Source organism: Lithobates pipiens, unplaced genomic scaffold (assembly GCF_037356315.1).
Source record: "Lithobates pipiens isolate NorthernLeopardFrog02 unplaced genomic scaffold, aLitPip1_a1.2 Scaffold_8, whole genome shotgun sequence".
NCBI lineage: Eukaryota > Metazoa > Chordata > Amphibia > Anura > Ranidae > Lithobates > Lithobates pipiens.
In genome coordinates this window covers 205,961,931-206,034,019 of record NW_027507903.1, presented here as the reverse complement: position 1 = coordinate 206,034,019, position 72,089 = coordinate 205,961,931, and positions in this window count along the sequence as shown.

The window sequence follows — 72,089 nt, the reverse complement described above, 5'->3', positions numbered from 1 at the left end:
CGCCCACCCCCTTGGGGACAGTCTTCAAACATGTGTTGGTCCCAGGCCTGGAGATTGATGACACGCTCAGGTTGTGTCCCCCCCCCCCAGGATTCAATGGGCATAGGCTAGAAGAGTCCCCTCCCCCCTTTTTTTTTTCCTCTCTGCATAAAACTAAAGGCGATTTGTGACAGGATGAGTGGCTGGACTAAGCTCCTTGTCATGAAGTGGCTCCTTACTAGGGATGAGCTTCGTGTTCAAGTCGAACATACGTTCGACTCGAACATCGGCTGTTCACCCGTTCGGCGAATTCCGAACGTTATGGGCCGTTCGTGCCAAATTCGCATGGCGCTCACGGCCCACAATGCACTGCGATGGTGCAGTGCATTGCTGGCTCATGATTGGCCAAGCATGCAATGTGACCCCACATGCTTGGCCAATCACAGCGCCGGCAGCAAGGAGAGCCATGATTGGCCACAGACAGGATGCCTGTGGCCAATCATAGCTCAGGCTGTGTAGTACACGCCCCACACTATATAAGGCCGCCAGCGCGGTGGCCTTGTGTAGTGTGTTGGCATCTGTAGCAGTTAGTGGGTGTTCTATGTACCTTCAACACAGTATACACTGATCGTTATCGGACGATTTTTCGTTCTTGCTCTTCTGTAGTGGTTGTTGTCTGCGTGCCCTGACCGCAGTATACACCGCTATATTCACCTATATATCTAGCGATATATCTATCTTTTATAATAGAGCTTTCAGTCAGTGTTAGGAGATTATGTGTGCTGTCTGCGTGCTCTGAACGCAGTATACACCGCTATATCCACCTATATAGCTAACTATCTTGCTCGTTTTAAATAGAGCTTTCAGTCAGTGTTAGGAGATTGTGCGTGCTGTCTGCGTGCTCTGAACGCAGTATACCCTGCTATATCCACCTATATAGCTAACTATGTTGCTCGTTTTAAATAGAGCTTTCAGTCAGTGTTAGGAGATTATGCGTGCTGTCTGCGTGCTGTGAAGGCAGTATACACCGCTATATCCACCTATATAGCTAACTATCTTGCTCGTTTTAAATAGAGCTTTCAGTCAGTGTTAGGAGATTATGCGTGCTGTTTGCGTGCTCTGAACGCAGTGTACACTGCTATATCCACTTATATAGCTAACTATCTTGCTTGTTTTAAATAGAGCTTTCAGTCAGTGTTAGGAGCTTGGGCGTGCTGTCTGCGTGCTCTGAACGCAGTATACCCTGCTATATCCACCTATATAGCTAACTATCTTGCTCTATTTAAATAGAGCTTTCAGTCAGTGTTAGGAGATTGTGCGTGCTGTCTGCGTGCTCTGAACGCAGTATACACTGCTATATCCACCTATATAGCTAACTATCTTGCTCGTTTTAAATAGAGCTTTCAGTCAGTGTTAGGAGATTGTGCGTGCTGTCTGCGTGCTCTGAACGCAGTATACCCTGCTATATCCACCTATATAGCTAACTATCTTGCTCGTTTTAAATAGAGCTTTCAGTCAGTGTTAGGAGATTGTGCGTGCTGTCTGCGTGCTCTGAACACAGTATACACCACTATATCCACCTATATAGCTAACTATCTTGCTCGTTTTAAATAGAGCTTTCAGTCAGTGTTAGGAGATTATGCGTGCTGTCTGCGTGCTCTGAACGCAGTATACACCGCTATATCCACCTATATAGCTAACTATCTTGCTCGTTTTAAATAGAGCTTTCAGTCAGTGTTAGGAGATTGTGCGTGCTGTCTGCGTGCTCTGAACGCAGTATACCCTGCTATATCCACCTATATAGCTAACTATGTTGCTCGTTTTAAATAGAGCTTTCAGTCAGTGTTAGGAGATTATACGTGCTGTCTGCGTGCTGTGAAGGCAGTATACACCGCTATATCCACCTATATAGCTAACTATCTTGCTCGTTTTAAATAGAGCTTTCAGTCAGTGTTAGGAGATTGTGCGTGCTGTCTGTGTGCTCTGAACGCAGTATACCCTGCTATATCCACCTATATAGCTAACTATCTTGCTCGTTTTAAATAGAGCTTTCAGTCAGTGTTAGGAGATTATGCGTGCTGTCTGCGTGCTCTAAACGCAGTATACACCGCTATATCCACCTATATAGCTAACTATCTTGCTCGTTTTAAATAGAGCTTTCAGTCAGTGTTAGGAGATTATGCGTGCTGTCTGTGTGCTCTGAACGCAGTATCCACCTATATAGCTAACCATCTTGCTCGTTTTAAATAGAGCTTTCAGTCAGTGTTAGGAGATTATGCGTGCTGTCTGTGTGCTCTGAACGCAGTATCCACCTATATAGCTAACTATCTTGCTCGTTTTAAATAGAGCTTGCAGTCAGTTGTAGGAGATTGAGCTACACTTTAAAAATGTACCAGTTGAAAATTACAAACAGATTCAACTTAACACAACAAATCTAAACAGTCCCTGTCTTGTTTGCACCACCTGTATACTGCTGTTCTGAGAATATAGGGCCTGGGGGCCACACGCATTTCCTTTTTTTAATATGGGTACGGGGTTCCCCTTAATATGCGTACAAGACCCAAAGGGGCTGGTAATGGGCAGGGAGGGCTACCCATGCCATTTTTCTCAATGATTTTCCACCATATTGCAGGAACCAGATATAACATTAAAACCGCAAGCAGTTTTAAATGACGTTATTTCCGTTAAATGTCATTTTGTGCAGGGACTGTTCTAAACACGGGAAACACATGGCACTTCACAGGCATACCACAGACACCCCCCAGGCACGATATTTAAAGGAATATTTCACTTTTTTTTTCACTTTAATCGTCATTAAAATCAGTGCTCCTGCCAAAACGGCCATTTTTAAAACTTTTTTTTGCATTGACCCATGTCCCCTGGGGCAGGAGCCAGGTCCCCAAACCCTTTTTAGGACAGTATCTTGCATATTAGCCGTTAAAATTAGCACTTTTAATTTCGAACGTTCGAGTCCCATAGACTTCAATGGGGTTCTAACGTTCGTACGAATTTGGGGTCCGTTCGAAAGTTCTGGTGCGAACCGAACCGGGGGGTGTTCGGCTCATCCCTACTCCTTACTAGGCAATTTTGTTTGAAAGCTTTAGAACACACTGGCACCAATGCCCCACCTGCAAAGGTTTGTGACATCACACTATCACGCACATGCAACACCCCATATGAAACAGCATGATAGGCTATGGGTGCCACCTCTATTAGCACAATTGGCAAACACTTGCATTCATAAGTTTAAAGGAAGTACCTCACTTGACATACAACTTTGTACCTTGCTCTACCCGTGAAATGAGGCATGTACATGGCCGTCTCAGTTTGTAGTTTTGTTACACACATGTTCAGTTTTCCTTACTGTTAGAAGTTTACAGGGAGACGTGTCAAGTTGACAGACCCCACTGTCTGACCTCTTGGAGAAAGTTTTAGTTAGGATTGCTCCTGACTGTTCCCACATGACTACTAAGCTTCAACCCTCAACCGAATACCTCCTATTTGCTCCTAGTAACTGACACTCCAAATAGCTAATCTCCGTCGATACCTCACAAGATCCGATTCAATCCTCAATCCTTGACAGACAGACCTCCTTTCCATTCTGCATGCACTCAGCTGACCAGTATGCTGTCTCTCCTTGTTCGGCGGATAATGAGAAGAATAGACCCGTTTCCATTTCGGCCGACGTAGGTCCTCTCCCCACACAGTGGTATATTGGGAAACATACTTTCTTCTTCTTTCCCATCTGCCACTGACAATACCCGGTCCTGGTTTACTAACAGAAACCAACTCAACCACATTGGAATTGCAAGCGAGTTCTTGCTTTTTTCCGGTTGCTGACGTCAGATTCTGACGTTGTTCCTCACCACTAGTCTCGGCCAACACTAAACAGATGTAGTAAAGACTTTATTCCATTCTCCCTGGTCTGGGTCTACTCTCACCACTTATTTCCTCGCCCCCTCACTTTGCCCCACCACACATCTCCATCGTATTCCCAATCTCTGACTCCAATATCCTCCTCCTCTTGTCCGTGAAGGAAAGCGTGAATTCATCACCACATACCCCTTTTTTCTTTTTTTTTATTGCACAAGGCCCCCTAATCTCCTCACAGCACATAATGCCACCCAAATCCTGCGCGTGCCTATATGGGTCCATTAAAATAATATCTTTAAACACGCGGGGGCTTAATGTCCCCGAAAAACGTTCTCAGGTGCTGCTCGCAATGCATAAGAGCAAGGCCCATATAGTCTTTTTCCAGGACACACATTTCAAAACAGGCTACGTTCCCAAACTTACAAACCACAGATTCCCAACTGCCTTACACGCCACCAATCAAGACGCCAAGTCCAAGGGTGTCTCAATCCTCCTTGCAAAGCACTGCCATTTTCAAATAGGTGACTCCCTCATAGACAAAGACGCACAATTCCTTTTTGTCAAAGGCACACTTCAAGGTAAACAGGTCACACTTGCCAACATATATGCACCCAATACAGGACAGGTTGCTTTCTTCAACTCCACCTTGAGCAAACTCTCTGCCTTTCAAGAAGGTATCCTAATCCTTGGAGGGGACTTCAATGTCCCCCTCAATACCTTACTTGACTCTTCAACTGGCTCCTCCTCTTTGCCATACAAAGCGATACGCGCTATCAAATCTCGGCTTAGGGAGCTCTCACTACCCTGAAATATCCCCAATGCTATTGTGGGAAGCTCACAAGAGCACGATTAGAGGAGAACTTATAGCAGCTGCCGCCAAATGGAAAAGAGATAGGAATGCTCAATTCCTTATGCCGCGTACACGACACGATCAAACAATCCGGTGGTAAAGTCTGGCGGACTCAAGTCCGCCAGACAATCCACCCGTGTGTAGGCTCTGGCGGACTTTTTTTACCCAAAAGTCCGGCGGACTAAGATTGGAGTTTTGCACATCAATCTATCTGCTGGACTCGCATTTCGGCGGACAGTACGGCCGTGTGTGTGCCAGTCCGCTGTAATGAACGGAGTTTTCCCGCCTGGAGAAAAGTCCGCTCATTTTGAGCGCAGCTCCAGGTAGCCAGGACCAGCGAAGGAATCGTCGCTGGCCCCATCACCTGGTATGGTTTTAAAGGGCAAGTACTACACCGAAAAAACAGCGTGGGGGTCCCCCCTAGGTCCATATCAGACCCTTATCCAAGCACGCTACCCGGCCGGCAAGGAAAGGGGGTGGGGACGAGCGAGCGCCCCCCTCCTGAGCCGCCGTACCAGGCCGCGTGCCCTCAACATGGGGGTGCCTTGGGGAAGGGGGGCGCGCAAAAATCTGGGTGCCCCTTCCCGCAATGGATCTACGCCTTTCAAAATACCTTGTGCCAAGACAGATCCACAGACCCATGTGATCTCTAACATATACTCCCTCCTTTTCTCGGAACACAACACTAAATCTAACATAGCGTCACGTAGTTGGGAAAGGGAACTGACACTAGACCTGACTGAAGCAGATTGGGAAAATATCTATACTTGTATCCACAAGGGATCCATTAACGTGTCAGGTGCTTCTCGCAATGCATAAGAGCAAGGCCCATATACTCTTTTTCCAGGAGACACATTTCAAAACAGGCTCCGTTCCCAAACTTACAAACCACAGATTCCCCACTGCCTTACACGCCACCAATCAAGACGCCAAGTCCAAGGGTGTCTCAATCCTCCTTGCAAAGCACTGCCATTTTCAAATAGGAGACGCACGATTCCTTTTTGTCAAAGGCACACTTCAAGAGATGGTGAAAAGGTCTTCTTTAGCATCTCTATTGAAACTCTGTATCTATAATGTCAAAGGCCTGAATAATGAGTCAAAAAGAGGACAGATCCTATATAGTTTGCATAAAGTGAAGGCAGATATTATACTCCTCCAGGAGACTAATTTTTGCACTGAGGGCATTCCTGTATGTTCTGGTAAACATTATTCCTGATGGTTTTATAGCACTATGTCTGGTTCGAAGGGCAGGGGGGTCTCCATCGCTTTCCATAAAAATTTACCGGCCCAGCACTTGGAACATATAGCTGATATACAAGGCGTAATCACAGATATTCCATCAGGTAAGAGCCCTGGCCCTAATGGATTTACTCCAAAATTTATAAAACATATTTTATTATTTGGTAACTCACAATTTCCACCTGCAGTAGACCAGTTACATTACCTGGAATAAGGGGTCCCACCGAAGAGTAAATCAAATTCTTTGTCAGGGTAAACTACCACCCATAATGAACTTAATATCTGTCTTCATTTATACAATGAATGGAATATCAGCAACTATTTTCTTTTTTGTCCTCTATTCCTTTAAACAAATCCTTTAACAGAGATTAAAATTAAGTCCATCTTGGTGCAAAGTACTAGACCAAAACACGTTTTATCAGCAGTATATAAGATTTTTATTGGAAAAAATCATCCCGAGCTCCCAGAATTTACAAATAAATGGGAATTGGATCTTAAAAATTTGAGCAGAAGAGGGGGAGAAGTCTTTTATCCTCACACATTGTTTGTCACTGGCAACTAAAGCCCAAGAGACAAGCTATAAGCTTGTTTTTCGTTGGTATCGATGCCCAGCTTTACAGCATATTTTTCCAGACACAACAGATAACTGTTGGCGATGCCATTCTGCTGTGGGCTCGTTGTTACATATATGGTGGGAATGCCCTCAAATTTGGGACAGTATCTTGCAGTTGTATACTATAGTTACAAGGTAGGTAATTTCCAATGCACCACAAATTACGTTGTTGTCCATTTTACCAGGCTCATATAAAAATATCAAAAAGAGTTTGCTCAGACAATGGGTGAGAGCTGCAAGATTTGTTAATTCATGCCATTGGCGATCAACACAATCCCCTTCAGTGAATGAATGGGTAGTGGAAATGGATCATGCTGAGAAGATGGAGACCCTCCTGGCATATGAATTGGACATACTTGAAAAATGTCATTATATATGGGCTCCCTGGAGGGCCTTCATGGAATCAATAGGAAACTAAAGGTTTAAGTGGTAACTAGAATAGAACCTAAATATGATCTAATAGGGCTTCAATACAGGATGTATATATGTCAAAGAAAGGGAAAGGGAAAATAATTATTTTTTTTGTTTGGGTTTGTTTATATTAGTTTATATAATGTATTTGTAAGATATTTTGGTGGTATGACAATACCATTAATGTATGTATATATGTTATTTGTCTAATCATTTTTCAATAAAACTAAGATTGAATATAAAATCCCATTCATCAAAAACACAAAAAAAACATATCTAAAATGTATACACATGAAAATGTATATACTAAGATATACAATTTACTCAAATCATGGTTATGTATAAAATATATAAAACAAAAAAATATATAACTAATACAAGAGCTACCATTTTCAGAAAAAAACAATAGAAATATGATTAGTTCACTGACTATTGGCTATATATAATATCAGTATACAATGTAGGTTGATAAAAAATCAATGCAAAATATAAATATAAATGCCAGAGTTCATGGGACACCCATGTTCCACACATGGGAGGTCATTGAGAATTATGCTTCCTTTGCAAGCTGATAAAAAGATCATTGATATCAATAGCTGCTGGAGAAAAGAGAAGCTCCACTGGTGCCATGCCACTGGTTCTGTCAAGCGATGTTGATGTCTAAACTATGAAGGCACCATTAGGTGCAAAGTCAATCTGCCACTTTTCATTGCACAAGGAACCCTTATCAACCTTTAAGCTGGCCATAGATGGATAGTTTTTTTATGCTAAAAAAAATTAACAGACTCCTCCATCCACACAAATGAGGTAGATGGATGAATTCCATCACCGCAAATTTCCTCTGTCAGAATACACCGATCAGTGGCTGCAGCTGATTGATCAACAAAAGTTTTCCAGCTTGTCCATTTTAGAGAAGTCAATATAGCCATCAACTTCTGTTGAACATGGATAGTCACACAGATTGAAAATTTGTCTGGTCTCTGCTGAACCAGCCAAATTTTCACCAGTCTATGGACAGATTTGGAGGAACCCTTAGGAGCCAACCGATCCCTGGCTGAAGGTTACCGTACACTGTGACAGAGCTAATCTACCCCCTCATCATTTTTCACTAAGCCCCATAACCACTGTTTTATGGCTGATTCAATAGGTTGTACTGTATAACCCCATTCACACACTGAAGAAATGGCACAAACTGTCATTCCTGCCAGTTCATACATGACTCAATTTCTGTTGTTCTTCGTAAAAACAATTAATTGTGGCATTGGCTCTAAATGCTAGAATTACAACTTTATATTTCTTCATAATTCCTCTTGTCATAGGTTAGGTGGTTAGGTGTATGTGGAAATCCTTCTGAAATTTTACAAATATTTGCATTAATTGCTCCAAACTAAGGCAACACAATCTGTTTTATCTAGAAAGGCTTAAAAAGTAATTGCTTGGAAGTGTGGTAGAAAAGATGCTGCTCAATAGGAGTTTGATGGATTTAGTACTCAAGCTGTTTCACAGCATATTACGAGACTGAGTAGTTATCCAGCTCTGTCAAAACAGAATGTAATAATAGAATAGTCTAAACAAAATATAGGGAAATGGCAAACTCCTTTCCAGCAAGTCTAACAGCTTTGCAGTTAACTGTAACAATCTTAGAAGATTCAATCATCTCCTACAAGTTCTATATTTGTAACTGCTTGGGATGAATAGTGGGCTAAGAATATTTTAATGATATTCCTGATTCCTGGCACACTGGATGATTAGACTAATTCATCTCCTCCGTTTTCCGAGATATCTTCTCATTACCACCTCTGATGGCTTAGTCATCAGAATTATTTGGCATCCTCAGATGGATAAGATAAGAGACATGAAAAAGATGCAAACAGAATAGACAGCATGACATCTGGAGACAGCTCTTTAGATGGCAAAGTGACAGCAGTTTACAGCAGAGGTGAACATAGGCAGGGGATTTTTAACATAGAAAATAATTACCATAAAGGAAGGTCATCTTGTATAATTCATTTCATTATCGCAGCGATATGCAAATTAAGTGAAAACCAAAATATGTTACAAAAGAAAATTATTTCCGTTTACTCATAGGATTCAATTTTTTGATGTAACAAAAATATATTCAGCTACATTTTAGCTCTCTTACAATAGTCTTTTTTTTTATCATACTATATATATTTACAGTGCATGCTACAGCTTAAACGAAATAAACCTTTGAGAAAATGTGTTTCTTTACAGAATAGACTTTCAAGGGATAACTCTTTTTTTCTAAGATGTATAATTGCTTTTATAGATTCCTTAGTGGCATTTCATGTAAGTCTTCACACACTTTCTTGTGTGCATAGAGCAGGCCTGTCATACTCAAATAAAACAGTGAACTGAATTAAGATGGCCTTTACTTTAACTACTTGCTTACTGGGCACTTAAACCCCCCATCTGCCCAGACCAATTTTCAGCTTTCAGTGCTCTCACACTTTGAATGACAATTACTCAGTCATGCAACACTGTACCCAAATAATTTTTTGGTCCTTTTTTTCATACAAATAGAGATTTAATTTGGTGATTTTTGATCATCTTGTTTTTTTTTTTTTGCGCTATAAATGAAAAAAGGCCAAAAATGTTTTTTGTTTCTGTGATAAAATGTAGCAAATTAGCAGTTTTTCTTCATAAATGTTGGCCACAATTTATGCTGCTATATATCTTTAATGAAAATAACCCAAATTAGTGGATATTATGTGGTTGTGTGAAAAATGATCACATCTGACAGCCTATCTCATTTATTGAGACCCTAACAAGCCAGGAAAGCACAAATGCCCCCCTTTTTTATAAAGTAGACATTCCAAGGTATTTAGTAAGAGGCATGGTAAGTTATTTGAATTTGTCATTTTTTCCCATAATTGTTTGAAAATTAAGATTTTATTCTTATTTTTTTTTTTTTACAAAATTGTCATTGTACTAGCTTATTTCTCTCACATGGAATTGAAGTAGCACATTCAGGCGTTCTAGTAGCATAAATTACACATCTCATTTCTCAACCATCTATTACACTTTTGAAGGTCCTGAAGCACCAGGACAATGGAAACGCCCACAAAAACCCCATTTTGGAAAGCATATGCCCCAACATATAATCTATGAGGCATAATGAGTCTTTTGAACGGTTCCTTTTTTTCCAGACGTTTTTGGAAAATGTGTAAAAAAAAATGAAAACGCATTATTTTTACACAAAGTTGTCAGTTTATATTTCCAACACATAGCATTTACATAGCAAAAAATGACACCCCAAAATACATTTTACTACTCCTCCTGAGTATAACGATACCACATGTGTGAGACTTTTAGACAGCCTGGCCACATACAAAGTCCCAACATTGAAGTAGCACCTTCAGGCGTTCTAGGAGTATAAATTACACATCTCATTTCTCAACCACCTATTACACTTTTGAAGGCCCAGGAGCACCAGGCCAATGGAAACACCAGGCCAATGGAAACACCAGGTCAATGGAAACAAAATGACCCAATTTTGGAACGCTAACACCCCAAAATATAGTCTATGAGGCATAATGAGTCTTTTGAATGGTTCTTTTTTTTACAGAAGTTTTTGAAAACATGAAAAAAAAAAATGAAAACACATTTTTTTACACAAAGTTGTCTGTTTCTAAGATATTTCCAACACATAGCCTTTACATGAAAATAACACCCCAAAATACATTCTGCTACTCCTCCTGAGTATAATGATACCACATGTGTCAGACTTTTACACAGTCTGGCCATATACAGAGATCCAACATGCAAGGAACACCGTCAGGTTGGCCCTGTGCAGATCAAATGCACTCTCCCCAAAAAAAACTCTCTACCAATACACACCAAACTGAGCATGTGCAGTGTGTCCCAAGGCTCTCTTCTATCAGGAAATGGATTGGGGACTGTGGAAATAGGGGAGGATCAGATAAGACAGGACCAAACAGCCTTTTTACACAATGTGTGGGATTAACCCCTTAGGTTCCACAGTGAGCATAACAAACATGCTTTACTGCATATACAGACTCATTTTACTATTGTGGGTTTAGTAACAGTCAATTACATCATGACTTTCCACCATAATGTAGTTAAACTGGTACATGCATTAATTTCTTTTTTTTTTGATCCAAAACATATTCTTTGTCTTTTGCAATACTTTTGTACTGTCAGGTTTTTTACTAAATAAATGTGGGTTCGTTTAGGGCAGAGAAATGTCAATTTATATGCTCGATAACAAATGTCAATAGGCAGATCATTCCTCCAAGAAAATTGGCAACCAAAATGTGAAAAGTCATTAGAAGGCACATGGGGAATTGAGCTGTTCACTTCTTAATTAGTTGTTTGCATTGTTTTTAAAGATCAGAACATGGATCAAATAGTGCTAAAGAGCAAACTCAAAAGGTGGAAACAAGGTCAAACATCTACCCACTTCAATCCAGAATCTAATATATTGAAGCACAAATACTGCAGTAAATGTTATATGAAATATAACAGCACAGTAACAATAAAGCCACAAAATGCTAACTTCTAGGAGGCTAAACCTTTATTTCTATTTTAACTGAACAGAACAAAAAATAAAGGAATACAGATGGGGAAAGCAGCATTTAATTAACAAGATCTTTGTTGTAATATTAATACATGCCTCAATTTTCTTGCGTTGTTTCTTATTTACCATCTGCGAATAAATACAACACTTTGGCTTTGCATTTGTATTACAGAGTCTTTAAATTGTATTTAATCCCCCCATCCAAACAAAATAAATTACTATATGGCAGCTTATTATTCATTAGTTGTAGTTAAAGTATTGTTTTTTTTTTCGATGCAGGCTTTCTTTACTATTATTTGTACCCAGTGATTCTGCCATTGAAAGACTCCCTAGCACCTTCCTGACCTAGAATGGTAAAGGTTACTGTGTGTTTGTTTATGTAGGTACAGTGTTATCATCCTGTAGAAGAAGCATGGATTTCAAAGCACTGAAATGTAATTTTAATATTATTATTATTTTCTTTTTTAGAATTAACTCAGTTAAGACACAAATCTGTTTACATCCGCAGTTCCATAGAGGAAAATAGACGGTCTGATATGGTCCACCTGAAAAACGGACAGGAGGACCTGATCGGTAGTGTTGGGCGAACGATTCGAACATTGGCTATTCACCCGTTTGGCGAACACCCGAATTGTCGGGCGTTCGACCGTTTGTTCAGCCCACCAAACACACCACAGTGCACTGCGTGCCGCACAGTGCATTAGAATCCCTGATTGGCTGAAGCAATGAAGACTGCCCAATCGGAGCACAGAACACTGTCAGAGCCATGATTGAAGAAAGTAATGATGACTGCACCTAGTCATGACTCCTTACTCATAGACCCACTGTAAAAGGTTCCTTCCCAGAGCAGTCATTTGCAGTGTGATATTGAAGTGGAGATAGATAGAACAGGGCTATGTTAATTGCTACAAGCGGGTTAGTGTGTTATAGTGTGCTATTGTGATTCTATTGTGAGTATAGTGTTAGCGTATTGTGAATATAGTGATAGTGCAGCGTGAGTGTAGTGCAACCTTCCTTTTTTACTTTGGTGTCAGTTTAGTATGTCAGGGGCAGGGAAGGTTTACTGCAGTGTATTGAAGTGTATCAGTGTAGTGTTGCAGGGCAGGTTTACTGCAGTGTATTGAAGTGTATCAGTGTAGTGTTGCAGGGCAGGTTTACTGCAGTGTATTGAAGTGTATCAGTGTAGTGTTGCAGGGCAGGTTTACTGCCGTAGTTTTGAGGTGTGTCAGTGTAGAGTGTCAGGGCACTTTTACTGCAGTATATTGAATTGAGTTAGTGCACTTTTACTGCAGTATATTGAAGTGCATCAGGGCACGTGTACTGCAATATATTGAAGTGTGTTAGTGCACTTTTACTGCAGTATATTGGAGTGCATCAGGGCACTTTTAGAGCAATATATTGAAGTGTGTCAAGGCACTTTTACTGCAATATATTGGAGAGTTAGTACACTTTTACTACAATGTATTGAATTGCGTTAGCGCACTTATACTGCATTTTATTGAAGTACCTTAGTGCACTTTTACTGCAGAATATTGACGTTTATCAGTGCAGTTTTACTGCAGTATATTTTATTGCGTCAGTGGAGCGTGTCTGTGTAGTGAGTATTTAAGTTAAAGTGCACCAAACACCGCTTTTTATTGTTTAAAGTGCATCCAAGTACACATTTTCCCAACTCTATTACATTTCCCCCCCAACATGTCTGCAAACCAACAAGGAGAGGCAGATGTTTCCATTGTACTGTGAAGGGGCTAGAAGCATCTGTGTCCACAGGCAAAGGTGGACGTGGCCCCTCCTCAGGCAAGGCATCATTTCCTCTGTTTAGTGATGTTGCCTGCTTACTAAACCATACTCATCCTCCTCATCTTCTATCACCCAAGCAGAGACTAGTGCGCAGCCCACAATAGCTACCAGAGTGGCATATTCTGCCTCCTTGTCCACAGCTATTCCATAGCCCCAGCATCATGTATGGAGGAGTCAGCTGAGTTATTTGAACACAGTGTCATCCACTTGCTCCTTGAAAATGCACAGGCATTACTTGATTCTGATGTTGGTTCTGAGGTTGAGGAAGGTAGAAATATGAGCCTACAGAGAGGGGAGAACACTGGTAAACAACAAATTGGCAGTCATGTTCCCCCAGCCATAGCATATTGCAAAGTTGGCTCGAGTGATGATGAGGATGGAGGGGATGATGATGGTAAGATCACTAATGCAACTTAGGTGTCGGATAAAGCAGAGGGGGAAGGCACAACCCTAATGAGGCAGCCAACGTGGAAGAGTAGAAAGCAGCCACCCTATTCCATCACATTGTGGAGCTGTGATCTCCCTGTCCACTTCCCACAGCTCAGCTGTCTGGGTCTTTTTTAGCAGCCAATCGCACTGTTGCAATTTGTAAACTTTGCCTCAAGTAGATCAAGCTTGGCAAAAACACAAACCATTTGGGTACCACATGCTTAACAAGGCATTTAACCTTCCACCACTCTGCCCATTGGTAAGAGCACCTACAAACCACACAAGGGATCCAATTATGCTCCTTCTCACTCCTCCTAACCTTTCAAGTCTAGCCCTGATATATCTCATGACGTCTCAACAACCTCCACTGACAGGGTGCCACAGGTCCTTGCAGCATGTCTGCCAGCAGCACACCACCAGCTGTAGAGTATAGCAGGCAAAATTGTCTGCCCCAGCTACTGCAGCGGAAAAGAAAATACAGTCACTGCCACCCACATGCCCTCGGTCTAATTTCCAGCTTGTCAAAGCTGCTGGCTTTACAACTCCTGCCTTTCAGAAATGTAAAGGCCATTCCAGCTCTGTACCGTCACACGGAAGGCAATGTCATGGCATCATTGGGCAAGGCAATCAGTCGCAAGGTCCATTTTACTGCTGACACGTGGTCCAGCGAGCGTGGTCAGGGATGATATATTTCGTTTACCGCACACTGGTTAACTCTGCTTGTAACTTGGAAGGATGCAGGACCGGGCTCTGTGCTGCAGCTTGTTTTGTCGCCACATCTCCATACAGCTGGTGATGATGATGCAAGATTTGTCAGCTCCACCCCTCCTCCTCCTCCATCCCCTCCTCTGCTGAATTGTCCTATGAACCACCAGTAGCCCCTAAGCATTTAAGGGGCTATTCAATGAGTTGCACACTGCATCAAATTGGTCTGCATGGTTGTCCTCCCAGAAGGAAGCCTCTTAAAAAGATGCACAGGAAAGCCAGCAAACAGTTTGCTGTAGACAAGCAGACTGAGGACATTGATTATTTGAACCATGTCCTGTGGTCTGATGAGACCAATATAAACTTATTTGGTTCAGATGGTATCATGCATGTGTGGTGGCAACCAGGTGAGGAGTACAAAGACAAGTGTGTCTTGCCTACAGTCAAGCATGGTGGTGGAAGTGTCATGGTCTGGGGCTGCATGAATGCTGCTGACACTGGGGAGCTACATTTCATTGAGGGAACCATGAATGCCAATATGTACTGTGACATACTGAGCAGAGCATTATCTCCTCCCTTCGGAAACTGGGCAGTATTCCAACATGATAACGACCCCAAACACACCTCCAAGACCACCACTGCCTTGCTAAAGAAGCTGAGGGTAAAGGTGATGGACTGGCCAAGCATGTCTCCAGACCTAAACCCTATTGAGCATCTGTGGGGCATTCTCTAATGGAGGGTGGAGGAATGCAAGGTCTCTTACATCGACCAGCTCTTGTGATGTTGTCATGGAGGAGTGGAAGAGAACTCCAGTGGCAACCTGTGAAGCTCTGGTGAACTCCATGCCCAAAAGAGTTAAGGCAGTGCTGGAAAATAATAGTGGATACACAAACTATTGACACTTTGGGCCCAATTTGGATGTTTTCACTTAGGGGTGTACTCACTTTTGTTGCCAGCGGGTTAAGACATTAATGGCTGTGTGTTGAGTTATTTTGAGGGGACAGCAAATTGACACTGTTGTACACTCATTACTTTACATTGTAGCAAAGTTTAATTTCATTCAGTGTTGTCACATGAAAAGATAGAATAAAATATTTACAGAAATGTGAGGGGTGTACTCACTTTTGAGAGATACTGTACATATATATATATATATATATATATATATATATATATATATATATATATATATATATGTAGCGGTGTAGTTGCCACTAGTAACAGACAATCCACCAATTCAGCCCTCTGGCAGACTCCATACATCACTTGCATAGATAATGAACAGCGTGACCGTGACCGTGTAGAAATGATGTTCCCAGAAACTTCTTTCCTCCTGCACAAAGCTTCTCCTATAGTTCCCCTCCTGCATAAACTTATCCTGAACTGAAGTAATGTCACATCTTCTTCTATTGAGCAAGAAGGACCCACTCTGAACAAGCCCCCATGCAGGCTCTGGTTACTTCTCTGCTGTTAAGCTTGAGACCTGCAGCACCTCTCCCCGGAGGCCTAGTAGTTTAGAAGCATTTCTTTGAATGGTGGACTACTGTTCCCTGTAACGAAAATGTAAGCGTAGGATAGTTTTGACTTAGCGAGATGTGCTGTGATCTGTAGAAGTAGTGTAATTGTAGATGTAGTTTAATTCTGTGTTATTAAAAATATAATATTCAATGTCAGTCATGCATTTGAAAAGGACAGAGCCAGATTCTAGGATTGAAGTGACACCTAGATGCCAATAAAAGTTCCCATTAAAGTAAACATAGATTGCCACCTTCCTGAGGCTTCAAAGAAAACTGCTAGTAATTTTGGCTACATTGATCTGCAGGGGCATTCGCAAGGCCCTGGCGAGTCTGCAAACTTTGATTAATATCAACAGATCTATGGAACCTATTTTATCTCTCATAAAAGCTAAAATATTAGCGGCAGAGAGATGAAAATAATCCCTTTTGATTGTACAAGTGATGGGTTTCGTCTACATGTAACTCTGTATTTTTAGCATGTTTGGAATCCTAGACAACCACACAAAATTGTGGCAGGTAGGCAGTGATTGGTACTGTTGTGATTGGACTGATGCACTGGTATCGGAAATCCTATCCATGACCCAGCTATCAGCACCATTCTGGGCCAATTAGACTCTGGTAATTTCAGAGCACAAAACATCCTGAGGGCTGAGAAAGGAACACCTCCAGGGTTGATTCGCCAAGGGCTAAAGTCCAGCCCACATCCATACTTTAATAAATTGGGTAGCGCCTGATATGGCGATCGTTCTTCCATGAAGCTAGTTCCAAACTGGGGCGTCCCCACATGTTCCAGTATGTTTCTAACGGATAGACTTTGGTAAAGTTTATTTCTGTTTCTATCCCTTTTTATTTTCATAGAAAAATGCCAATTGTGTGTATTTCTGTATTTTTTGTATCTTTTTTGATATCTCCTTTTTCTTTGTATATCTTTTATGCACTGCCCAATTTTGGGATATTAAATGATAAAATTAATAAGTGACTTCTGTGTACTAAGCTGGGACTCATATCTCTGGAGAGGTTGTTGTATTTTAGTGCCTAAGTACTCGGTCTAAGCTACGTGCCAATCGGTATGCAATTGCACTGCGTGTTGGCAGATTGCATGCAGATTGTAAGCTAACAGATCTGCCAGACGGAGATCTGTGTGTGTGTGGTGGCTCAGCAGACCAGTCTGTGGACAAACTGTTGGGTGGTGGCAGGCTATCGTTTATTGTGTGTCTGGTGTGTGGGGACAGTGAGAAGAGCGATTAACACTGGGGTTCAAGCTTGCAGGATAGCTGGAGGAACCCTAGAAACATGTACTGATTGCTAGACTGCTCCCCAACCCTTACAGTGCACCATATTGTATGTAAGATTTGTATCTGCCTGTGTATGGTTAGCTATGTATATTAATACATTGAGTGCACTGTATATATGCTTTACATTGCCTGCACTGTATATATGCTTTACATTGACTACACTGTATATGTTAGAAGGCCAGTATGGTGGGCTGAATTTATGGGAGGAGCCCGGAAGAGTAATTGATCAGCCCGTTCAGCTGTGTTCCTTATCAGCCAGTATGGTGGCCGGAATTTATGGGAGGAGCCCGGAGGGGTATTTAATCAGCCCATTCTGCTGTGTTCCTTGTCGGTTCCTGTGTGCAATAGTTGCTACGTCACAGACTAGTCGAGACCGTTCGATAGAGTGAGTGCAGTGTTCGTGAGTTCCGTCTTCATTGAAGTCCTGTCTTCGTCCTCGTGTTACAGTCTGTTTTTGCCGTCGTGAGCGTTCGTGTATTTGTCTGAGTCGCAATACTCGAAAACTTGCCGGTGTCGTGCAACGCATCTGGTCCGGCTGTCGCGGGTAGGGCTTCGGCTCCCATTTCTCATTTCATGTTATTTCATGTCACTAAACTGTGATGCGTTGAACTCACGTACCACTCACTGAAATGTCACCTTCGTATTTTTCCGATATTGTTTCACGCATCTGTTACCTCTAAACATTTGTGCTCCTTGCTTCTCGAAAGAAGTCGTGGTCACCCGTTCGTGACACCACATCGAGCATTTCATTTCACAAACCCGCTATACCGACCAAATCACTGGTCTCTACTAAAACGTCCGAATCGTTCGGATCATTTCGAAAATTCCCAATCAGATGTTCTAAGTTCTAATTAACCGGCTCATTTCAATCGTTTCAATCATTTCAATCATTTTATTTCATTTCATTTCATTCTTCTCGAAAGAAGTCGTGGTCACTCGTTCATGACACCACATCGAGCATTTCATTTTCAAACCTTCCGCATACCGACCAAATCACGGGTCTCTACGTCCGAATCGTTCGGATCATTTCGAAAATTCCCAAACAGACGTTCTAAGTTCTAACTAACCGGAGAATTTCAATCATTTCGATAATTTCAATCATTTTCGATCATTTCAATCATTTCATTTCATTTCGGTCACGAGTCGCGCTCCGATTCGAATCCAGTCGCATCTCCGATGCACCGATTCGCTCCGGTGTGCCCCAGTTGTCGGCCTCATTTCAATACATGCTCCAGAGACAGAATCATTCGCAGGTTCAGCCACGGTTTTCGATTCTTGTCTTTGTCATGGCATATCATTTCTGGTCACCTATCACGCCCCGTTACGAATCCAGTCGCATTATACCGATGCACCGATTCGCCTCGGTACACCCAGTTGTTTGGCATCATTTCTATACATGCTCCAGAGATGGATTCTTTACTGAATCGGTGGGCCAGTCGTTTATTCCGGTCTCTGTCATGGTGTGTCACTTATTACGCTCCGATTCGAATCCTGACGCAGTTATATGCACCGATTCGTTCCGGTGTGCCCAGCTGCTTCGCCTCATTTCAGTACATGCTCCAGAGACAGGGTTCACCGTTGATTCTTGAGCGCAGCCGTTGATCCCTGTCTTTGTCATGGGTATCATTTTGTTTCACCTGTCACGCTCCGACACGAATAGTCACGCCTGTGCACTAATTCGTCTCGGCGTGCCCCAGGACAGGCCTCATTTCAGTACATGCTCCAGAGAACAGGGTCACTGTCGATTCTTGAGCGCAGCCGTTGATCCCTGTCTTTGTCATGGGTATCATTTCGTTTCACCTATCACGCTCCGACACGAATAGTCACGCCTATGTTCTAATTCGTCTCGGCATGCCCCAGGACTGGCCTCATTTCAGTACATGCTCCAGAGTCTGTTTCGTGCTCAGTCGCAAAGTTACGGCATGGCGATTCGGGCCTCTATCATGGCGGATTCACTCATTTCACTGTCACCTCCTGCACCTCGGTTCAAACCCAGTTGTTTTACAAATTCGGGATCTAGCCAAGGGGCCGTGCTCATTTGGCCTCATTTCACTAATTGCCTCATTTCAGTACATGCTCCAGAGTCCGGCTCGCTGTCAGTTGCGCCGGCGACACGACCGAGCTGCGCCTCTGCCATGGCAGGTTCTCATCAAAGGCAACATTTCGTTTATGTTTGTTCGTCTCATTTCATTTCATTTAAAAAAAAAAAAAGGGAAAAAAAAATAATAATAATAGAAAAGAGAAAAAAAAAAAAAAAGGGGGAAAAAGAAAAGAAAGGAAAAAAATATATAGGAAAAAAAAATATATAGAAAAAAAAAAAAACTTCATTGTGTTTGTTTGTCTCATTTCATTTCGTTTCATTTCAAAGCTCACCACTCCCATTGGAGTCACCATTTGGCCAGTTGTCTGTGACAGGTATGGAGTTCTCAACTGATTTTGCCTTTGTGTTTACAGGTCAGTCGAGTCCAGTAGCACCCTCCATGCACTGATTCGTCTAGGCATGCCCCAGTTGTCTTGACCTCATTTCGTTCTGTGCTCCGCAGTTCAAACTCATCGTTAATCATAACATACCAATTCTTGTCTATATCACGGCAAACATTTAATTTATTTCATTTCACAAATTCATCGCTTACCAAGTCGAATCCACTCAAACCAGCAACGCATTAATCCGCACCCGTCATTTCAGCCTTACGGGTATAACTCAACAATTCATATCGGATTCATTTCATGTACTCCACGATCGTTTGTGTCAGATTTATCACATAACCAATTCATAGGATTCATTTCACACCTACATCCGATTCATATCGGATTCATTTCGCACGCATCCAAGTACAACTTTGTGCAAGCTTGTTGCTAGCATGCATCCAATCACAAACGTCCTGCAGTCACCGCAAGCACATCTAGGCATAACTCCCTGCAATCGTGGCAGACTCACATCCAAGCATAAACTTCTTGCAATCGTTGCAAGCACGCATCCAAGCATAGACTTCTTGCAATGGTTGCTAGCACACATCCTAGCATAAACTTTGCAGCTGTCGCTAGCAAGCCCCAGGCACAAACGTAGTACTATCCTTGCTGGCAGGCAGTTCTGGCTGGCTCAGTGCATTGCTGGGTAAGGCCTGGATACTTTCCTAACGTACGTAGTATAACGGGGTGCTATATTGTAGGTAGGTTGATCCAGGGAGAAATCTGATTGCCGCTAGAGGGGTCAGGAAGGAATTTTTTCCCCTGCTGTAGCTAATTAGAGCATGCTCTGCGGGGGTTTGTGCCTTCCTCTGGATCAGCTGTGGGGATAGCATTGGGTGTGTCGGGTTGTGCAATGTTGTTTGTCTAAATTGTTGATTTTGTCGTGGGCTGGGTGGACTTTTGTCTTTTCAACCTAGCTAACTACGCATCCTAGCATAACTTCTTGCAATCGTAGCAAGCACGCATCTTGGCATAACTTATTCGGTCTTTGCAGGTCATACTGCTCACAGCCCTGTGTCCGGACGTTTGCGACACCACCGAGTCCAGCCACCACAAACACATCTCCAGTGACGCTAACTCCCTTGCTATCATTGTGAGCACACATTTAAGCGCAACACTTGCTATCACGGCTAGGCACGCAACTTAGCATAACTTGTGATCGTTGCAAGCACTTTGTTGGCACTCAGCCACACATCATTTTCAGCGGTACTCATTTGGCCACTTGGCCCCAGTGACATTTTTCATACGCCACTCGCCATTCCTGGCGCTCATTCCTCCCATTGGGCAGTTGAGTTCAGCTTCCGTTCTACACCAGAGGTCGAGTTGCCACACGCAGCTGGCTTCTTCTCATAACACTGTCAGGCTATATCTAGCCAGCATCCGACATTTCTATCCTTACAGGACCCCAGTGAGCCGTCTGTTGATGGCCCATACAGTAAGATCCCCTCTAACTGGTACCCAGAAACATCTGCCCGTAGCTAACGCTAGACGCTTGCCCATCACAACTGCCATCTTTAGGGACATGTAGAACATCCTCGCACACCAGTTTCCCCCTTGACAAGCTGACCCTATCAGGTCAGTTTTTCAAACACTTCACCCACACACAGGGGTATACCTAGAAGCAGCTTCAGTCTGTTTCGAGTATGTTCAGTTCTGCAATATGGTCATTCCCCAGGGTTGATCTTTATGTCATGCATCCTCGTCTTCCCCTCCCAGATTCAGGGCCCCTGTCAGACCCTTAATCTGGATGCCACGGATCTTTCAATGTCAGAGGTTCCGTACTACGTAGATCGGTATATCATGTTCATACCGTCTATCTCGCCCCCATCACCCCAGCTAGTGACAGATGTAGCGACCATCACAGGCTTTGCTGCAATTTTTGGCCACCATCAGGCAACCAGCAGAGATTATTGCAAAGATAGGTCTAAATCCCTAGCAGTCATGTCCTTCCTGTGTAGGCTGGTACAGCTGTCATTATAAATTCAGTTTAAAGTTGACTATACATTGTTCCTGGCCTAGAGCAATCTCGTAAAGATGCGCTGTCGTATTTGACTGGAGCCGATCCAGTGTCAGCCATTGTCCTTGGTCGGTCTCACCTAAACCCCGGTTTAGTACAATATCTACAAACAGCGACCAAGCTCGTAAACGTCTCACTTTCTCGCAACATGCTCAATCTACCAGACGGCCTGGAGGGCCTTCAGAAATTCCGGACACACCACTCCTGTGAAACTTCCAACATCAGGCAGTTACTGGCCTCTCCCTCATACTGTCATACCCAGCTGCCTATCCCATAACACTGTCCGGCTATACCTAGCCGGCAGGCAACATTTCTTGTCCTTGCCGGACCCCGCAAACCTTCTTTATTCATGTCCCATGCTGGTTGAACCGTGCTTCGTGAAGTCCAGGAAATCCAACCGATGGTCGGTGACAAATGCTTACCCGAATGGGTGACATCCTTAAGGGTATACCGACCATCCTGACTATCCCTTCGTTTGGTCTCTCCCCTAGCATGGTCCTACAAGCAGCCAGGTGTTGGCCTACTACAGGTTCCTGTGACCTGGATAGTTCACCTGCGGTAATCCAGCAGGCCGAGAGCTATGTAGACGCTACTTAGCCTGATACAAAGATCACTTCGTACTTCACCTAGCGGTTTCAAAGAGCAGCAAGTAAGCTCCAGCGTAGACATCCACTTTACAGAATCGGTAACAGCGGGTCCCCAGACAATGTCATTGAATAGCTAGGCAGGTAGGAGTCTGCCTGCTTCACCCAGTACAGCCACAATCCTCAGGTGGAAATGGCTCAGGCATCTATTAAACTCACTCAGTGATCAAACTCAATCAATAAATAGCGATTCCCTACCAGAATGTTTTTGCCCCCTTATTTTGGTATACCGTACATTAGACCAAGGCACACTTTCAGGTCTATTTCAAGTGGTAAGTACATAGGGCTCTGAACCATAAGTTAGAAGGCCAGTATGGTGGACTGAAATTATGGGAGGAGCCCGGAGGAGTAATTGATCAGCCCGTTCAGCTGTGTTCCTTATCAGCCAGTATGGTGGCCGGAATTTATGGGAGGAGCCCGGAGGGGTATTTAATCAGCCCATTCTGCTGTGTTCCTTGTCGGTTCCTGTGTGCAATACCCACCCTCCCATCCCCTTTTTAGGGCATTTCTCAAGGCATCATACTCCTCACAGAGTACTCATTTCACTTCATTTCATGTTCATTTCATTTAATCCTCATTTCTTATCTAGGGTATGCCCCCTTATTTTGGTATACCGTACATTAGACCAAGGCACACTTTCAGGTCTATTTCAAGTGGTAAGTTTATGTTAACCCTGTTTGTCATCCTTATCCATACCGGACATAGGGCTCTGAACCATAAATATATATATATATATATATATATATATATATATATATATATATATATATATATATATATTAAACTGCCTGCACGCCACTAATTAACCTGCCTAATCAAGTTCTCTCAATCTCTCCACGTTATCACACTGCATATGGCCACCGTGTAAGCAGCCTCATAAAGTGTGGAGCGTGGACCCCTGAGCCATGATTGGCCAAAGGCCTTTGGCCAATCATCGCTCTCCCAGCAGATCGCGCTGTTATTGGCCAAAGCATGCAGGCCAGGTGCCAATTAGCAGCTGTCAATGCACTGCGATCTCACAGTACATTATGGGGTGCAGCACTCACACTTGCCGCGAATTCCCCATTTTTCCGGTTTGTTTGCGGACAAATGAACACCCGAGGTTCGAGTAGAACTTACATTTGAATTGAACATTGGGACCTTCCCTACTCAGTGTAGGGTTGCTTCTCTGTCCCAGGGGTCACCTCACTCTCTCTGTGTAGCTTTGATCAATCACACTTCCATATTCAAACTTCCTGCTGAAAATCTCTCACCCCACTGGAGCCTATTGGCCCAAATTACCAAATGTGCCTACGATTAGCGGTGGAGAATTGTGGTGGTGGGGGAAGATGTTGGAGAGGGCTGGGAAAGACAGAGCAGTTGGGAAAGTTGCAGTAGCTGGAAGAGAGAGCAGACAGGGATGCTTCTGTACTTGCAGCTATTAATTTGGTGACTCAGCCTGCATCGCATACTATCACATTAATGTCTGATTGGGCGTGCCACGGACTTGCAGCGAGGAGCTCTGAAGGGACATCCCTTCAGAGTGCATGAGCCAGTGAGGTCACCGGCTGCATCCAGTGTGAATATCTCCTAAACGGTGCATGTGTAAGCCCTTGTACACACGGTCGGAGAATCCATCGGAATGTGTCCTATCGGACCGTGTCGTCGGATAATCCGACTGTGTGTGGTATGCATCGGACTGATTCCATCGGAATATCCGTCGGACCCAATTTTACAACATGTTGGAAATATTTCCCGACCAACTGGGCCGATCGGACATACTCCGATCATGTGTAGAGAATTTTGATCTGACCAAGTGCCACGCATGCTCAGATCAAATTCCTACATCAAAGCTATTGGCTACTAGCCTGAATGTAGTCCCATCATAACGAAATTACGTCATCACGTTCTGAAAGATTGGATTTTTCGCCAACTTTGTCCGACCGTGTGTATGCAACAGTTTCGGACAAGATCCGACGGACAAAATCCGACGGATTTGGTTGTGGAAATCTCCGACCGTGTGTACAGGGGCTAAGAGCTATTCATTGTACCTACAGGTAAGCCTTATTATAGGCTTACCTGTAGGTACAAGTTCAAAAAAAGGGTTTACTTCCACTTTAATGAAAATCATATTAAACCAAAAATTTTCCAGAAACACCTTAAAAGCACTATGGCCTTCTTGTATGGTGATGATAAAGCATGTTAAATAACCAAGGGGGCGTGTTTGTACAGCGATCATCATCACTGACGTGGGACGTGGGACATCGTACTAGGAAGTGGAGACTCGAGACTGTGATCTGATACCAAGGAGGGGGTGAGAGTGATATACACTCTTGCATACCTCAGGTCCACCGTGACTGCAGCTCACCACTGTGCTAGTTGGTTGAAGACTTGCTGTGATTTGCATTTGTGCTGGCTTTTAATGTTTGAAATGTGAGTGTAAAGGTTGAAGATTTAAAGTGTTTTTATTAAATTGGTTTATACGTTATCACACTATTGCAGCACCTTTATTATTTACATGTGGAGAGATCCCTTACATGCATGGTTGGATATCGGATACCCGTTTAAACCCATTCTGTGTGATTTGAAAGCGTCTTAAGGCCCATACACACGATCAGACTTTTTGACAACAAACATGCAAATTAGCTGTTTTGGAGCAACATCCGACCGTGTGTACGCTCCATCAGACAAACTTTTTTGGTTTTCATCGGACTTTTGTTGGCTGTGCGAATGGACAAACTTTCTGGAAACAAAAGTCCGATGGAGCAAAGTCTGATCGTGTGTACAGAAAACCATAGGACTTTTGTACAAAATACAAACAGGCATGCTCAGAACCAATGCAAAAGATCAGACAACAATACAGAAGTTGACCAAAGGTGGCGGTAAAGAGCAGAAAAACCACATGATTTGGTGAAAGTTGGCTGAAAAAGTCCTGCTGTGTGTATGCAATACAAGTTCAGGGCCGACGCCCTTTGTACAAAAATCCACAGGAAAGTTTGTACAAAGTCTGATCATGTGTATGAGACTTTAGCCTAACACGAGAATGTAGGCATTGGAAGTCAGTGAGTGCGTTTTCTGAAGGGAGTGGAATCACTTGCACACTGGTGTGGTGGATGAAATAGGAAGATTTTACACTGGATTTAGGATTCATTGGAACACTTGATGGGCATTTCTTTTGTATCATTATTATTTCTATTTTTCACATGTCACAGGGTGATTTTAATATACATTTAATTTGTATGTTTTTCACTCTCACAACAGGTTGAGCAAACATTTATAGTGATTGATTTTTTTAGCGCCACTGTTTTATCTTCTTATCACTATTTCCTTTGATAAAAGGTAAAATACAGTTCACATGTTAAAAACCCAGTCAGTGATAGGTAACAATAGTGTTCACAAAAAAAGGATCAAAGTATGAGTCCACCCATACACAGACAGATGAAAGCTGCCAGATATCCACTGTAGCCAATTAGAGAGGCAAAGGGAGCCGGGGCTGTCAGCAGAAGGGAAAAGACCCACCAGAGGAAGATTGCAAAGCCATTCACATTGATGGGAGCTACCGCTGGGTGAAGCCCACTCTCTAAGTGGAGGAAGGAAGACCCAAAGACTGGGGGAAATAGCTTTCACCAGTGGGAAAAACAGGAAGCCAGCCACAGAGATAGCACACCCGGTAGTCAAACTACCGCTGGAGGAGACGAATCAAGGAGCCGCTCACAACGCTGGAGGACCTGCCGGGTAAAATCCGGAGTCCTAGAAATGGAAACAGGAAGGAGCCACTGGACAGTGAGAAATGCACCCTCTGGGTACAACCTGGTGGCTGCCCGCACATGTGACACTTCCGGGAGCCAAGATGCTGCAGAAATCCATCGTGAAAAATGTAGCAAATCTGCGGGAAGCATGGGCCCAGGGGGCAGCTGCTTTGGGCCCCACAACAATCATTGGGCCTGGGGCAGCTTTCCCTTTTGTCCAAGTTAAAGATGGCCCTGCTTGTATTCTCTGTCTATAACAGAACTCTGTATGTCTCTGCTGCACTATCAGGTAACATTGTTCCCAGTTCTCGCGATGGGATACATAATGGGGGGGGGTTTCTGTTATCCTCTTTCAGGGTGACAATGCTGTTGCTTCATGGTGGATACTCTATTGTGAGTGAGTGTTTTCACCCATGGACACAATGTATGTTACTAGCAGGATCTTTAGTTGAAAAAGAGAGAAAAAGCCTAAAAGTTTGTTCTTAAATTTAGATACCCATTTATATTAACAGAGCTGAGTACCTGGAGCATAAGTTACACACAGAGCAGAGTTAGGGCTTAGCTGCCAACTTAACCCTCCTATCTTTTACAACCAAGGAGCCTATGATTGATCTGCAGTTGTCATAGTACTGCACCAGCCAAACATACACTAGTAACTGTGATAGTTTTGGGATGTGGCTAAATTAATGGCTCAAGTTAATCTTTAAAGCGATCCTAAGGGTTATTTATTTATGTATTTTTTTAATAATAAACATGTTATACTTCTTATAACAATGGTTTTTCACAGAGCAGCCGCAGACCTTCTCTTCTGGTGTCCCCTGCTGGTGCTCCTGCCTCCTTCTCCCCTCCAAATGCCCTTATAGCAAGCCACTTGCTATGGGGGCACTTGTGCAGACTTGTGTGTCCATTGACACATACAGCATGGCTCAGCCCTGCCACTGCCCCAGCCCTGAGATAGGGTCAGAGGGAGGGATGGGAGGAGGGTTCATTGTATCCCACAATTGGGCTTTAACACATTGATAAGATTGTTACCTTATATTAGGGAGATCTGTTTTGGATATATATGTAAGAAAATATTGAAAATACTATACATTATATTTATTATGACTACTACTATTTTGTAAGAGAGAAGCAGGCCAATTCCATTTTGTTAACACTGTAATAAATGTGTACTGTATGTCAGTGATCATATACATTTACTATTTGTGTCCTAAAACGTTTGATCTAGAATCCCCATTGGTATGTCAGTCATATAAATTATATTTTTATTACATTGAAAGGATCTCTGTAGTTGTCCAACCATGCAGTTTACATTAAGTGATTAATGTCTGAGACATTTTTTGGACAAGCACAATTGATTTATGCAGCATTAAATAAGAAGAAGACTGATTTATAACCTACTTAGCAGAAATGACAGGACCGTAGCATTTTGACAAAAAACAGATCTATAGCGATGCAAAGTTTTAAAATAGTTTTCTGATTAAAGTACTGTACACCAAGAAAAATGTCAGAGACGAAAATGTTTAACAGCTAAAATATATTCATTGACAGACTGCTTTTATTATTGCATAAAACTTTTTTGCATGCATACACATTTTAAAACATGACTAGTTCAAAATTTAAACACAATGGGGGTTATTTACGAAAGGTAAATCCACTTTGCACTGAAAGTGCACTTGGAAGTGCAGTCATTCTAAATCTAAGCGGTAGATCTATCTGAAATGAGTGGAAACTCTGTTGATTTTATTATCCATTCATATGCAAGCTAAAATGCTGTTTTTTATTTTACTTGCATGTCCCCCTCAGATCTACAGTGACTTCACTTCCAAGTGCACTTGTAGTGCAAAGTGGATTTGCCTTTAGTAAATAACCCCCAATGTCATTTTTGGCAAGATACTGGAGGGTTGACCGTGTTTCCTTTATCTCTTCTGCATCTGTAATGTTGTAAATTAGAATTTTCTGCGTGTGGTATCTGGAAATAGTCAGGAAACATGCTCGCTGCATCTGTCCATCATGTTGAAAGATTAACTAAAATAACTCCAGCCATACCCACTTAAAATTCCAATTCTACAATTTGATAAAATTACCACTTTAGTACTACCTAGTTTGACCACAGTATGTTACATCCCCCCTCACTCTTTCTAAGACGCACATACAAAGTTACAGCATGATAAAAGCTATCTTAAAAAAGCCTGTTTATGATTTAAAGGATAACTTGTTACATATATATTTAGGGTAAATCCCCCAGTCCCTGTGACAGTGGGAGGGGGACCCTCTCCCTGCACTCACTGTCAGTATTTAAAAACAGCACTGCTGTGCAGGGCTCGACCAACTAGGCCACATCATTCATTCACAGAGTTCTGTGAATGAATAAACTACAAGTACCGTCGTCCATTGCTACTGATGCCTTGTAGATCTCAATGAACTCTCTCAATGTTTGTATGGTCCTCACAGGAGCAGGGTAGTTCAAGTGGAGAGGAGGACTGGTATATGGAGAGCTCCATGTCCCTCAGTGCTTCAACTGGGGCTCCGGAAAGTACTGCCACCTTCCCAGCACCCCCAGCACCCTGCACCAAATCGTCCATGGATGCAACTCATAACCAGGCACCTACTTTCCAGCAGAGGGCTGTGAGGGCATCTAACTCTATAGTTCTGCCAGGGCAGGGAAGGCCCAAGGAACTATCTAGACTGTCTCGCTTCCCAGGAGTGGGTACTAGACTACCCTTATGTACCAGACAAGGTGATGGACATTGTTAAGGCTTCCCAGGAAGGATGGGAGCAGGACCTTGTCTGGGACTATATACATGTCCCTAAACCCCAAAGAACCCCTGACCATGAGATGTGGGTAAAGTTTCAAGACATTTAGAAAGAATGGTGGCAGGGAAGGGCCATTTACAAGGACAGAGTGATCATGCAGAAACCTGGACAGCACACCAAATCATATTCTATCTCAGTCAGAGGGACACACGCTGAAGGTTGCCAGAACCCTGGTATTACCTGTACAGTGATCTGCAGATATGCTGGACTTGCCTAGGACTGCAAGTGTGCAGATGGGTTAGGGTGGGCTATCCCAAGGACTTCCTATACAGGGCAACAGCACCAGTGCTTGGCTGGCTAGCTATGGCCCCTATCCCCGCTGTCCCTGTCCATTCCCTTTCTGTTCTAAAAAAGTTATGGACTTCCTTAGAAGTCACTCAGAAAGTTCTCTGGCTTTTTTGATGTATATAATTTGGCGTGTCTGCACTAGTTGCATCCTGCAGAAGTCAGGCTGACTTCTTTTGAGGGGATGGAGGTCTTGACAGTATCACACATGCCATACCATTGTAATGTATTGAATTGTGTAGTTAGATTGAGAGTTAGGTTTTTCTCTTTTATAGGTGTGGGACGGCTGTCTGAGGAAACCCCCGAAGACTTTGGGGTAACAGAAGGATTATTCTCTCTGGGGTAATGCTTTGGTTCTCCTGGAATTTCTCTCTTAAAGTTCAGGGATGATAGTTAGGAATTTTGTGTAACTGTTTGAAACGTTTGTTGTACATGTATGTACCTATACTTCCTCGGAATATGAGATGCCTCATTGTTAGGAGGTAGGGTTGCGCTGTTCCTGATGAGTGGATTCATTTTCTACAACTGGGGACAGTTCTGATTTCAGAGGGGGTGTATGTAGCGTCCACCACTTTAGGTGGTGCTATTAGTTTAGAAGTTAGGTTAAATTGCCAGTGCCTTACTGTATTTTTTACAGGCATGGAGGTTTGTTTGGGTTAGAGTGGAGTTATAGGTTAGGGGGGGTGTGACCACCTGTTCATCACCCTGGAAAACACTCCCTTGCTCTCCAGAGGAATCTTCTGGAAAGGAGGCGGGTCAGGCTCTGAGGGACATGCAGTGTGTATGGGCCCTTGTCCAAGCGTTAATTTGCTTGGTCAGGGGCGGGACTCATACATATACACTGGGGTCACATGTTCCCCCGAGGAGTTGGAGATGGGAAGAGAACTAATCCAAACAGGCAGAAAAATGTGACGTTAAGGCCCAGGGCTGGAAAGCCTGGGGGTGCCTTAACCCCAGTGCTGGAAAGCCATGGATCTTCACAGGAAGGTGATGGAGGATCGGGGACTCCAGAGCTGAAAGGTTTCCATCAAGCAAGAAGTAGCTGAAAACCGACCGCAGTGAACCAGGGTTGGCCTGGACCTTTCCTGAGCTGGACTGGAAAGAAAAGGGCAGGAGGAGAAGGCAGGTGAGGTCTGGGACTGCTAGCGTTTCGAAGTACCACATGCTTTTCAGAGTGGCATGCGTATTATATGCATCACTGAGGCGATAGTACCTGCTGGAAGCTGGAATAAAGTTGAAGTTTTAAACTGTTCTAAATGTGTCTGTGCTTTATTACAGTGCGGTGGAGGAAGCAGGGGTTAAATTAGCCGTACTGTATGAACTATTAGCAGCTCCCAAGGGAGTAGTGAGCTTCAGTACATAAGTTGGAACCAAGCAAGTATATCAGTGCCAAGTTTATGGGCAGCATCCCTAGTTTCTGAAATTCTTCGCAGGAAGTACCACTGCCGCTTCCTCAGGAGGATAGAGAAGTTGCAAAAGTAGTTCTATGTAAGTATTCACAGCGCAAATATAAATATGAATAACATGTATCATCAAAAATAAGACAAGACAGAAAACCAATATGGTATGGTAATAGGTTTAAATAAATCATATAAGGGCTTGTAGTAGTAATTACTTTCACAAGGTATATTTATCCCTATAGTCTCCATAACCTTTTCTGCCAAGGAAGCTGCCATTTTAGTGTTTGATCTGCAATTGCCATGCCGCTGCCCAGGTGATCAGTTGTGACACAACCAATTTGATGGTTTGACAGTTTGGTGAATGCACAACCTTTCATATAACATAGTGATCCTTTCTTCCTGTCTTCCATGTACCCCGCTTCCTTTCTTCTCTATACCATAGTGATCCTTCCTTCCATATAACAGTGATCATTCCCTCTCTCCAATTTCTCCCTAAGGGTTGGTTCACACTGGATACTCCAGCTTGTGACACAGCAATCAACCCATATTTTATAGAAACAAGGAAGCCCAGGTTTTATTTAACCATGGCCCTTAAGCACCCACTATCATGTTTGGCTACACCCACTTTCACTGAAATGTCCCTCATTCTCAAGTTCAAACGTTGGGAGGTATGGAATTAATATAACATTTTATGATTAATTGGGGGTGATTTTTACCCCAGTTTTACTATCAGTGTTACATATGAACAATATGTGTTTTTTATATCTATACAGTATACAAGCATACCCCACTTTTAAGTACACAATGGGGTTTAATTACTAAAGCTGGAATGTGCAAAATCAGGCTCACTTCTGCATAGAAACCAACGAGCTTCTAACCCCAGCTTGTTCAATTAAGCTTTGGTAATACAATCTGGAAGCTCATTGGTTTCTAGGCAGAAGTGAGCCTGATTTTGCACTTTCCAGCTTTAGTAAATAAACCCCATTGTGTACTTAAAGTGGTTGTATACTCTTTTTTTTTTTTTAACTTTTACCTACAGGAAAGCCTATAATAAGGCTTACCTGTAGGTAAAAAAAATATCTCCTAAACCGTACAGGTTTAGGAGATATTTTTTTTACCTACAGGTAAGCCTTATTATAGGCTTTCCTGTAGGTAAAAGTAAAAAAAAAAAGAGTATACAACGACTTTAAGTACACAATGGGGTTTATTTACTAAAGCTGGAAAGTGCAAAATCAGGCTCACTTCTGCCTAGAAACCAATGAGCTTCCAGATTGTATTACCAAAGCTTAATTGAACAAGCTGGGGTTAGAAGCTTGTTGGTTTCTATGCAGAAGTGAGCCTGATTTTGCACATTCCAGCTTTAGTAATTAAACCCCATTGTGTACTCCCCTCGGTATGCGCCACTGACTGCAGCGGCTCATGCGCACAAGGGGATTCTGGGCTGAAAATCCGGCAGTGGCCGACCGGCCGGGATAAAATCTCCCGCGCGCATGACGATATCGCGGCTCCGGCCACTCACAGCGCCGGAGCCGCGATACCCGGAAGAAATCGGGCCAGATGTCAGGGCCTCTTTCTAAGGTAAGTATTTCATAATGAGCTAGTATGCGGTGCATACTAGCTCATTATGCCTTTTGCTTTGCAGGTGGTAAAAAAACAAAAAACATTAGCGGGTTTACTACCGCTTTAAAAGTGGGGTATGCCTGTATACTGTCATCATAATAAATGTGGTGTCACTATGGTGACATTGTACTGCAATGGCTACTGATCAGAAACAATGGCTACTGCCCTGGCACACAATGCCATCAGTTCAGCAGCCAAAATCTCTGATCAATAAACTGAACAGGTCAATGACATCATAGTGAAACTGTACTGGTAAGAAGGTAGGTGATCATTTTTTTTAACACTCTGAGAATTCATTATTGAGTGTTGAGCACTGTACTCAGTTTCTTCTGACAATGATCAGCAATGGCTTGAAGTCTGCACATACAACCTTTGTTTACAAATGTGATTGCTGTGATTGATTGAATGTGATCGTTATGATTGGAATTTTATTGGAATGAAATTGGCCCTGTACTCCGATCTGTGATAGGGATAACAGAATTTTCATGTAAAGAGTAGAAATATTTATGTATATGTTTTTTACCAGACATGTATGGTCTGGTTGTTTACAATTTAAAATATAATATACTGCTGAACAAGAGTGCAGTTTTCAAGGACTTTCCCTATCTCCATTTATCATTTTTTAATTTTCTTATTTTTTTCTTTTTTTGTATTTATTATTATTATTATTATTATTATTATTATTATACAGGTTTTATATAGCGCTGACAGTTTATGCAGCGCTTTACAACATTAGGGTAGACATTACAATATAATACAATTCAAGACAGGGGAATCAGAGGGCCATGCTCATCAGAGCTTACAATCTAGAAGGGAGGGTCAAGTTATACAAACGGGTAATAGCTGTGGGGGATGAGCTAATGGAGAAAATAGTGCAGTTGTTAGATGGATGCAGGATAGGCGTTTCTGAAGAGGAAAGTTTTCAGGGATCGCCTAAAAGTGGATACATTTGAAAACATTCTGACATATTGGGGTAGTGAGTTCCAGAGGATAGGCGAGGCTCGGGAGAAGTCCTGGAGGAGGATATGGGAGGAGGTGATGAGGGCGCTAGAGGGCAGGAGGTCTTGGGAGGAACGAAGTGGGCAATTCGGTTGGTATTTTGAGACTAGGCTAGTGATGTAGCTGGGGGCAGAGTTGTGGATGGTTTTGTAAGTAAGTGTTAGTATTTTGAATTTAATTCGTTGGGCAAGTGGCAGCCAATGGAGGAATTGACAAAGAGGGGTAACAGACACTGTGCGGTTTGTAAGGTGTATGAGTCTGGCAGCAGAATTCATGATGGACTGAAGGGGGGATAGTCTATTTAAAGGTGAGCCAATGAGAAGGGAGTTGCAGTAGTCAAGGCGAGAGATAACTAGGGAGTGAATCAGGAGCTTTGTGGTTTCATTGGTTAGAAAGGGGCATAGTTTAGAGATGTTTCGGAGGTTGTTGAGGCAGCAAGCTTTGGAAAGTGATTGGATGTGGGGCTGAAAGGAGAGTTCAGAGTCCAGGATAACACCTAGCACCCTGACATGTGGGGGTGGTTGAGGCGCGTGGGGGAGGAAATATTATAAGTTCCGTTTTGGACAAGTTGAGTTTGAGGAAGTGTTGTGACATCCATATAGATATGTCTGTTAGTAAGTTGGTGATGTGTGAGGAGACTGATGGAGTGAGTTGAGGGGTGGAGAGATAAATTTGTGTGTCGTCAGCGTAGAAATGATATTGAAAGCCATGAGTGGCTATCAGCTCACCCAGGGAAGAGGTGTAGATTGAAAATAAAAGAGGTCCAAGAACAGAACCTTGAGGAACTCCGACGGAGAAGGGAAGAGGAGTGGAGGAAGTAGAATTGTAAGTGACACTGAAGATGCATTGGGATAGGTAGGATGAGAGCCACTGAAGAGCACAATCACGGAGACCAAGGGAGTAAAGTGTTTTGAGGAGCAGAGGGTGGTCAACCGTGTCAAAGGCAGCTGAAAGGTTCAGAAGTAGGAGTACAGAATAGTGTCCGTTGGTTTTTGCAGTTAGGTCATTTGTGAGTTTTAAAAGAGCAGTTTCCGTTGAGTGTTGAGGGCAAAATCCAGATTGAAGGGGTCAAGAAGGTTGTTTTTAATGAGGTAGATGCTTAGTTGGTTGTAAACCAGGCATTCAAGGAGTTTAGAGGAAAATGGGAGCAAGGAGATAGGGCGTAGGTTGTTAAGATTGGTAGGGTCCAAGGACGGCTTTTTAAGTATGGGTGTGACCAGTGCATGTTTTAGAGTGTTGGGGAAAATGCCAGAGGTGAGGGAGAGATTGAAGCTGTGAGTAATGCCGCGTACACACGATCAAACAATCCGGTGGAAAAGTCCGGCGGACTCAAGTCCACTGGACAATCCGCCCGGACTAAGATTGGAGTTTTGTACATGAATCTGTCCGCCGGACTCACATTTAGGCGGACAGTATGGCCGTGTGTGTGCCAGTCCACCGTACTTTTAAAACGACCGGACTTTTCCTGCCCGAGTAAAGTCTTCTCATTTTGAGCGCGGCTCCAGGTAGCCGGGACTAGCGAAGGAGGTGTCGCTGGCCCCGTCACCTGGTATGGACTTAAAGGGGAATCCCTATGCCAAAAAAACGGCGTGGGGTCCCCCCCTAGGTCCATATTAGACCCTTATCCGAGCACGCTACCTGGCCGGCCAGGAAAGGGGATGGGGATGAGCAAGCGCCCCCCCCCTCCTGGGCCATACCAGGCCACGTGCCCTCAACATGGGGGGGTGCCTTGGGGAAGGGGGGGCCGCGCGGCCCCCCCACTCCAAAGCACCTTGTCCCCATGTTGATGAGAACAAGGGCCTCTTCCCGACAACCCTAGCCGTTGGTTGTCAGGGTCTGTGGGCGGGGGGCTTATCGGAATCCGTGAGCCCCTTTAATAAGGGGGCCCCTGGATCCCGGCCCCCCCACCCTATGTGAATGAGTATGGGGTACAATGTACCCCTACCCATTTACCTGTGAAAATTTTTTAAAAAAACACAACACACAAGGGTTAAAATAGTTTATTGCACAGCTCCAGGGGTCTTCTTCCGTCTTCGGGGGTCTTCTCGCCTGACTCCTCCGCTATCTTCTGCTAGCTCTTTTACTAGCGGAGGAGCCTGGCTTTCTTCTTCACCGCCGCCCTCTTCTTCCGAGTTCAGGGGTCTTGTCCACCTCTGGGACTGTGACATCATAATGGGTGGGGACATCATCCGGTGATGTCCCTATATAAGTCGCCGCACACCGCGTGTCCTTTCAGAGTGACCAGAGACAGCGACGAGGCAACATCTCCAGAAGAGAAGAACAGAAGACGGCGACATCGGTGACAGAAGACCGGGCCACCGCTTGTAAAAGAGCTAGAAGAAGGCATGGTGGCCCGACAAGAAGAACTGAAGAGGGGGACAAGACCCCCGAAGTCGGAAGAAGAGGGCGGCGGTGAAGAAGTAAGTCGGCGAGAAGACCCCCGAAGACGGAAGAAGACCCTCGGAGCTGTGCAATAAACTATTTTAACCCTTGTGTGTTGTGTTTTTTTACATTTTTTTCACAGGTGAATGGGTAGGGCTACATTGTACCCCAAACTCATTCACATAGGGTGGGGGCCGGGATCCAGGGGCCCCCTTATTAATGGGGGCTCACAGATTCCGATAAGCCCCCCGCCCGCAGACCCCGACTACCAGTGGCCAGGTTTGTCGGGAAGAGGCCCTTGTCCTCATCAACATGGGGACAAGGTGCTTTGGGGTGGGGGGGCCGCGCGGTGCCCCCTTCCCCAAGGCACCCCCCCATGATGAGGGCACACGACCTGGTACGGCTCAGGAGGGGGGGGGGGGGCGCTCGCTCGTCCCCACCCCCTTTCCTGGCCGGCCAAGTAGTATGCTCGGATAATGGTCTGATATGGACCTAGGGGGGACCCCACGCAGTTTTTTCGGTGTAGGGAATTCCCCTTTAAGTCCATACCAGGTGACAGGGCCAGCGACGCCTCCTTCGCTGGTTCCGGCTACCTGGAGCCGTGCTCAAAATGAGCAGACTTTCCTCCGTGTGTGTGGGCGAGTCCGTTCATTTCAAAAGTACGGCGGATAGTCCGGCGGACTTAATCCGCCGGACCTAGTCCGCCGAAAAAGTGCCGTGTGTGGGCAGGTAGCTCGTTCGGAAAGTCTGGCGGACAGTCCGGCGGTTTGTCCACCAGACTAAGTCCGCCGGAAAGTCTAAAACGTGTGTACGCGGCATTAGAGAGTGTAGGATAGAGTCAGATGGCAACTGTAGTGTTTGAGAGGGAATAGGATCCAGGGGGCAGGTGGTTAGGTGGGCGTTAGAAAGGAGTTTAGCAACTTCATCGTAGTAGTAGTTTTGAATAAGGGGAGCGTTGAGAGTACCTGTAGAGTGGAGATTTCATCACGGATTGTATCAATCTTGATTTTGAAGTGATTAGCAATCTCCTGGGCAAATGAGTAAGTCAGTGGGTGGAGGCGGTGGAGGACGGAGTAGAGAGTTGAAGGTAGAGAAAAGTTTATGGGGACTGGCCGAGAAGGTGTTAATAAGAGTTGTAAAATAGGTCTGCTTGGCAGTGTGGAGGAAAGAGTAGTATTTTTGGAGGGCAGATTTGTATTGGTTGAAGTCTTTGAGAGACTTGGTCTTGTGTCACAGACGTTCAAGAGCGCGACTACGTTGAGCATTCCAGTGTTATCTGTTTGCCAGGGTTGTAGGGGTCGAGGCCTGATTCTGCGTGTAGTGAGGGGAGCGAGCTTGTCCAGGGTGGAGGACAGAGATTTATTGTAGATGGAAGTGGCTTGGTTGGGGCAGGACAGGGGAGAGATTTTGTCATAGAGGTGGTCAGCAGCAGAATAGAGGAGAGAAGAGTTGAAGTTGCGAAAGTTTCTACGGGTGATGGTTAGGCGATTGGAGGGAAAGGTGTTGGATTTTTCATTTTATTTTGTCATTTTTTTAATTCTTTTTTTTTTTTTCATTAAACAATAAAACCTAATTAAGCAGATTTGTAAACATTTTTGCATCCTACATTCTTTAGCTTGATTTGTATCCTTTGGATAGCTTTCTGAATTATTGTGGGACAGATCTTTGTGTTTTGTTGCTCCCATGTGTGGCAGACATTCACCTGATATTGACCTTTTCTCCTCAAAAGTTTTTATTTTTGAAAAGGCACTTACAAGTACATGGGTACATTAACAAACAATTGGCAGTAGGGCAGGCCTGCTGCCAGTAATCAGGTATACTACAGGCAATCAAAAGTGCAACCATAAACAATAGCAGCTAGAGATACAGACAGAGATCAGAGAGGGCAAGAACCAGATGAGCAATAATGAGGGTCACCCTATCTGGGGCCCATGAATAGAGGCTAACTAAGGAAGAGACCAGGGGTCCCCCCCGACAACCCAAAAAGGGATCTTGCTGTGTCAGGGAAGGGGTGTAAACCCCCTGATCCCCCCATCCCCCAGGATGAGGGTATCCGAGGGGCAGCAGAAGAGGAGCTCCCCAATATGCGTTATATCTACATTATGATCATGTTATTTATCTGCCTATTAAGGCAATCATCAGAAAGAGATCAAGAGAGATAGAGAGAGGAGAGAGGATAGAGGATTGGGGGAAGGAGAAGCTACTCCTGATTAAGGAGGAGAGGGTGGGGGACTGGATCAACCACCACTCAATTGGTCATTGTCATGTCTATTGTTTAGGATCTTTTCTCAATTACTGTAAGTAGCAGCCAATGATGTTTTTCTCTCCCCCTGTCTGAAAAATCTCTATTACCATGACTAAATCATGTGGGAGGGGTGAAACGTGTTGGGGACATTGACTTCTGGTTCTGTGTAATATATACACATTTATACCTTAGTGCATTTGTGGAATATGCACACAATCCTGCAAAGCATTTTGTTTTTTTTACCATTTAAAGTATTTTGCTTGATTACTGGACACTTGTATAAGATACCAATTATGCCAATATTTCCTACTGACTGAAAATTCCCCCCGAATGTGTAGCAATGCTCATAGTAAAATACACCTTTTCCCCCCAAGTATTTTCATCTGGGCATCTTTCCAGAAGTGTAATCAAGTTAGCAGACAGCATTTTACCCTGATTTTCCTTGAACAAAAAAAGTTTGACATTTCTCTTACTTATGCTACAAAAGTAAAGTGTCATTAAACCCTCAACAGTAAAATCAGTCTGTATATGCAGTAAAGCATGCTTGTTATTCTCATTGTGGAACCTAAGGGGTTAATCATCTGCATTGTGTAAAAAGGCTGTTTGATCCTGTCTTCTCTGATCCCCTCTTCTTTTACTGTCCCCAATCCATCTGCTGATAGTACAGAACCTTGGAGGCACTCTATACATGCTCAGTTTGGTGTGTATTGCTAGAAAGTTTTTTATGGGGAGGGTGCATGTGATCAGCACAGAGCCAATCAGCACTGTCCAGACAGAGGGTCAGGGGTCATGCAGCCTCATACGATAGTCAGAGGGGAATAAAAACTTACCCTACAAGCTTTAACTAGTGCTCGGCCAGACACTGATAGAAGTCACAAGACTGCTATATACTGCTGATGAGAAAAGGTATTTAGCAGTTTACATTTACTAAAATAATTGCATTTCCATTTTCTGTGTACTGTGGGAGACCAGATATATTGAATGCAGGGTCCTGAGTTTAGTAACACTTTAAGTGAGTTTAAGAAATGTTCTTATTTTTTATAACTAATTTGACCTGATATCACCCTAGAGACACCTTCCCAGAGTTTCCAATGCACTTAAAACCATTGCCCAGGGGGTTCGATTAACATTTGGTTAAAGGGGTTGTAAAGGCTCATATTTTTTCACCTTAATGAATCCTATGCATTTTGGTGAAAAAATATCTTAGCCCTTGTACACACGGTCAGACATTCCGATGGACAATGTCCGATAGGACCGTGTTGTCGGATAATCCGACAGTGTGTGGGCTCCATCGGACTGTTTCCGTCTGAGTATCCGACGGACCAAGTTTTCCAGCTGGGCTATAAAATTTTCTGACAACATGATCCGATCATGTGTAGAGAATTCCGATCGGACAAAGTACCACGCATGCTCAGATCAAATTCCTAGACCAAAGCTATTGGCTACTAGCCTGAACGTAGTCCCGTCCTAACGAAATAACGTCATCACGTTAAGTACGATCGGATTTTCTGACAACTTTGTCCGACTGTGTGTATGCAACAGTTTCGGACAAAATCCGTCGGACAAAATCCGTCGGACAAAATCCGACGGATTTGGTTGTCGGAATGTCCGACCGTGTGTACAAGGGCTTACGATCACTGGCCCACCAACCCCCCCGTTTTACTTACCGGAGCCCTGGAAAGTTCCTCATTGTGATTGCACTCTTCCTTTGCTTGGTCTTCTTGGCTCTTCTCTGCTCTTCATTGGATAGATTAATAGCAGCACAGCCATTGGCTCACTCTACTGTCAACCAACTCCAATAACGCAAGGGTCAGGGGCCGGGCCGATTCCTGTAGTCGGCGGCTATGGACACCGAATACAGGCCTCGGAAGTGTGCCCGCAAGGTAACCCCCTTGGGGGAACGCTTCCAAAAGGGGGTTATCAGAAGCAGGGAGGAGCTGAGACAGCTGCCGAGGGACCCCAGAAGACGCTGACCGGGGCCACTCTGTGCAAAACGAGCTGCACAGTGGAGGTAAGTATGACATGTTTGTTATTTAAAAAAAAAATAGTATTCAAACTTTTAGTGTCACTTTAAGTTGAAAAGGGGGCATCCCTTGCTCTCCATTATGGTCCACAATGATGAAGCACATTCTCAAACTGAAAAATGATGGTAATTTTTTAAAACACATGTTTATTATAAAACTTTAATATGTATATTTTAATTTCTCAAATTCTCATTTTGTACAGCCCTAGACATTTACACCAAAATATATTTAACAAAGCTTTATGATTAGAAATATGTTACATATAAGTGAGACGTTACAGATTAGTGGGATTTTTATGAGCCAAATGTGAAAAGCTCAAGGCTTTGTATAATACTATAGTTCAAATGACATTATGCTTGATTATACAAATGTTTTACGATCACACAGTAAACACAATTGTCTTATAAGCAACCAATGTTTAAATTGATTCATTTTTTATTTTTCATTTATTTATTTTCTTACACTTTTTTACTTCATTGACCTAATCCAGCCCTCCCCCACATGCCCTACTGCAGCAACAGATTTAACTTAAAAAATAGTGATATAATAACTATTACTTGCTAATAGCAATGAGCAATAGATCACTTATCTGTTGAGTGATCTGTTGCTAGAGAAGGGGACTGTTCCAGTTCTGCCATATTAAAAGATGTCTGAGCTTAAGTGTTGATGTCATCCCAGAAGAGGCCACAGCACTTCTCATTGACCTATCCTGCTAGCACTCAGTAGTGGTATTGCAAGTTCAAGAACTGATTGATTGCAGCATTACCCTCCAAGTCTGAGATCTGGTGCTATCCTAAAAGGGTTCTTGCACAAATAACTAATAGCTAAGCCATCAGAATTTAAAGACAGCACCTGGGACCAAAGTAGTTAAGAATTATGTTAGAAAAAAAAAACCTCAATCCTCTGAGAGGAAACTGTGTTCATCTGGTGACCAACCTCCTTACAACTGCTTTTATATTTTAAAATAGCCAATAACAAGACTATGAATAAAGTACAATTTTCTAGGGATATAAGGACTATTACTAGGTAAATAATAAAAAAAAGTTTTTATATGCAATGTATTAAAGATTAGGATTATGTCATAATTGGTGTGGCATGTGTTTTGGGGATGTGGTAGCCAATGACCACCGCCTGCACCAACAAATTTTAACTTTTGCAGTAATCACCATCAATCCAGAGTTTCCTCCCACAGTAGATTTTTTTCGCTACTAGATGTCCTCAGTCTGATGGCTAGCATTATTCAACCCACATCCTCTGATCTCAGGTCATCATAGACTCAGCTTGTTACTGGACAGTGAAAGGTGAAGCAGAACATGGATAAGTTCATCTCATTGTCACACAGCTTTCACTTCCTTTCAGCATGTTCCTTGTTAGCACATAAACTTATTGACTTCTTGTACTGCTTCTTTATATCACACTCCAATCCTGCTTTACATGGACTGCAAGGGGCTGATACCAGGTCAAATACAATTACTTAAACTGCTTGCAATAACAAAAAAAAAAAAAAAAAAGAATGAACACTAATGCCCTGTGCACACGGTCGGACATTCCGATAACAAAATCTGTCGGATTTTCTTCGATGGATTTTGGCTCAAACTTGTCTTGCATACACACAGTTGCACAAAGTTGTCGGAAAATCTGATCGTTCAGAACGAGGTGGCGTACAACATGTACTACAGGACTATAAAGAGACCAGTAGCCAATAGCATTCGTCTCATAATTTATTCTAAATTCTAATAGTGGGTGACACTTTGTGCGTCGGAATTGTCTCTACACGATTGGAATTTAAACAATCAGATTTTGTTGTCTGAAAATTTTAGAACAAGATCTCATACTTTGTGTGCCAGAAATTCAGATGGAAAAAGACAGATGGAGCCCACACACGATCGGAATTTAGGACAACACAGTCCAATCGCACATTTTCCATTGGAAAGTCCGACCTTGTGTACAGGGCATAATAGTTACCATAAGAGTTCCATTCATTTTTGTCCTTTATATCTGCCAAGAGTTCCGCTTTAAGTTAAATAATAATTCCTCTTTTGTTGAGAAAAACATTCCCCTCTGGGTGATCTATGTACATTGCAAGTATTTTTAACAAACTTTGTTGCAGATTTCTATCTTTTGTTATTCTGAAGAAATAACTGCTTATTTGTCTGTGTCCATGTGCAAGATTAATGTAATGAGAAGTTATTTCATAATTATCAAACAGCTTCTGCATTTGCAGAGTTCTAATGAGGAAAGTTGCAGGGTCTTTATCCCTTTAGACGTAATTTCCCTTTGAGAGTATCTAATCGAAAAATGACATTTTTATTGTAGGGTATGCCCAAAACTTGATGTGTCTCTTAGTGCAGACATCTGGGAAAATCAGTAAGCCAATCACACAAGCAGGCTTTCTGTATCCCATTTGTGTACAGAATCCCTCCAGGTTGCCATATTGCATTAAATTTTACAAAAAATTACAGAGCTGCAGATTAAAAAGGAAGGCAAATTTTTTAATAAGATTCAATTACAATATGACTTTCACAACTGTATATGCATTTTTTTTATTTGTTATTTTTTTTCCCCACAAAAGTAGTTATCCTTTAAGGTTCAAGGTTAGCATTCGATATAACTAGTATTGTGTTTTTTTTTTAAATGCTTTAAGTATATAAATTGTGCGCAAAAATGTTTAAGTCTATAATGTGTATTCCATACAAGATTTTCTGGCACTAAATATTCAGTGATAAAACCAGCCAAGAAACTAAATTCTAATGTACGACTTACTGGGTGCCTTTAACTTGTTGATGAAAAAAGCTCAACTTCCTCCCAACTGAATTCTTACTTGATGCAGTATTCATCTAATGATATTGAAATATTAATTGGGCTTGCACTTGCATTTTTATTAATCACATAATAACTACAACGTTTCTCTGGCTGATCAATTCTAGGTAATGAGCAGACAGACCCCACTCGTCTGTCCTTTTATGATTCCATTATCATATATAAACAGAAGAATTGGCAATTATAAATCATTACAGTGCTGTGCTTTCTGGTATCATACAACTCTAAACATAAAAAGCATAGGCATGCAGCAAGATTACTGCTTACACAGCATGTATAAAACATCCAACAACATCTAAACTTTGTAATGCTAATGCTTTATCTCAGCCAGATGTTGGTCCACCTCGAAAAACAACTGAAGTGATTAAAGAATAGCTAAAAGTAATAAAAGGTTAGTGAATCAAGCCAATGCTTAATACTTTTTTTTTTTTTTTTTTACACCCTGGTTGTCACAGATGGCTTGCAACAATAGGAATGCATTCCAGTTGCTCTGCTTTGCAGATCATTTCTAAAGTTCCAAATCATACAAAGGGTTTATTTACTAACCCCATTGTTCTGAGCAAATATGCATAAAATGACAGCTATTCAGACATTACTTACATGTTCTGATTTGTAATAAACAAATAAAAAATTGCCAACTGGTTACTATGGTAGTTTGCCAAGTATCTTCAAGACTATGAGAGTAAACAACTTTTTTTTTTGGAGTGCATAACCAGATACTATAGGATTTAGAGACAATTAATGTACAGAATTAAAATAATTCAGTTTCAAAATCATCTGTCATTTTAACAAGCAAAACTGGGCATTGATGTTGCTTGTGAAAGGGAATACGCTGTTCTCTTCAGAGTCCAGTTTAAATGACCACAAAACTAAAAATTCTGAATGTGCTTTTTCACTATTCAAGAATGACGAGATAATGCATTTCATTGCAATAAATCATGGCAGTGTTGGTATAGATCTGTCAATCTGGCCTCTCCCAGGCATGTAATCTTATTTTATTTGACAGAAACCCAGTACCTGAATAGTTTATTATTTTCATCCTTTCAGCTAAATTTGTTTTACGACATACACAATCTGGACTATAATAATTAATTTTCCCTGGCAGGTGCTGCAGTACCATGACCCTGCTAACGATAAGTATTATCTTTCTTAGACGTAATGTAAGCCACCCAGACCTGGATTTGTTATTCTATGTCACTCTAAGGTAAAAACTTTAAATAATACATTTAACTGCAAATAACTCATGCACAAGTGATAATGAGCAATAGAAATTTTGGTTTGCAATAAAAGTGCTCATTCTGTAAAAAGAATTGCCAACATTTTTTGACTTGTTTACTTGCAAAGCTTGTATTTTAAATTGGGATATTTTTGTAATATATATAACTCCATTATACCATAGAGAAATGTTGATATAATATACCGTATTTATCGGTGTATAACACGTACAGGCGTATAACACGCACCCCAATTTTAGGAGGGAAGTTTAAGGGAAAAAACTTACATTTTAAATAAAGAACTTTGAAGAAAAATTAGCCCATCAATGCAACCTGCTCAGTGCCCATCTGGAGTCTCTAAATTGCCCAGCAATGCACCCTGCTCAGTGCCCATCTGCAGCCTCTAAATTGCCCAGCAATGCACCCTGCTCAGTGCCCATCTGCAGCCATTAAATTACCCAATAATGCAGCCTGTTCAGTGCTTATCTGCAGCCTATAAATTGACCAACAATGCAGCCTGTTCAGTGCCCATCTGCAGCCTCTAAATTGCCCAACAATGCACCCTGCTCAGTGCCCATTTGCAGCCTCTAAATTGCCCAACAATGCAGCCTGCTCAGTGCCCATTTGCAGCCTATAAATTGACCAACAATGCAGCTTGTTCAGTGCCCATCTGCAGCCTATAAATTGACCAACAATGCAGCTTGTTCAGTGCCCATCTGCAGCCTATAAATTGACCAACAATGCAGCCTGTTCAGTGCCCATCTGCAGCCTATAAATTGACCAACAATGCAGCCTGTTCAGTGCCCATCTGCAGTCTCAGATTTCCCATCATTGCAGCCTCACTAGTGTTGGATTATCCCTGCTGTCTCCAAGGTAAGAGGAGGAGCAAATGTCCCTGAATCACACAGAGCCGTGATCTCCCATGTACACGGCGCTCCGTCACTCACAGCCACACCTCATGGCCCTGCTCATATGATAGACGGAACAGTGGCCTAATGCAGGGCCTGTGAGTGACAGAGTGACAGGTACACAGGAGATCGCGGCTTTATGTAATTCAGCAGCGCTCACTCCTCCTCTTCCCTCAGAGACAGCAGGGATTGGTGTATAACATACACCCACGATTTACCCCTGATTTTAAGGGGAACAAAGTGGAGGGGAACTGTGCCCAGCATGGATACCAGGGACTTGCAGTCAGGGGAGAGATGTGAGGCAAAAAAAAGATCGACTTCCAGGGTCATAGCTCAGTGACCTGGGGTCATAGAGACTAGACTTGTGCACAACGGAAAATGTTGTTTAGTTTCGGTTCGTTGTCATTCGTAAAATACATAATTTCGATCTGTTATATTCGTTATGTTACGTTAATACGTTTTCGGATAATTCGTTATTATTCGTAGAGTGTCGAATTCATTCGTTCATATTCATTGAAATCGCTATTTATATATGTATAGACATTCGTGATAATGATTCGTAATTTGGAAAGTTGTTTGTTTTTTGAATCTTTTAACACACACAATGACAACGTCTCTTCTCCTCGGCTCAAATACAATACAACACCCTTCTAACTCAGTTCTCAGGAATGCACTTTGCCAGTAATCCATCCTCCGGCACAAAATTAATTAGCTGATTGGACTATAAGATTTACTTTGAGCTGACCTTTTGTTTCATTAGATCTTTAAAGAATTACAGAATCATGCCGAATTCAAATTCATTCGTTATATTTCTTTTGTATTCGTTGTTATTCGTTATTTTTTTATTCGGACATTCGGATGCATCCGAATGTCCGAAAGATGCAAAATTCGGCCGAATTTCGATTTGTTACGAAACGAATTGCACAAGCCTAATAGAGACCACAATTGGGGGGTATGTAGCTGAAGTCCTACCCCAGTGCTGGTCAAAATTTGGAGCTCCTATCATCTATGGTTCCGGAGATTCGGGACTCCTTGTGCAGCCCGTCAGAAGCTACATACAGAGCGGCCAGTCTAAATAAAAGGTGGCACACTCTGTTTGCAGCAGACTGCAAGGATGAGCTCACAGTGCTTCATTGGCCCAAGCTGTCCAATAAAAATGCTTCAGTGGAGGCACGCCTCTCACTGCAGTGTCATAGAAGGGGGTGTGTCTACAAAACAAATGCTCCCTTCCAGCCCAGCCCTCTTAACTACAGGGAAAAACCATGGGTTTATGTGTATAAGATTTAGCCATAATCCCATGTTTTTAGTGTTAAGAGGGAGAATGAGAATCCGCTGCTGCTGAAAAGGTACAAGCTAAATCAGATATTATTATGCTATATGTTATAAGATAATAATGTATTATTTATCTATTTACTGTGAAATTACTGGTTGGAAGTTAGAATTTCAAACTTCAGTAATTTGTCCGTTAATCCACCTGCTTGAGTAGTTATTGAAAATAATAATAATAAATTAACTTAAAAACAATATATAATAATTATTTGTATATTACTTATGATAATTAACCCCTTGCCATCCAGGCCAATTCTAACACTTCTCTGCTACATGTAGTTATCATAATTTGTTTTGCTAGAAATTACTCAGAACCCCCAAACATTAAATATATTGTTTTAGCAGACACCCTAGAGCAGTGATGGTGAACCTTGGCACCCCAGGTGATTTGGAACTACATTTCCTATGATGCTCAACTACACTGCAGAGTGCATGAGCCAAGGTTCGCCATCACTGCCCTAGGAAATAAAATGGTGGTCATTGCAACTTTTTATGTTACACGGTATGTGCGCAGCAATTTTTCAAACAGATTTTTTTTAATGAAACTGTTTCATGAATAAAAAACAAAAAACCCAAAAAAAACTAAAGTTGGCCAAATTTTTTCCATACTATGAAAGATGATGTTATGCCGAGTAAATAGATAACTAACAAGTCATGCTTTAAAATCGAGCACACCAAACTTCAATACTTAAAAATCTCCATAGGCGATACTGTAAAAATTTTTACAGGTTGCATGTGTAGCACTGACCCCCGAAGGAGCGATGGTTTAACTGAGCTTACCGTTACCTTCTTGACCTCGTGTACATCTAGGGGTTTCCCGAGGTAGATAGCCCAAAGAACTGCAAAAACTGACACTGGATACACTTTTGGGATATTTATTTGACAACAGGTAGACCAACAGGTAGACAAAACAGTCTCTCAATGAAGGGTAGAAGGTTGGGTAGGAAGTTCAGGTACTCTTGAAACTGCAAAAGATAGGAAGTCTCTCACTATAGAAATACAGAGAATTAGCGCTCACAACTGGATTCTCACAGCTACCGGATAGACCTCCTCTCACTAAGCCTAGCAGCCGATAGAGTGTTTATTAAAGCAAAGTCTCTGCCACAGACTTGAATATAGAACACTTGAACAAAGTCGCTGCCACAGACTTGGATGTAGAACACTTGTGAATAAAGTCTCTGCCACAGACTTGAATGTAACTAAGGGACATATATGAATTTAGAGAGCTATCATACGGTACCAGTATCTCGCAGCCGGTCTGGCGATACCGTATGAGTGTAGATTCACTTGGTGTCTTTCAACTGAGCCTCCGGGCTCCTTCTGAGAAGCCAGCCTTCAGCTTGGCCTTCTCCCGAAGAGTCCTCCCCTGGTTGCTTCTCCAGTTGCTGGGCCTCTCCATAGATGAGACGGCACCAGACCACCTTTGACTCCTCCCCCCAGTTACTTTGCCTCGGGCTAGCCAGCCCAGAGACTTGGAATTTGATGGATCCGCACCCCAGGCCATGAGGGCCATGGGGACTGGCCAGGAGGACCAGGACCAAGCAGACAGAAAGATCTTCTGGACCGGAACCCAGAAGCACGCGATGTCAGTACCTTAAGTACCCTCTCCCAGAATGCACAGCAAGAAGACACTACCACTGGGCTGGTTTCCGAGAAAGAATGGCACTCAATATGCCTAGCTAAACTGCGTTCACACACTTGCCAGTGGTGACAGTGACACCTGTGGCCAAGCAGAACCCAGTGCAATCCAGCTAGACTGGTACTGAAACCATCATTTGGTATAATTCACCCTAAAACCCAACTGTGGCTTTAGGAATTTTCTAGTACTAGAATTATAGCTCTTGTTCTAATGTTTGTGGCGTATGTAAACCTTGTGCATCTGGCTCTGATACTAGCTAGTGTCTCACCAGCCACTGAGCTCATCACACGTCCCTGGGGGATACAGCAGCTGCGTTCCTGCCTCTGGGATTCGGGTTGCCCTGCAGGTGCATTTATAGCCCTGTGAAGAGGTCTGGGATACATAGGTATGTATGGCTTGTGGTCAGCAGAAGGGATCAGATGCAATTCCGGCTGTTAGGGGGGGACATCCACTTGTGTTAAAACAAAAATAACCCAAACAAAAACATATGGAGATGATTGGGTGATTGATATACATTGCAGCATTTTTATCAAATTTTTATCAAAGTTTGGTGCATAACTGTTTGTTTCAGCAAGGCTTGCTTTCTGTTTCATTAATCACCTGTTGGAATTATGGTGCTTTGATGTGGGAAGCTACAGTGTCAGTATCCCTTTAGCAGTGGTTAACCCTTAAGGAGTTTTCTCACCTAGCAAACAAACAGCTATTACATTGTTTTTTTTAAGCTTAGGAAACTTCAGCAGCTGCAGTTTGAATTGGGAAGATTATTTTTAAAATTACTACATGGCTTGAGTAGCAATTGTACATGTTATAATACGTTTTTCTAACTCATTTAGGCTTGAGCAGTGTCGCTGTTTTTTAGCAATTTATTTCTTTACTGCAACAGGTCCTTATGCATCTGGCAGTTTAATGTCTGTTCGTTGTGACTGCTCTATGTAGGTCAGTAGCGTAACTAGAACCCTCAGGACCCCAATGCAAGAAACTATGGATGGCCCCCCCCCCGACCTCCAGACCAAAGCTATTTTCTCCGAGCCTGATGGCGGAACACCAGGTCCCGGTCCCAAGTGGGTGGCTGCATATAAAGGAACCGATTTCTCCATTTCCCCCTGCTTCTCCTCCTCTCCCACCCACAGGCATTCAGCAGCTGCAGGAGGAAAATGGAGAGATTGGTTCCTCTATATCAGTGTTTCACAATCTTTTTCTAGCCAGGGCACCCTTGAAGTATTCCCCTAGGTGAATGGGGCTGCACTGTAGGGTTGCTACCTCATCCCTTTAAAACCGAACACATATTAATTGCACAATTAATTCTGTGGCTGATTAAGGTGATAATTAAACTCACTTGGTGCCTTATCTGCATGAAATTAGCCTCAGAACGTGTGTAAACATATGTGTTCGGGTTTAAAGGGATGAGGTGCAACTCTACTGCACTGCAACCCCCTGCAACTGTGTGTATTTCATGAAGTTGCAGCATAGTGATGATGCATTTAAGGGGTTAAAACAGGTGGCCAGTAGGCAACATATTGCCTCTCTACCGGCTGTCAAATGCCTCTGTAAAAGGAATCTGAGCATGGGTCGCTTTTCGGAGGAACAGCATTTTACATAAAATGTGCATACATACATGTAAACACACATATATAAACACACACACACACACACACATACATAATACGCACACATATACTATATATATATATATATATATATATATATATATATATATATATATATATATATATATATATATGCACATGTGCACGCACAAATAATCCAGTGGCAGCTGGTGCTCATAATTTTTAGGGGGGCGCAAGCAAACTGAAAAATTCAGCCACTGTACCATCAAACGCCACCACTGTGCCATCAAATGTCACCACTGTGCCCATCAAATGCTGCCACTGTGTCCAAACTCTGCCGCTGTGCCCATCAAATGCTACCAGTGTACCCATCAAATGCTGCCAGTGTACCCATCAAACTCTGTCACTGTGCCCATCAAGCTCTGCCACTGTGCCATCAAATTCCGCCAGTGTGCCCATCAAACGCTGCCAGTGTACCCGTCAAACGCTGCCAGTGTACCCATCAAACGCTGCCACTGTGCCATCAAATGCTGCCACTGTGCCCATCAAGCTCTGCCACTGTGCCATCAAATGCCACCACTGTGCACATCAAATGCTGCCCCTGTGCGCATTAAATGCTGCCGGTGTGCCATCAAATGCTGGCAGTGTGCCATCAAATGCTATCACTGTGAATCCCCACCGCCCACTCGCCATCTGCCCAGCACTTACCATGTCTTGGTGGGGCAGCGAGTGATGACCACAAGTGGGGTCCTCCATGTGTTTCCTGCCATCCTCATCTCCCATCCTCTCCTCCTGATAGGCATCCAATAGCTGCGCCTATCATTTCAGCCAATCAGATGATGGGTAATAGACCCACACACCTGATTGGTGGAGAGGCGGTTCAGTGTTAGGAAAGTGAATATTAATTCACTTTTCTAACACACCTGGGTGGACTGGGAGCGTCATGCATGGCGCTCACAGTTCACCTATTTTGAAGCCTATTAGAGCCTATGGCTCTAATCAGGTGCTTCAAAAACACCCCCGCCACTGTAATTCAGGTCCCCCAAAAGGGAACGGACACCTAAATATGGGGTTGGCAGCGGTGGCCATGGATAGATTCATGCTATGCTATGCATGAATCTATCCATTGGTCATAGAGGGTGTGGCTGGAGAAAGAGGGCGGCACCTGTGTGCCCTTTTAGACGCACCGCCACTGATAAACACATGCACATTCACATACATACATATGCATATTTGCACACTCACATACATGCACACATACATACAGATACATATATGAACACACACACACACATACATGCATACATACATATATGAACACCCACACATACATGCATGAACACCCACACATGCATGTACACACACATGCACACCCACACACATACATGCACACACACATACATGCACACCCACACACACACATGCATGCACACACAAATAAACACAAATACAGGAGTAGATAGTCTTATAAAAAAACGGCAGTGCTTTACCTTGGCTCTTCTTCCCGGGTACTGCACTGTAGGGGGAGACAAAGAGCACACACTGTGCTTTCACTTAGGCTAATGCGAGGAGATCCCCGCACAGTGCCGATTTCAGTTCGGCTGATGATCGGGGAGCTCCTCTCAGCCTCCCCCCTATCGAAGAGTACAGGGGGCCCTCAAGGGCCCCCTGCAGCAAGGGGCCCGGTCGCCATGGCGATCTCGGCGACCCCTATAATTCCGCCACTGATGTAGGTTATAGCTGGAGAGGGGCAGTATCTTCCTTACTGGTACTGTTACCTGCATTGTCAGCCTGTCTGCTGGCCTCTGAAACCTGTACACTCCTTACCTTTTTGCAGTTCTTACTGACACTTCTTTTACCAAGATGTGTGCTTACTGTTTACAGCCAAAGATTATCACTTCATCCTTGAAGGCAGCCATCGCCAAGAAGGTAAGGGGTATTTTCTCAGGTAAGTTTTTTCTTTCAAGTGTATGGGAATCTGACTAATGGGCACTTACTATTAAGATTCTCCAGATCTGCTTGTATTATGCCACCTTAAACTGGGCCCTTAGTGCTCTTATCCTGGCAGGCAAAACCCCAAATTTCCTGCTTTGTTCAGGCAGCCAGGGAGGAAGATGACAGTGACTAAAAGGTTGTCACAGGTGTTACAACTCTTCCTGTGCAAGGATTCTCTACTCTGACAATGTCAAGCTTTTTTCCTTGTAGGACCAGTCAACTGTCCAATTTAACCCTCTTCAAAAAATTCAGAGGGGGAAGATGCAGATGAGGATGATCTATATGCTGTTTTTTGTACCTCCTTTTTGTAAGGCTGTTAGGATGCCTAAAATGTAAGATCCTGCAGAGGTACCTGCAATTCAAGTTTTTTTAGCACTACCAGAGTGTGTTGCATTTTTTTCCCTATGATGTTTAAGCTAGAAGCTCATTCTAGAAGAGTGGTACAAGGACAGAGCAGCAGAATATCTTAGTGGTCAGCACTTCTACCTTGCAGCACTGGGTTTCTCAGTCAAATCACAACCAGGATACCTCTACCTGTTCTGCAGGATGACAGATTAGGCACTTATGAGGAAGAGGTTTTTCCAGCATAAGGAGTCACTAATTTGATTGACGTGGCCTTCATTAGCTTAGCCATATGCATGGAGTTGCCATTGGAAAATACTATGTCTTTCAGGGATATACTCAATTATGATGATTGGGTGTGTCCGTGGGGGTTATGCCGCATACACACGTATCAGTCTATTCGGCGGACTTAGGCCGCGTACACACGCGGGGACTGTTCGCTCAACTTTGTCCGCCAAACAGTTTCAGCGGACAGTCCGCTCAAAATTAGCATGGACGGACTTGGCCACACACGACGAACGAACAGTCCGCTGAAACCGTGCGCGATGACGTGAACGGCACGTACGACGGGACTAGAAAACGACGTCCTATACACTGCAATGCAAACTTCGGCGTGTAAATCCTTTCTGAGCATGCGCGGAACTTAGTTTGACGAACAAGCCTACACACGAGGGGACTGTTCGCTGAAACAAAGTTTCAGCGGGCAGTTTTTCGGAATTTCCGAAAAACTTTGTTCAGCAGACTGTCCGCTGAAACTGTCCGCTGAAAGCCCACACACGAGCGGACTGTCCGCCGAAACACTGTTCAGCGGACAAAGTTGAGCGAACAGTCCCCGCGTGTGTACGCGGCCTTAGTCTGGCGGACAAACCGCCGGACTGTCCACCAGACTTTCCGAACGAGCTACCTGCCCACACACGGTACTTTTGCGGTGGACTAGGTGCGGCGGACTTAGTCCGCCAGATTATCCGCCGCACTTTTGAAATGAACGGACGCGCCCACACACACGGAGGAAAGTCTGTTAATTTTGAACGTGTCTCCAGGTAGCCGGGACCAGTGAAGGAGGCGTTGTTGGCCCCGTCACCTGGTATAGAGTTAAAGGGGAAGCCCCACGTTGAAAAAACAGCGTGGGGGTCTGTTAGGAACTTCCCTTGTGATCAGTAAAAACTCCAGGTGTTCTGAGAAGCAGGCAATTTATTTCTGATGTGGCCCACAAAAGAGAGACATGCTTACAGAACAAAAGCTGAAGAAAAGATGTCTCCCAAAAGAAAGTGTCCCGCCTCCTCATACCCCACAAGAATAACATCTCTATGCTTCTATTGGCTGAGGAAACATAAATAACGTTGTCATGGTACGAACTGGTACCTTTTATTCTTTTTAGCTATGTTTCCTGTACATTCTTAGGCTATGGAGTTAATTAAGACAAAACAAAACAATGAGTTAATACAATAATGTGCTCAGAAGTAAGCTTTTTAACAAATCAGTCTCAGGACTATTGTTTTTCTAATAGTCACACAATAAACATTTAAAACTTTTCTAACATTCCCTCCTCTTTGTGTGACTATTTTATCTCAACACATTTCGATGATAGTCCCTGTGTTATACACTTTCGGACTGTATGTCATTAAGTTGAGCTTCAATGTACACATAGGTCTCCTCAAAGGTAGAGAGGGTTTGATACATTGTTCTTGAGACTGCAGTTTCAATGAGTTTTTGTGAAAGTCCTCGAATACAGGGAATGCAGCAGCATCCGCAAGTGACCAAAACGGCCAAAGCCACAGCGATTGAGATCAAACATGATGTGATAAATCCAGTCCATTTACCGAACCATCCTTCAAGCCAAGTTGCGAATGGATCATTAATACCTGAGTTTTCCGCCAATTCATTCGATAGCGCAGTCAGTCCTTCCAAGGCTCTGGTCACTGTCCCTCCAGGAGCTGTATTGTTAGGGATAAAGGTACAACACATGCTACCAAACATTTTGCATACCCCTCCTCTTTCAGCTAAGACCATATCTAAAGCCATTCGGTTCTGCCAGGCCATTAGAGATGTGGGGGCCAACTGTTCTGCTAGGCCCTTCACAGCATCCCTAGTATAGTTTACAAATCGTTGTTGGTTATAATATATATAATTAATCCAGTCAACATTTTTATTTATAGTCACCCACCAGAGAAGAGACTCAAACCCAGCTGTCACCTGATTCCTGGCTTTAAACTCGTCCGGCACCCCGCGAGGAACCCCAATCTCATCTATGTAGATCTGAGAGTCAAATGACCCCAAGGGAGAGGTGTCCCTACGATACTGTCGGTGACTCTTAGTCCACGGGTATTCTGACAGGATTCTCAGGGGCATAGCCAGCTGGACCATATCTGAGGTCTCTGTACTGGGGGAAACAACAAACTCAATGTGTGACAAGTAGAATTTGCTTCAGGTTTATAGCTCTTATTATACAATTGCAACATACATTTTAAACCTTCTGGATCTGTATTGTGATCTAGAGGAAAGGGAACTGTTGCTAAATGTGGTCTGGCTCCGGCACAAACCAAACAGTTTTCCTTTTTCAGAGTTCTAACCGTGTACCTCAACCATTCTAACCACTTTTCTTGGTAGCCCGTCTCCAAAGCTATGGCATCTTCTATTGTTAGGTTAGTGAATCTTATAGTTTTACTCAGAACTTCTATTTTAGTATGGCCTTCTTCTTTCCCTTCTGAGTCTACCTTTTCCTGTTGTCTAGTTTTATTAGGTGGTAATACCTCAAGGAAAAATGTTCCTGAGGGATCAGTTCCTGACACCCATGCTCCCATGGAATACAACCGCTGATCTTCCTTCCTCGGCTCTGTTAATGTTATTAATAGTTGGTTACAGTTCTTACTATTTGTGCAGGGGGAGTTGGCCGCTTTTGTGATTATGAGTCTCTCCTTTATTCCACTCTTTTTAGCCCCTGGTTGATTATACCCCCAATCTTGATGCGCTGTAGTCCACAGGGCCTGATCCCATGCTTGACATCCTGCCTTATTCCAGAGCCAGCAGATATATTTATCTGCCCATAGAAGTCCTCTAGCCCCAGTAGTATCCCCACAATCTGCAATCTGACAGAAGTCTACCAGTATAGTGCTAGTTATTCCCTCTATAAAGTTTTAGATTTAATGCTTTTCCTGTTCTTTCCTAATTCAAAGGTTCCTCTGTTCTTCCATAACGTATAACCCCTCTTATGGATGCCTCTCCTAGAGTCACCAGTAACCCAAGGATAATTACTGTCCCTTTCATCCTAACCAGCTACAGAGTTCCAGCGGATAGGATAGGGGAGTTGGAAGGGGAGGGAGACTTCACCGGTTTGAGACAAGTCCCACCTTGTGTGAGACCTCCCTTTGTAGCCGGATTTTCTGAACCTCTGGTAGCCATCTGGCCCTACTCTGCCTGTAAAACGTTTTTACAATGGGACTGGTGAATCCAGGTAGACCTCGCTGCAATCCTTATCGCAGTAGGGGTAGTTAAAAGGACTTTGAAAGGACCATCCCACCTTGGGAAGTACCACTGCTTTTTTCTTATTACTTTTTATTGAGACCCAATCTCCCACATGCACCTTTTCATCTTCTTTTGGGGGTGTGATATACATACTGGTCACAGCTACTAGTAGGCAATACATCCAATTATTTTTACCTATTTCTTCCATAGCTTTTCTCAGTTTGCTTTTTAGAATGCCATTATGTCTTTCTACCAATCCAGCTGATTGGGGATGATAGGCACAATGGTATTTCCCTTTAATTCTCATCACTTCTGTCAAATGTTGTATATTTTTTAATTACAAAATGGGGTCCATTATCACTGTAAATCCTTTCAGGGATTCCAAATCTAGGAATAATATCTCTTAGTAATGCTTTGGCTACAGTCTGTGCATCTGCACTTCCTGTCAGGAATATCTCCACCCATTTGGTCAGGGTGCCTGGGTACCAAACAATATTTCTTTCTTTCACATTTGTCTAATTCAATAAAATCCATGCATATGTGTTGGAATGGATATTGCGGTGTAGGGAACTTCCCTTTCTGTGGTCTTATACCTCCCTGAGAATTGTGTCTTGCACATATAAGACATTGAGAGCAAAAAGTTTTTTTTTAATAATTTGTGAATCCATAGGCTGTACATACTTTATTTAACATCTCAGTCATCCCCCTGTTTGACACATGCGTTACTCCATGTGTCAATACTGCTGCATACCTAAATAAAGATTTTGGTAATACCGGTTTCCCTTCAGGTGATGTATAAATGTCATCAATTATTGTGTAACCCTTTGTTTTCCAATATTGTTTTTTTCCAGGGGGGGCATTTTGCTGCATATCAGTAAGGACTGTATGATCTATCACTATGATTTCCTGTTCTGTCATTATTTTATGTGTTTCTTGTGCCGCTATTTTGGCAGCTTCATCTGCCCTTTTATGTACCTTTTGAGATGGGGTCCGTATATTTTGTGTGTGCTTGACATTTACAGATTGCAAGCTTTTTTTTGGTAACTGTATTGCATCTAGGAGTTCTAAAATGAAGTCTGTATGTGAAATTGGTTTACCACTGGAGGTGACCATCCCCCTGTTTTTCCATTGTTGTGCAAAAACATGTACTGTTGAAAAGGCATATTGACTGTCAGTGCTACAAGTTCTGCAACTTGTGCTGAATAATGTTTTGGTAGTGGCCCCGTTTCCAAAAGCTCATCCTGTGTCACTACTGCATATCCTGTTGCATTTGTGCCATCTGGATTTTTCTTACTAGAACCATCAACAAAAAGTATCATGTCAGGGTTAGATAATGGTATATCTTGCAGATCACTTTGTGGCAGTACCTTTTCAGTGATGGCAGCAGCGCAGTCATGTTTTATGACCATCAGTAGGAAGTAGTAGTAGTGTGGATGGTTTTACTGTAGTACACCTCTGTATTGTTAAGTGAGGTTGTGTCAAGAGTATTGTCATACAGGAAAGGTGTTGTGCTGGGCTCAAATGTGATACTTTTGTTGTAACAGGATAACAGACACTGCATGTGGTACCTTTCATAGTTAGTAAAGTTGAATAAAGACACCAGTCCATCCGGTTCAGCCTGAGTGAGTGTCTAGCCCCTACCCCTGTACACCCACATCGTTCTCCACCCCCAAGGATCCAATGTCCCCATTCATATACCAGGGCCAACCCGGGACAGAAGCCAATCAACCCACCTGCATGTCCCCGGAGTGCAGGAGGAAACCAGAGCACCCGGAGGAAACCACACAGGCACAGGGAGTACATGCAAACTCCAGGCAGGCAGCGCCATGATTGGGATTCGAACCAGCGACCACCTTCACTGCTAGGCGAGAGTGCTAACCACTACACCGCTGCTGCTACCAGTGCTTGTACACAGGGTGGAAGTGCTCTAGTTGCACTGTCTAATTCTGTAGAGTAATCCTTCCTCTAAAACCACCTGTGCCTCTCCCGCTATGAGACCCCTCTGATTCTGCCTCAGCAGTGTACTCTTCTGTATCCTCCTCTCCTTCATCACCTTGCACAAAAACCTTTACTTTCACATTCTTTTTTGCCTTTGTTTTCAAATACTTCTCAGAATGCTTAGCATATTGTAAAACATCTAAAACTGATGCAGTTCGGTAAGTAACCATGTTTTTAACAATGTAATCCTTATGATCCTGCTTCAATCCAATTAAAAAAGCAATCTTTAGCTGTTGTTAATATGCACTATTCACATCCTCAGCTTCGGGGAGCCCGGAGAACACTCTAAAAATCTCTCATAATTTATTTAGGTAGTCACTGACACTTTCCTTGTCTTCTTGTACTGTCATATTTATTTTTTGCCAATCAGTCCGTTGTACCCATCTAAGCTGGCATCTGTTCAATAAGGCAGTCAACCTGTTCCCTAAGTCTGGGCTTTCTGGAGGCAATGGATCCCCCCCGTCCCTGTGCATTTGCTGGGGCACCCAGTGCATGAGTTATGGCGTCAGTTAATGTTTCAAGGATCGATCTGTTCATCTCCAGGACTGAACTACTGTCTGGAGAGATTGAGGAAGTGGAGTTGGGGTTTTGTTCAGAGGCGGTTCCTTTGACAGGGGTTGATGTCACAGGGAAGGTGTTACTCTGGGCAGTTACTTGCACCTGAGGGGGAGGACCATTATAAGGAGGTGGTCTCTGGGTATAGCAGATGAGATCATCCTCTTTGTCCACTAGGGACAATTGGGCTTGGCATTTTTCCTTTGTTCTTCCTTCTACTCTAATTCTAGCATGCTGAAGCCAATACTCGCCATTTCCAACCCATACCTTTTTTGAACTTTGGGTCCTGACAATTTAAGCTTATCCACAGGGCCCCAAAATAGAACTTTCTTTCTTTTTAATTTTTTTTTTGTATTCTGATTCAGAACTTAGCCTTTTGACTTTATAAATGTACCCAAATATAAACAGCATTGCATCATTAACACTTCACAGTTGAAAGTCTGTGAATTCTAAAAATAACTCATCCAATATAAATATTTACTTTAAGACTATTATTCAGACTTTCTTTCCCACCAAAAGTCCTAATATTTTCACAGATGCACAAATTGACCTCTGTCAGGCAATCTGCATTTTCTTGTTTCCGAGAAACAGCTTCTTGACCATCATAGTAATGAAAACATTCTCAGCCTTTTTTTTTTCTTTTCTTTTCACATTCATCAAGCCACCTGATAATAATTTCTACAACATTCTATTCACTCCAAAGTGCAATCCACCTTTTCCCAGCTACCCAAACTATAAACAATTTCTGCCACTTGCTTCCTGTAACACCATGGCATGCTAAAATAATAAAGCAACCTGTACCTTCTTTTTCTTTTATGCTAAGTTTCAATATTTACAATATAACCCTTCTGTATTGTCATAGCTAATCAAGGGTTAACTTTTACAACTTCTGGCAGGAGCAATCCTTACATTAGGGGAGGGGGAGGGGGAGAGTGAGTTCAGTGCGTTCCTTTTTTTTTTTTTTTTTACAGACACACAGATCATGAGAACGTGAAGAATGACTTCTTATCTTCTTCTTAGAAATACTCAGCACAAACATGTAAATGAACAAAGCAATACAAGAGAAAAAACATCAGCACTCCCCACACTATCGAGAGAATCAAAAAGGGTTAAACATGAAGATAAAGTAAACACACAGAAGAAAGTTAGCCATGCGATCCTTTTAGATCACTTAACTAAACAGCGCTTAAACAGTCAGGCATTCAACCTCTGACAATCGGTATACCTCAAATCTTTTTGTTATCTGTCCGGACAGCGAGCGACGTAATTTTTTACCTTAGACAACGTCCCCAAGTGTCTCTACGAGCACTGGAATAATCTAGATATTATATGATCAATACCAATGTCGGCAATTACAACACATTAAACCAGAAGCAAAGAGAAAGAGAAGAAAAGACTCTTAGAAAGAACTAAGAATAATTTAAATTATCTTACCTCTCAAACACCTGGACTGGATCACACAAGGTTCGGAAACAGACAGTGGAATCCAGATCTTTTGCCCCCGCCCCTTTTTCACCAAATAACATTGAATGGGGGGTCGGTAATTTTCAGTGAGCTTCAAAGTCCAATACTCACCGAAGTTTTGTCGAGCCGTCTGATCTGAAAACCAGCGTGTTGCTTCCGGCTGCGAAGGACCAAAAATGTTAGGAACTTCCCTTGTGATCAGTAAAAACTCCAGGTGTTCTGAGAAGCAGGCAATTTATTTCTGATGTGGCCCACAAAAGAGAGACATGCTTACAGAACAAAAGCTGAAGAAAAGATGTCTCCCAAAAGAAAGTGTCCCGCCTCCTCATACCCCACAAGAATAACATCTCTATGCTTCTATTGGCTGAGGAAACATAAATAACGTTGTCATGGTACGAACTGGTACCTTTTATTCTTTTTAGCTATGTTTCCTGTACATTCTTAGGCTATCATATTTAGTTAAATCTAATGATTCTACAACTTACTATGGAGTTAATTAAGACAAAACAATACAATGAGTTAATACAATAATGTGCTCAGAAGTAAGCTTTTTAACAAATCAGTCTCAGGACTATTGTTTTTCTAATAGTCACACAATAAACATTTAAAACTTTTCTAACAGGGTCCCCCTCGAGGTCCATATCAGACCCTTATCCGAGCACGCTACCCGGCCGGTCAGGAAAGGGGGTGGGGACAAGCGAGCGCCCCTCCCTTGAGCCGTACCAGGCTGCATGCCCTCAACGTGGGGGGTGCTTTGGGGAAGGGGGGCCACGTGGCCCCCCCACCCCAAAGCACCTTGTCCCCATGTTGATGAGGACAAGGGCCTCTTCCCAACAACCCTGGCCATTGGTTGTCGGGGTCTGCAGGCGGAGGGCTTATCGGAATCCGGGAGCCCCCTTTAATAAGGGGGCCCCCGGATACTGGCCCCCTCACCCTATGTGAATGAGTATGGGGTACAATGTACCCCTACCCATTCACCTGTGAAAAAAATGTAAAAAAAAAACAACACACAAGGTTTAAAAATAATTTATTGCACTGCTCCGGGGGTCTTCCGTCTTGGGGGGCTATCTTCTGCTAGCTCTTTTACTAGCGGAGGAGCCCGGCTTTCTTCTTCATCTCCGCCCGGGGGTCTTCTTCCGACTTCGGGGGTCTTGTATCCCTCTTCGGGGGTCTTTTCTAGAAGAAGGCGCGGTGGCCCGGCAAGAAGAACTTAAGAGGGGGACAAGACCCCTGAAGAGGGGGACAATACCCCCAAAGTTGGAAGAAGTGGGCGGCGGTGAAGAAGAAAGCCGGGCTCCTCCACTAGTAAAAGAGCTAGCAAAAGAGCAGAAGATAGCGGAGGAGTCCGGCGAGAAGACCCCTGAAGACGGAAGAGGACCCCCGGAGCTGTGCAATAAACTATTTTAACCCTTGTGTGTTGTGTTTTTTTTTAATTTTTTTCACAGGTGAATGGGTAGGGGTACATTGTACCCCATACTCATTCACATAGGGTGGGGGGCCGGGATCCCCCTTATTAAAGGGGGCTCAGGGATTCCGATAAGCCCCCCGCCCGCAGACCCTGACAATCAACGGCCAGGGTTGTCGGGAAGAGGCCCTTGTCCTCATCAACATGGGGACAAGGTGCTTTGGGGTGGGGGCGCATGCTCGTCCCCACCCCCTTTCCTGACCGGCTGGGTTGCGTGCTCGGATAAGGGTCTGATATGGACCTAGGGGGGAACCCCACGCTGTTTTTTCAGGGTAGGGCTTCCCCTTTAACTCCATACCAGGTGACGGGCCAGCGACGCTTCCTTCTCTGGTCCCGGCTACCTGGAGCCGCGCTCAAAATGAACGGACTCTTCTCCGTGCGGGAAAAGTCTGTTTATTTCAAAAGTACAGCGGACTAGCACACACGCGGCCGAATTGTCCGCCAGACTGCGAGTCCAGTGGACATATTTTGGTGCAAAACTACTTTCTTAGTCCGCCTGACTTTTGGGTAAAAAAATTCCGCCGGAGCCCACACACAGGGGGGATTGCCTGCTGGACTTTTCCACTGGATTGTTTGATCGTGTGTATGCGGCATAAGGCACACAGAAGTAAATGGTGTTAAACTGCCAGTAACGCACAAAACTATATGGCGTTAAACTGTCAGTAGCACAACACAAAACTATATTGCATTAAACTGGCAGTAACACAATAAAATAGAAATCTAAACTGTCCCTACTCTAGCTATACACTAATGTAAAGATTACTGACACAGTCTCACTACACTGCACTGAAACTATCTGAGCTGTCCTTACGCTACACTAATGTATGTATTAATGACATGGTCTCACTACACTACAGTGAAACTATCTGAGCCGTCCCTACTCTAGCTGCACGCTATGCAAAGCTGAATGATGGTCCTCCTCACTACACTCACACTATCCCTAGACTGACACTAAATTCTACACTTACAATTGAAGCAAAATAGCACAGTATAGCACACTAACTAATGGCACTTAACAGAGCCCTGTTCTATCTCTCTCCACAAAAATTACACTGAAATTAGCTGCCATTGAAAGAATACTTTTATGCTGTGGGGTGGGAATGAACATTGATTGGATAAAGTTATGATGACAGTGTCCAATCATGACTCTGACAGTGCTCTTGCCCTGATTGGGTGAAGCTTTCACTGCTTTAGCCAATCAGGGCTTGCAATGCTATGTTCAGCGCCTCAATGCGTTGTGGTCGGTTCGGGGGGGGGGGGGGGCGAACAAAAGGGCAAATGACCCATTTGTTTGGCTGTTCGTTGACCATCGGAACAGCTAAAGTTCAACCCGAACTTATGCTCGGGCCGAACCATTTGCCCATCCCTAATTGACGGCACTATTGTGAGCAAACTCTGCCCAAGGTAGGAGGTCTGACCAGATGTTATGGTAATCAGAAATATAGCAGCGTAGAAACTGCTCCAAAGCTTGGTTGGCTCATTCTGTGGCCCCATTGGACTGTGGGTAATACACAGAGGAGAAGAAAACTGAATTCCTAACTGTGCACAAAAAGCTTGCCAAAACTTAGAGACACTGGCTACCCCAATTGGAGATGATAACCTTGGGTAGCCCATGTAACCGAAGGATCTCCCGAGCAAAAATGTATGCCAGTTCTTTGGATGTAGGCAACTTCTTTAGTGGTATATAATGTGACATTTTGGAAAACCAGTCAACCACCATAAGAATAACTGTATTGCCCTGGGAGTTGGGTAACTCCACAACATAATCCATAGACAAGTGGGTCTAATGCCTTTCCCCATTTAGTATGGGTTGTAGGAAGCTCAGAGAAAGGGGTTGTGGTGTCTTAATCTGAGCACACACAAAACAAGCGGCTACAAAGGCGGTTACATCAGCGTGGAGACTAGGCCACTAGAATTGCTGAGAAATAGCCCAACAAGGTTGATTCATTCCCTATATGACCAGCCACCTTGGGAGAATGGTAAGTCTGAAGCAAACCAGTACGGAGATTCTCAGGGACGATGCAGCGGTCATCAGGTTTCTTGTGAGGAGAATGGACCTGAGTGGCAAGAGTTCTGTCACCCAAAGGTGAAGTGAGACTGGTACGTACAGTAGCCAGATTACATTCGGGAGGTATCACAGGAACAGGCACAGGCTCAATATTGGAAGCGGAGGAAAACTATCCGGACAATGTGTCAGCCCTTACATTGTTAGTACTGGGTAAAAATTGAATGTAATTGAAGCTTGACAGAAAAAGAACCCATCGCGCTCTTGCGGGAGATAAACGTTTTGCCTTAGACAAGAATGTGAGATTCTTGTGGACAGTCAAAATGAGGACCGGCACAGTGATACCTTTGAGGAGATGCCTCCATTCTTTAAGAGCTAAAATGATAGCTAGCAATTCTCTGCCTCCAATCTCGTAATTACATCCTGCAGGAGAGAATTTTTTGGAAAAGTAACCACAAGGATGCATAGCGATCTCAGAGGTAAGACGTTGAGACAGAAGGGAACTTACTCCAGTCACAGATGCATCAACCTAAAGGATGAAGGGTAGCGTAGGGTCCGGATGTGCCAGCACAGGAGCTGAAATAAAGGCAGCTTTGAGAGACTCAAAAGCTTTTATGGAATCCGGAGATCAATTCTGTGGATTACCGTCTGGTCATATTAGTCAGGGGTTTGACCAGAGAAGAAACGTTCTGAATAAATTTCGGATAATAATTGGCAAAGCCAAGAAAACTTTGTAGCTGACGTAGACCTATGGGTCGAGGCCACTGTAGAACTGCAGATAATTTCTCTGGGTCCATCGAAAAACCGACAGAAATGTCATAACCCAGAAATATAACTTGTTCACAATGGAACTCGCACTTCTCCAACTTACAATACAGGGTATTATCGCTTAGCCTCTGTAATACTCGGAGACATCTGTGTGGTGGCTCTCTAGGGATTTAGAATATATGAGAATATCGTTGAAAATATCCACCACACATTGCTGCAACATATTTCAAAGGACATCGTTGATAAATTCCTGAAAAACTGCAGGAGCGTTGCAGAAACCAAACGGCATTACGAGGTATTCATAATGTTCTGTCCTGGTGTTAAACGCAGTTTTCAATTCCTCAACCTCCTTGATCCTCACAAGATTGACAGCCTCACGCTCCCTTGAGGCGGTCCAATCACTCCGTAATCAGCAGCATCGGGTAGGTGTTCTTAATCATGATGCAATTGAGACCCCTATAATTGATACAAGGTCTCAGTTCACCACTCTTCTTTTTCTCAAAGAAGCCAGCGCCAGCAGGAGACTAGGATTTGCAGATGAAGCCTCGAGAAAGTGTGTCGGAAACATAGTCCTTCATAACTTTATCCTCAGAGACAAAGGGTACACCTGGCTACGGGGAGGCATAGCACCAGGTTGAAGGTCAACTGCACAATCATACGACCGGAGTGGAGGCAAACTACTGGCTTGACCCTTATCAAAGACATCGCTAAATTCGCAATACTCCTCTGGCAAGGAGGACAGTGAAGAGGTGTACAAGACCTTAGTCACTTTCTGAAAACATGTTTTACTGCATTGTGGCAAGCAGAAAAGAACCTCAGCACGAAGCCAATCAAAAGAGGGGCTGTGCCTCTGTAACCAAGAATAACCAGTAACCACCGGGTAATGAAGAGATAAAATAACTTGGAATTGGATTATCTTGTGTAGAGCCCCTCAATCAATGGTCAACGGAGCAGTCTCATGAGTCACATGGGCATGCTGTAGAGGTCTCCCAACAATAGCCTCAACGGCAAGGGGAGTGGCACGAAGCTGCAGCAGTATCGAGTGCTTAGACACAAAGGCACTATCTATGAACAGGCCTGCAGCCCCAGAGTTGACTAGAGCCTGTGTCTCGATGAACGACTCAGACCAAGAAAGGGTAACCGTAACTAAAGGCTTATCCTTCAGGATAACTGGGGACATAACAATGCCACCTATGGTCTGTCCCCTACATGACCTCAAGATGCAGCCGTTTCCTGGATGGGTAGAACAGGACTTCAGAAAGTGACCTAACTGGCCACAATAAAGGCATAATCTCTCCCTCCTCCTAAAGCAGTGGTCATCAACCCTGTCCTCAGGGCCCACTAACAGGCCAGGTTTTATGTATTACCTTGGGGAGATGCAGACTAGAATACTGCAATCACTGAGCAGCAAATTATATCACCTGTAATGTATTTCAGTTATCTTGCAAACCTGGCCTGTTAGTGGGCCCTGAGGACAGGGTTGATGACCACTGTCCTAAAGGCCCTCTCATCTGCAGAGAGATGTGTGATGCCCAACTGCATGTTTTCTACTTCACTGGCCCAACCTGGTTGAGAAAACCTCTGCATTGAACTGGATCACCCCCAAATCACTGGGAAAGTGGAGCGGGACCAGACATACCTCTTATAGAGGTAATATTCAAGGTGGGTGCCTACACAGAGATTGGAGCAGCAGCAGGGACAGGTTGTACCGGAACAGCCACAGTGGGATGATCCAGGTGAGCAGTGCGAATCAGGAGCATCTGTAACACTATGGCAAACTGATCCATGTGGTGATCCTGCTTATTTAACCTGGAAAAAATATTACTGCAAGATGGATAGCCTGCATCTTCTGAATTCATAGCCTTTGCCTACTGTCAGGAACCATGAAACAGACGGAGACAGAAAATGCAGTAGAAAATCACACCTTTTACTAAGGTGGTAAAAATAGTACAAATAGTAAACTTAGTCAAAACATAGCCAAGATTCAGTAGCCAAATTAGATAGTCAGAACAAGCCAGGAAATCAGGAAGTCAGAGATTAGCATAGTCAGAGACAGCAGACAGGATCAGGAACCAGAAGGAGCATCAGCTAGTCTTCAACAGGAACACAACAGTGAGTCTCTAGATATGTTGACCAAGGCGCTGAAGGAAAGAGCTAGGCAGTTTAAATAGCCAGAAGGAGCTGCCTGTGGACTGGACTGAAGAGCAGGAAATTAACACCAGATGAGCCACTGTGGACAATGAGTGCTGGCAATTAACCGACAGCTGAGCAATCTTAACACTGAGAAGGGAGAGCTGAGTTCAGCCCTGACATATTGGCACTAAAGTCTCGTACACACAACATTTTCGTACAACAGAATACAATGTCAGAAGTGACGTAATGTGTTGAATAGGTTTGTATGTATTTTTTCATTTCTGAGCATGTGTAGTCTGACTCTTACGATTTTTTTCCTACGAAAACCATACTAATTAAACTAAAATCAGACGTTGAGTTCACATCCGAAAAAAATGTTATAGTCTGCACATCCAGATTTTGTCTGACGAAAAAGCTAAATCGGCTGTCGAAAGCACCGTAAAAACGATCTGAAAAATGGCAGACAGCTCGTCGTACGAATTTTTCCATCTAATTTTCGTATCATGTGTATGGGCCTTAAGTGGTTCTTAAGTGGTTCTAAAGGTAAACATATTTTTTTATTCTTTGCATTAAGATAAAAAACCTTTCTATCAGCCCCACACTTATCTGAGTCTATTCTCATTCCAGCACTGTGCTGATCTGCTGCAGGACTTCTCTCCTCTTCTTGGCCTCACTAGAGGCTTTTAGCAGGAGCCATTGGACCTTGTTGCTATCAATCAAAACCACTAAGGAGTGAGCCGTGCCAAGGTATGCTGTGTATTAATGAACACACACAGCCCGGTGAGGGAGCACACATAGAAAGTCACTTGCTGTAGGGACAGACACTGGAGTGGAGGAGCAGAGAGTGCTGCAAGGGGAATCCAGAAAAGAGTAAGTAAGTAAAACACATTTATTATTTTAATTAACAAACACAAACTACCTTTATAAACACTTTAATGTTGTGCTGATCTCTTAGCTATAATGGTTCATATCTCTGACCCTTACCTGGGACATGTATGCAGTCTTTCAAGTTAAAACTCCCAGCTGCTTACTTGTTACATGTTAATTGCTTTAAAAGTATCTTTGCCATTGCATTAGCAATGATGGCCTGTAACCACCAGTTTCAGGATGAGGACAACAATGACAAACTTTTTATTTCTCCCAGCAAAACTTCAAGTAAACTTTCACTTATAATATGCATATTGATTTTTTTATGATTTATATTTGAAAATATAGTTTATGCTTAATTAAAATGTGTTCACTTGCAATAAATTAGTAATAATATAGATTTTTTGGGGAAATCCAAAACAAAGAGCAACTTTTTTAAAAAAATGCTGCATGGCAACTGTTACTATAAAACCTATGCATATAAATGTGTGAATAATTATCATTAGCAAGATATGTGCATTAATTAAAAAGCATAAAAACTATGATTCATAATCTAAAGTGCTATAGCTTAAAGGAATCATAACCATAAATCTTAAAGGAGTCCCAGAGCACTCCTTGTGACAACATTAAATCTTTTTTCTGACTGATATATGTGCAACAGTTTAATTATTCATGGTGTATGCCAGTTCATCAGATTATAAAATATGTTCACACACAAAATCTGTGAAAGGTAACAACATTATGTTAATCAAAACGGTGAAATACCCTTAGAGGTTTTAAAAATTGTTATCTATGATAAAAAACTAAAAGATAAATACAGCTATGTGATACATTTTTAAGTTTAATATTTCAGCTTGTTTCACTACTATATTAAGGGTAGCTTTAAAATATAACATTTAAACAAACGATCTTACTCGCTAAAATACGATATTAATTTTACCCAGAACAGTTTAACAATTACTGTTTAGATCACCCTAGGATAATGCTGTTTTAGAACTATGTTAATTTTAATTTAGGTCACTTTTCATAATAAATCATCACTACAAATGCTAATTATATCAAATCCTGTGAAATTTCAATTTGCCTGGATTAAATTATTTAGCAACAGTTAATGATAGGAAAATAAGGAAAGAGTTGGAGATACATTTAATATAGCTTTCACTGGGCAATGGTTCTTATGATGTTATTCTCTTCTTACCTGCTGTAATTACTTTTTAAATGTTTCAAACAGGTTTTCACTTCAGATGCTATAGTAGATACAGTTAAATCTAATATAGGTTCATTATGCTAGTATAAAGTATGTTTTTTGCTTTTAGCTGAATCTAAGACATTTTAAGAAAACCTGGAACACGAAGACTTTTGGGATCATGGTCTACTTGCTTTTTGTCTGTTTTGCTCTATACCCTCTCTTTTACCCATTTTTTTAAGCATTTGCCTGTAATGAACATTATCTTTTATTTCTACCTGCCTTTCTTTGTTTTTGAATGGATTATAATAAATAAAGGGTTTTGTTATATATTTTGGTTGTGCTGATCAACTTGTGGTTCTAACCTTGATGATATCGAAGAACTCTAGGATCATGCACCCTGGATGTATCTCCAATAAAAGCATATGGAAGGTGAGTTGGTTTAAAGATATGTCATATACTGTATAAGGCTATTTAACCTATCAAATCAGATGATCTCAATATAACATAAAAGGCTACATTGAGATGCCTCTAACCACTTATTGGTTACAGAGTTTCAGAAACATCCAATTCAGGTTTAGTCCTAAGGTTTTAGTAAATAACTTGGGCACTACCCACTTTGGTAGAATAAACTTGAACAAACATTTCTTTTTTATTTTTTTTGCAGAGATGCAGTTAGTAGGAAGAAGGGTGAGGCATAACAAGGATATAATAAGTATACTTCAATTGCACACAGCCTCAAAACTCAAACTTATGTCTAATCTTATTTAAATGCTTTCTGTGGTGCTATAACCTATAATGGCTTATAGCAACTTGTGGATCTTTGGCTCCTTAGGAATCAAGGTTCTAGTGGTATCTCGACAGCTGTTCCTAAGACAAAGTGGAGAAGGTTTCCTTGTACACTTCTCCACTCTCTAAGCAGGGGTAGCTGCAGGTGTTTCCTCAGAGCTAAAGTACTTGGTTTCCTTTGGTAGATTAGCATTTTGCAGTGGCCTTCCAGAAGAGGTGACTCCACCAACATATAACCCCTTAGGCCTAATCCAAAGTAACATACTGTAGAACTTGTTACAACATCCTCATGGGTAGGAGTCCAGGTACCTAGCTTTATTGGTTTCCTGGAAAAGAGGGATAATATCATTTTTTTATTTTTTTTTACAAAACTTCACGGTAGGAGACTCAGATTTTTTTCCAGGACATAGTAATGGCTTTTCTGACATTATGCAGAAGGTGTCTCGCCAAAGTGTCAATCGTCAGTAAACTGCAGGAGGGGGATATATCAAAGATTAATGATGTCCATAATATTGACTGTTACTTGAGTCTATTAGAGCTATATGTTCTCACAAGTCTTAAAAATATAAATGAAATCCCCCTTAGAGTGGCCACGAAGCCAACAAGCAGAAGAAAGAAGAGGGTTCAGTTTTTCAGCTTCTGAGATTTAAAATGAGATCTATGAAGGAGTTTAAATTGGATTACAGAAATCAGTGGAAAAAATGGTGTATTCCATATATCAGTCCACCAATCTGTGTCAAGAGATCAAATGCCTCTCTGACACAGTTTTTTTTTATTCTTGCTAAGAAGGGATGCATTCTTTACGTTTATATATTGTGGAAGTGAATTTAGGCAGAGGAGAAGAGTGTAACAATGTCTTAGTGTCTTAAGGTCTGTAAGCTCAAAACAAACAGACTATTAAACTGAGAGCTATAGGAGTGAGTGACCTGCAGGTATTTAAACAAGTATTTGTCTGGCAGTTGCTACTGTTTCCTTAGCACTGCATATGGTAGCAATTTGCCTCAAGTATTTTAACACCAAATTTGACCAAACTGTGGGATCAGGTAAATTGAAGAAGCAATCTAATTCAGACTTTCACCATAAAGGGGTATTAGGTGGGAATCACAAGGTACCTTGTGTGTACCACTGTTGGCTCACTTTCCATGTTTTTAATGGGTTAAGCTAACACGGCTGTGGCGAGAGCATATGAGGCCTTATGACCCCTTTAACAAATCATTTTTATTTTCATTGCTATGGCACCGATTGAGAGGAATAGGAGGGAATAAGTGAGCACACCCTCATCCTGAACCATACAAGCCCACATGCCCATGCCCTCAACATGGGGGGTGCTTTGGGGCAGAGGGGCTATGGCTCAGAGGGGGGGGGGGGGCGCTCGCTCATTCCCTCTTATACCTGACCTGCCAGGCTTCATGCTCGTATAAGGGTCTGGAATGTTTTTTGGGTGGAACCCCATGCCGATTTTTAAAAATATTTTGGCATGGGGTTCCTCTTAAAATCCATAAAAGCCGCTAAGGACCCGGTGTGCATTGGGGGGAGCACCACGCGTTTTGTTTTTCATAATTTTTAATTTCCAGCATGTTTTCTTTACATTCAGCTGTCAGGACAAATATTGCCCTGGAACATTATTAAAAAGATAGCACACTCATTGGTCTAGCTTGGCAATCTCTTCTTTTTATTCTACAGAAGCCTTGATGACTGCTTATGATAAAAATGAAGGTGTCATTTCCCGGTGATATGTAATTAGCCTAAACAAGATCAGCTTAGAAATCATTTTGATTTTACAACAAGAGGCCCTGTGTCTAAATGTTCCTTCTGGTAAGGTAAAATTATGTGATATGAAGTTATGTACAAAAAGTAGGCTTTGGTATGTGATTTTAGAACATAGAATAAAAAAATACAGAAATATAATCTTTTATAATTTAATCACTTATGTTTATGATATTTGAAAAACACTGGTTAAAATTACACTTTTCAATAATTTTTGGCATTATAACACTAGCTTTTTACACATCAAACATGGACATTTGAAGTTAGCAAACAGGTGTTTTTTCTCCACTGAACCTATATTGTATTTGCTTGTGTTGTGACTTGTAATTATAAATGTCAACATATAAATTGTTGTGATGGAATAATTGAAAATAAACAGTGCAATTTCAGAATATAATGCATATTTTTTTTCAAAGAATATAATTATACTTCTTGGAAAGCTCTAACCTATAATTGTGACTTTATTTTCAATTTTACTGCATCACTCTTTAATAATTTAACACAATTTAATTTTGAAAGTTGTAGAGTTTTGTAAGAGAATGATGTTAGTTATTCAAAAAACGATAGGTACTTGTCATAACATTCTAATTATGGTGATTATGTCTTCATTTTAAGCTTGGGCTGGTAATTGTATTGAATTTAATTTATTCCCAGTAAGTAGAAGGTAACTAAAGTCAGACTTGGCTTAAGGTGCTTAAAGCAGAACTTCACTCTTTCTATCAACGTTGATTATTTTAATCCTCATGATGCCAGCATTAGTAAATAGATAAGAAAGAATAACATATTTACTTGTTTTAAACTTTTTTTTTTTTTTTTTACATTTCTTCAGTTATGTCCTGGTTTCCAAGCCTCTGCAAATTATGTCATACTCCTCCTGCTTGCATGCCTAAGCTAAGGGCAGATGGATGTAAGGAAATAAATACTACAAAATTCATCTGCCCTTGCTCAAGATAGCCATGGCTAGAAATGCTAGGGGGCATTTTTTAAAGGGATTTATCAGTAAAATAAGGCATGGAGACATGGATAGAAGGATGAGTTTGTTTTGAATATTAAAAATGAATTAAATGTTCGAGTCGAACGCAAATAATACGAGCGCCGTGGAATGCCCCATAATACACTGCGAGATCGCAGTGCATTGCTGTATGATGATTGGCCAAAGCATGCACTTGACCTGCATGCTTTGGCTAATCACAGCATACTCTGTTGAGAGAGCCATAATTGCCAAAGGTAGGGTGCCTTTGGCCAATCATGCCTCAGGGGGACTAAGTCTACTCCCCACACTATATAAGGTTACTTATATAGCGGCCGTGTATAGTGTGTGGACGGAGATAGATTGAGCTAGATTGTGCAGGCAGGTTAGTTAGTGGCAGTGTATTTGATATATATATATATATATATATATATTTGGCGTAGACTATATATTCAGTGTAGAATCTATATTCAGTCTGTGCAGGCAGTGTAGCTTATATAACACAGTGTACAGAAGTGGTTAAGGGAAACCCTGCACCAAAATTTAAATGGTGTGGGGTCCCCTCCAAAATCCATACCACTTTTTTGGTGAATGGATAGCGATACAATGTACCTGATACCCATTCACATGGGGGGCAGGATCTGGGGGCAGGGATCCGGGGGCCCCCTTGTTGAAGGGAGCTTTCAGATTCCGATAAGCCCCCCACCTGCAGACCCCGACAACCACCGGGCAAGGGTTGTGGGGATGAGGCCATTGTCCCTATCAACATGGGGACAAGGTGCTTTGGGGGGAACCCCAAAGCACCCTCCCCATGTTGAGGGCATGTGGCCTGGTATGGTTCAGTAGGGGGGTGCTCTCTTGTCCCCCTATTTTTCCTGCGGCCTTCCAGGTTGCATGCTCGGATAAGGGTCTGCTATGGATTTTGGGGGCCCCAAGCCATTTT